This window comes from Trematomus bernacchii, unplaced genomic scaffold, assembly GCF_902827165.1.
Source record: "Trematomus bernacchii unplaced genomic scaffold, fTreBer1.1, whole genome shotgun sequence".
NCBI lineage: Eukaryota > Metazoa > Chordata > Actinopteri > Perciformes > Nototheniidae > Trematomus > Trematomus bernacchii.
The window spans coordinates 1547984-1619437 of NW_022987581.1; the positions used below are offsets into that span (position 1 = coordinate 1547984).

The window sequence follows — 71454 nt, forward strand, 5'->3', positions numbered from 1 at the left end:
GACATTGTGTACATATAATGTTCCCTTTCGCCTGGAACTCTTTATCTCGAGTAAATAGAGTTGCTCCACAGGTCAGTCTTTCACCGAGGAGTCAGCGTCTCAGCATTGTCTTAATATGGTCTTTCCATCGCCATTGTCTTAATATGGGAAAACCATCCGAACACACACTGACCTGTGGTTACCTCATGGACCTCATGGACCTCAAAGTGGCAAAACAACACCATCTATTGGCCAATTTACAGAAGCATCAAGTTGAAAAAAAAAAAAATACCTCACAGAACTACTCCCGCCTCCTTTCAGGAAAACCAACCAATCACAGGCTTGTAAATCTGGTATCCGACGTCACTTCCTCCCAGTGCCCTGTTTTTCACCGTGGTGAGTTTTTAAGGCTCGTTTTTTGCTCTAAAACCTTTAAAATGACCCCAAAAAATTGTATAATATATTATGTGGAAGCGCCATAGAGACGGTGAAGTATAATGGGAATTGGGTAACTCACAGAATTATTTCCAAAAAAAAAAAAACGATTTTGGAATTAGGAATTGATTATTTTAGCAAAAATATTTTAACCACAAATGTCACTTCCTCAAAATGTCTTCAGTAATTAGATGGAAGTATACAACATATATTAAATGTTGCAAAAGTTAAAAAAACTAAACAATTTTAGGGCTCTGAACATGCTCTGAACCCTAAAATATATACTCCCGCCCCATTCACAGAAACTAACCAATCACAGGCTTGGAAATCTGGTATTTATACGACGTCACTTCCTCCCTGCGTCCTCTTTTCACCGTTTGGTTAGATCTCCATACGGCGTTGTTTCGTGGTGAGTTTTTAACGCTACTATTTCACCAATAAACCTTTTTAATCGACGCCATAAAAAGAGCAAGTAACTAACGGCAGCTTATATAGCACCAAATAGTGCGGAAAAAAACCAACATTGATCGTGTTTATTGACTTAAAATATCCCAAAGTAGACATTGCTAATGTCACTGCTAACGTGCTAGCCGTTGACACGCGCTCATACCGGAGGGTTTCCCGTAGCGCCTGAACAAAAATAATTAGTGAAGAAATGTCACAGCTGACTGATTATACACATTTAAACTTGCTTTATACCATTCTAGGTGTTATAATAGCATCTTGCCTTTTGCAGCGTGTTTACACACTCAAAGGCCTCCTGTACGCCTGATGTCAAAAGTACGCTTTCGCTTCAGTGCCCTGTTAGCAGGAACCTAATATTTACACCATAGCTCCCAAATGCAGAGTTTGACTGTAACTAAGTGAATTTACTCAAGTACTCTACTAACTTACAATTGAGTTACTTAAGTATTGATTTAATGCAACTTTATACTTCTACACTACTACATTTTGGAAGCAAATATTGTACTTTTTTTACTACATTTGTTTCAAAAGATTAGTTACTAGTTACCTTTGCTGGTTCATTTTAGGAATACAAAAATGTATTCTTCAATGTACAACTATGGCTGGAGGTATCTGACAGTTAAAAAAAACGTGTCCGCATCCTTTAACAGCTGCTAAATTAAAATGAACACAAGAATGCATCACGAGTTAAACTCCAGTGATATAATATATTTGTAAAAGGGCCTGTTGTGATAATTAGTACTTTTTTGATTTGGTAATTTCCACTTTTACCCGAGTAACATTTTGAGTGCAGGACTTGTACTTGTAACAGAGAATTTTATTTTATCTCACCAAGCTTTTCTTCCTTTCCTCAGCTTTTCCATAAATCGTTGCGCAGGGAAAGTGGTCACGATGTCCGGAGGTCTAGATGTCCTTCAAATGAAGGAAGAGGATGTCCTTAAATTCCTCGCAGCATCCACCCATCTGGGAGGTACCAACTTGGACTTCCAGATGGACCAGTATGTCTACAAAAGAAAAAGTGACGGTGAGTGTTGGAACAGATTAAGCAGAATCAAAGCTCTCTGCACCATAATGATCCTCTAAGGTGTTATAAATGTCAACAAAGATCTTCATGCCCCTTTGTTCTCCTTTAAACTCCAGGTGTGTACATTGTCAACCTGAAGAAGACCTGGGAGAAGCTTCTGCTCGCTGCCAGGGCTATCGTTGCCATTGAAAACCCGGCCGATGTGTGCGTCATCTCTTCCAGGAACACTGGACAGGTACAGTAAACGGTCTAAATGATTGTCCTGGTGTACTGTAGTGATTGCAGGTAAACACTGTGGGACAGAAGTAAATGAACTGTGATAAGCACTCAATTAAAGCCGGGCACTGATGTCGGTGTTCTGGTGTCGGAAGTGTGCAAAAGTGATCTGGCCGGGTTTTCGCTAACACCATGAGGACGACGTCCAATGACTGGCGTTTGATAGTGACCTGTGCCACATTTAATATTTGTAAAGTATAATAATAATAATAATAATGATATTTAATCTGAGTTCCTGAGTGTAACTTGTGTTTTTTCTCGCTGTCGCAGAGGGCCGTGCTTAAGTTTGCCTCTGCCACCGGCGCCACCACCTTCCACGGGCGCTTCACCCCCGGTACCTTCACCAATCAGATCCAGGCTGCTTTCAGGGAGCCCCGCCTCCTGCTCGTCACAGACCCCCGTGCCGACCATCAGCCACTGACTGAGGCTTCCTACGTCAACATCCCCACCATCGCTCTGTGCAACACCGACTCCCCACTGAGATACGTGGACATCGCCATCCCCTGTAACAACAAGGTGAGGAAAAACTGAACACAAGTACCTGTCATACGTTGTCAATTCTGTGTATCTTGCATACCGTTAGAGCCCTGCCTGTCCTGTCAATGATGTGCTGGGTGTAAGACGTGTGCTAAATAAAAAAGCTCGGCCTTTAACCCCCTCTCTCTACACCACACTGGGTTTCGGGGTAAAGGTCTGCTACAAAATGTTACGTAGCTCTTCGTGTCTCTGGATATTAAACGTGCGAATGAAAGTTGTGTTTTTCCTATTGTGATCTATAACTGATATGGCTGTGTTTCAGGGTCACCACTCTGTTGGTCTGATGTGGTGGATGCTGTCCAGGGAGGTGCTCAGGATGAGGGGAACCATCTCCAGGGAGCACCCATGGGAGGTCATGCCCGATCTGTACTTCTACAGAGATCCAGAGGAGGTGAGACAAACGCAGGGCGACTGAAAGAAGTGAAGCTTTCAGAATGTATTTAGTGTTACAGCTAAAGTGGCATAGCGGGTAAAGTAGGCATGCAATAATAGAGTAAGCAAACTTATAGGATAAATAAGACATATCTAATCTAGTCCTAGAACAATATTCGCTAATATAAATAAATGTATTGTGGAATAATATAGGCTAGGTTTCGGTTGTTTCCTAAGACTGCACGTAAAATCATGAGTTTATATTCCATCTGTATAATGAAATGAGCCGATAAAAAAAAAAGCTTACACAATACGGCTCAATGTTTAGGATTACTTGAGGTCTAATTAATGCCCATTTCCTTGCTACAGATTGAGAAGGAGGAGCAAGCAGCGGCGGAGAAGGCTGTTGGAAAGGAGGAGTTCCAGGGCGAATGGAGCGCTCCTGCAGCCGAGTTCACGCAGCCCGAGGTGGCCGACTGGTCCGAGGGAGTCGCTGTTCCATCTGTGCCCATCCAGCAGTTCCCAGCAGGTAAGAACACTGGTTTACTGTAACCACACTTTATTAATTATGGACATAAAATGATGGTTTTGCACTATTTAATAATACATAACAGATAACAAATTATTTATTTATTTTATTTACTTGCACTATTTTATCTGTGTTGCTCTGTTGGAGGAGGAGCCTGTGATCTCAGATGTTCATTGACATAACTACACTGTAGCTATGAACTGCTTACAATCATAAAAATGGCAAACTTTAAGATCAACATATGACACTTGTGTGAATATGAGAACCAGACATCATACAAAAGTCATCAGATATTTTTTAGGTATTTTAATTAATAAATGATCATGAGTTTCTGTACTTTATCTGTCTCTAATCTGTCTTTGTTTCCCTTGTTCCAGCTGCCGCGGCGGTCAAGCCAGGTGAGAAACGTACGGTTGATTTCCTAATTCATTTACAAAATTCAAGATTATTTTTAAATGTTTCTTTGACTACATGATGCTAACTCATTGTTGTGTTTCCCCCTGCAGAGGACTGGAGCACTCAGCCCGCCACAGAGGACTGGTCCACTGCTCCCACCGCTCAGGCTACTGAGTGGGGAGGTGCCACCGCTGACTGGTCTTAAACTGACTGTAGCAACAATAAAATGGTGTTTTCACACTTTGACTCTGTTTTCTATTGATTTATTTGACATTTACTGAAGGTCACTGTTGGCTGTAATGTTCTTCTATCCCAACAACTGTTCAATAATGAGGATGGGTATAGAGTGCCACAGTGACGCGTCCTAAAACACTAATATTTGGTGTATTATCATAAAAAAAGTAAGTTAGCATTTTACCACTTCCGGTTCCTTTGACAAAAAATGGATTGACAATTTGGTTGAGACAAATTGAAGAGACAGATCACGTTTTGTTCAACCGGATAATATCATAAAAGTAGGGTAGACATGTGGATATTATCCGGCTGAACAAAACGTGATCTGTCTCTTCAATGCGTTTCAACCACAGACCTTATTTCCAGCTATTTTCCAAAATCCTATGGAGAGATTGCATTGGTGTTTTGTCGAAGGAACCCATGCGCAGCTTACTTCTGGGTTTTAGGACGTGTCACTGTGGCACTCTATACCACTGGAAGAAGGGAATTTATAGAGAATCAGAATACCTTTATTAGTCCCACGGAGGGGAAATGTGCATGCATAGTTACAGCAGGAAAAAGAGCCACAGACGGCTTCATGTTGCATGTTAAATGTGACGTGCATTAAAAAAAGTACTAAGTTATGATATAAAAAGTTACATAATTAAAAAAATACACATCCTGTTACAGTTCTTAGGATTTAGCAGCCAGATATATATTACACAGTTATTAACGGCATCTAGCACATATTGCACATAGGTGGTTGGTATTTAACACTAGCAAGTTACAGATGGATATATGAATCTCAATTTAGGAAACTTGTTTCAGAAGCAGTGGGTTCAACATTAAAATACAAATAATTAACAAAATGCTATATATATATATATAAACAATACAATCAAATCTGGATAATTAAAATGTAAAAAATACTGCAGTAGCAGGAATATAGGCTTATTCTACAGGAGCATAGACATGCTGTGTATACATATGATGGTATATAGCAATGCTATTCAATTAGTTTGGAATGGGGCCGGTTGAAAACGATCCAAAGCAAGGGGCTGGGAAAAATATGAGCAATCATATTAAGAGCTTCAGATACAGTTCATACTACAACAGCATAGTGGAGTGCATATATTGTGTTTCATTAATCAAACAACATAGCCCCAAGGCCTTTCGAGATCTAAATGGCAAGTTCAGAACTCGGTACATGTGAAGCTGATTTAACCATCAACATCATTTAATTTCATTTAGGTGAAATTATCTAATCATTCACGCAGAGATGCAATACACTACAGTAGCTAGTAGGTGGGTTCGAAACCCGAGCCCGCAGAAGTTTTCAGGCAGTGTCTTCCCCTCTATCTCTCAACGTAACACCCTCTCTGGAATAAAGGAACTCTGGCCCAAAAAAAGTAGATTACTTTTTAACATTATACTCAAAGGGCCAGTAAATATCACCCCGGGGCCGGATTGGCTGCCAGTTGAATAGCCCTGGTATATAATTTACAGATGTACAGAAAATTGCAAATTGATATCAGGAAGGAGAAACTCGACTCTAGCAGCGAGTTCTCTCCCACTGGAAGAAGGGAATTTATATTCTAAACGTAATTGTTGGTGTATTATCATGAAATTCAACATCGTTTAAGGTGGAGCTCTATTGCATGGACAAGCTTGCACTGCAAACTAATAAAAATAAATTGGGCGTTTCAGCAGCATCAAAACCAACAAACAAGGCATTGCACACAAGTAGAAAAGTAGAAATAAACAATAATGAAATATAAACATCTGAAAATAGAATTAAAACGGCATTAAAAAGTAGGAAATATAAATCCGAGACTGGTAAACTTAAAAGACAGTAAACTATTTTCATGGAGTTTAAATTATAAACTTGAAAAGGCAAGAATGGATAGAGATGATGCCCATGCCAAATGTCATAACAATATTACTAAATGACTAGAAATAATCAGCAAATAAGGAACTGCAGTATGTCCATATTTTATATTTTATATTTCATTCCCAGAAGGCATTTTTAAAATCTTGGATCTGTAACCTAAATTGTCATGATTTCTTTGTTTACACTGATTGGCTAATTAATAATAATAATAATAATAGATTTATTTTGTTAGCGCTTTTATAGTGAAAAGAAAAGAACAACAAATAAATATATATAGTTAAAGTCAAATAGAAATCAAGCAATACAAAAACAATCACACATTAAAAGCCAGATTGAAGAGGTGAGTTTTTGTAAGTTTTTGATGGGTTGTGGGAGTGAGTTCCAGAGGGAGGGGGCAGCGACGGAGAAGGCTCTGTCCCCCCAGGTCCGGTGATTGATGCGGGTGGGGATGGATAGGAGGTTGGCTTCTGATGAGTGGAGGCAGCGGGAAGGGGTGTGGTGGTGCAGCAGGTCTGTGAGGTAGGGGGAAGGGGTGTGGTGGTGCAGCAGGTCTGTGAGGTAGGGGGAAGGGGTGTGGTGGTGCAGCAGGTCTGTGAGGTAGGGGGAAGGGGTGTGGTGGTGCAGCAGGTCTGTGAGGTAGGGGGAAGGGGTGTGGTTGTGCAGCAGGTCTGTGAGGTAGGGGGAAGGGGTGTGGTGGTGCAGCAGGTCTGTGAGGTTGGGGGGGGGGGGGCCTGGTTGTTGAGGGCTTTGTGAATAATGAGGAGGACTTTGAAGTCGATTCTTTGACGGACGGGGAGCCAGTGGAGGTTCTGGAGGACGGGAGTGATGTGGTCTCGGGAGCGGGTGTGGGTGAGGAGGCGGGCAGCAGAGTTCTGGATGTGTTGGAGTTTATTGAGGAGGTTGGATGGTATGCCGTAGAGCAGGGGTGCCAACACTTTTTCAGCTTGGGAGCTACTTTTAAAATGACCAAGCCCAAATGATCTACCTACAGGGCCGCCCCTGCCCAATCTGTGTCGCCAGTTTATAACTGAAATATGTTGGGACTTTCATACCACTCATATCTTAGATGTTTTTAAAGATCATTGCATTTTTGGAAACCCAATTATTTTATAAACTAATAATTAAACTGTCAAACTGATAAAAGCAGAATGTTTCTTAAAAGGCAATTTACGAGTGACAATGGCAGAGAAAACATCAAAACATACAGTATAAGTCTTTCCTGTAGAAAACGTTTTATTTCATCATATTCAAATTAAAGAAATATAAAGAAAATTGTGATAAAAGGTAACATTTCAAGTCAAATATTTATCAAATATATAGTCAAGTCAGACCATTTATTTTTGTGAATGCAAAATGTTCCCAACTTTTTTTTTAAACCTTTAATGTTTATAAAAAAGTTGTATAGTTTGTCTATTTTATGAATCAACATGGGCTAATAAAGGGAGACGTTCGCGCGTATCTGTCAGGTGGGCGTGTTCTCGCTCTCCTGTTGGTCAATCACCGGTCTCGCTCTCCTATTGGTCAATCGCTTTATGCACCGCCCAGCCCCGTTGACCAAGATGGCTACTACTGAATACCACTGTCACCACAACCACCAGCTCCATGGAAGCGTTTAAAACACATATTTATGGATTTATTTGTTCCTTTATATTATAAACAAACAAAACATTGACATCAGGGGTACATAGGTACATATACAGAGTATACATTCAATTAGTTGTATCAATATTTGTCTCAAATCATCACCTTTAAAGTTTATAAAAGAGTTGCATCGTTTGTCTACTTTACGGATTAACACGGGCTAAAAGCAAAAGGAGACGTTGGCGCGTATCTGTCAGGTGGGCGTGTTCTGGCTCTCCTATTGGTCAAACGCTGTTCCCGCTCTCCTATTGGTCAATCGCTGTTACGCACCGCCCAGCCGCTGAATAATGATAATAATGATCAAGATGGCTACTACAGAATCCTCCTTGCGGTAGCCAACCTCCAGTTCCATGGAAGCGTTTAAAACTGCCTTTTCTCACAGTTTAAGTCCCTCTTAGGAGACGGGGGCTCTGCCAGGGATACTACTTTATGGATTAACACGGGCTAAAAGGATATAAAAGTAACTGTGTTGCTTCAACCACTCATTCTAAAGGGAAGCTAAGCTAGCATAGCAACTAGCTTTCTTCTTCTTCTTGACGACCGTCTCCAGGTTTCCCGGTTTGCGTGACTTTACGTGACCCGGTTCCGTTAAAGAGCGTCAAATGGCAGAACCGAGGAAAGTACCGTTCGTCACTATCTCGTCCTTCAACACCTCGCCGGTGGTTCCGACCCCCCAGCTGGAGTCCAGCAAAAAGCGCCGCCGGGAAGATGAGGCCGCCGAGGTGACTTGTGGGAAAGATGGAGGTGGAGGTGTTTCTGTTGTCGGGTCAGGAGATGGAGGTGGAAGTGGAGGAGCTCCGTTCGGGAATGTGACACCGACAGGAGGAGAGGGAGTTACCGGGGAGGTGAAGCCTTCTGTGCGGCTGCTCCTCCCGCTGGCTGAGCCCAGTGACCGGGCTTCATCAGAGTTCAACTACGGAGAGCTGGTCAACTCATCGCAGCCTCAGACTCAGCCTCAGCCCCAGCCTCAGCCTCAGCCTCAGGTCAGTGGAGGCTCCATTGTGGCTTCAAGGGGGGCTAAACCCGGCATCGCTTGCCCAGGGATACTGTCAGCAGAGGGGGAAGAAGTACTTAAGTAAAAGTAGAAAGTTGAAGATGCAAAGGCTTTATTGTCATATGCACAGCAGCTACAGTGTAGATATGGCAATGCAAAACTGAAGTCCCAAGCGCCTCTAACAATGAAACATAATTATATATAAGACATAAAACCAATCAAAATAGTGCAAGAAATAACAGAATAGAAATAAAATAGTTCAAGAGAATGTTGCAAGATGCACATAAAATGAGTAGACTAACATGTAATAAAACTTTTATAAAATATTTTGTTGTAACTGGCTGCTATCTCTTGTTTAGACTATTCAACTACTGTAATACAGTCTGTAATAACTGTGCAATATATACTTTCACTATTGTTATCTGGGTGCTATCACACTCATTTATTATATTTGACAAATAAAGGTACTCTGATTCTGAAGTACACATTTCACAGGAAGTATTAGCAATATAAAAGTAAGTAAACATATCCATTTAGTGAAGTAGCATTGCAAATATTGCACATATCTTTTTTTAATAACAGAACAGTGGTGTTACAGTCTGGCAGCTAGTGATAACAATAATACATTGATAATAATATAATAATAATACATTGCGAAAAAAGTTTATTGCACTCCCAGATGCATTTATATGTTGCACTCTTTATATATGTACTGTTAAGTGTGCAAGAGTGCTGTTGATAAGGCAGTGATCCTTTTTGTGGAGAAAGAAAAAGGAACAAATAAAATATTTATATTGCACATTAAACTGTTATTTTAGTAGATGGTAACAATAATAAATTGCCAAAAAGTGTATATTGCACACTGAGATGTGCAGGGACCCGGTGAATAAATTGTCCATATGTATTTATTGTGAGCGTTGGACATGTTCATTTGCGAATAGGCACTTTAAAAAGGGAAACCTAAAATGCCCGTTACCCCCATTTCATCCCTTTGCCAATTGTCTTGTTTCTCCTCAGGTAAAGCCTCAAGGTTCAAAGGTCCCTAAAGGCCTCGCCCCCCCGCTGGACCCCAGCGACCCGTTTGCTGACGACAACAGAGAGAGACGAGAAGTGGAGGCAATGGCCAAGAAGTTTGAGAACAAATACGTGAGTGATGGAGCCTCAGTGGTGCAGGAATGAGTCCTGAAACCTGTTGGGGAATAATTTGCTTAGGTATTTAACCTTTGACACAGTTCATCATTTTCCTCTTTTCACTGTCTCCTTTCCCATGGCATAGGTCTACGGCCTTGGGTATAGCTGCTATCTCTCTTAAGGAGGGGCAGCTTGGGCGCATTGTTGTTGCCAGTCTATGACGGAGCACAAGCCGCCATGAGGTAGTTTACTGTTCAGGGACGTAGGTTCCCTGGCGCACATTCTTTCCTATGGACGACAGCTCTAGTTAGATTCAGGGTCCATAATTGTTTAGTCTCACTGATAAAGAATGTTGATTATTACACTCTGAACTAGTTAAAACCTCGAGCTGCAGAAGAGTTCTTCAGAATTGATTGTGGCATCTCTACCGTGTGGTCAGCCCGTGACATGTCGTGTGAATTCTCCGGCCGAAGCTCCAAATAAACCGTCAGTGTTTGCCATCAAAGCTCCAGCTCTCCTCGTGTCTCTCTGAGTGTTGACTCCAATTGCTTCAGAAGTTTCCCCCACAGAACCCAGAAACAAGTTAGCCCAGTTTGAACTGTGTGGATGACAAACCAAGGAATGTCTAATATGTCCTTGTGAATGTTTTCTTTAAATATCATCCCGCTGTTTTCAGGGTGGTGTCCCAAAGAAGAAGAAGAAAGACCGGATGCAGGATCTCATCGACATCGGCTTTGGATACGATGACACCGACCCCTTCATCGACAACTCAGAGGCTGTGAGTTCACTCTGACACTGTTTTATGAGCGACAAAATAAGCAAACCAAACTAAGTTGTCAGTTTAGCTTTATATTTAATTGGAGGTTTAAAGATCATACCGTTGAATAGACTTTGGGAAATTGTTGTTATTCAAGCAGTGTTAAAACGCAGCCGCAGTAGAAGAATAAGACTAACAGAAATCCTGTTTTCCTCCCCTCCTCAGTATGATGAGCTGGTGCCGGCCTCTTTAACCACGAAACACGGAGGTTTCTACATCAACACCGGCACGCTGCAGTTCAGAGCGGCTTCAGACTCAGAGGGGGAAAACGGCGGCACAGAGGATAACCGCTTCAAGGTACGTGCATTGAGTCAAGTATACACATATGTCAGTTTCCTGATGGTGTTCTTACTGTACCTAAAGTGACTGTTAAACCATAAAACCACACTGTTTGCACCTGTTTGCAGAAGATGAAAGACGGCGAGGAGAGGGTGATAAAGAAGCGTCGGAAAAAGCAAGATGGTGGTATTCTGGAGGAAAAGAAACCCAGAAAGAATAAAGTACCAAAGGCTGGGTGAGGTTTCTTCAGTGTTTTCATATTAGGCTCTCAGACATTCACATAATATCCAAACTTCACGTCACCACTGCTAAGCTAAAGGTGGCTAATGTTGGGCTATAAAGGAACTACAGCATGGTCACATGACTTCACGTCACCACCGCTAAGCTAAAGGCGGCTAATGTTGGGCTATAAAGGAACTACAGCACGGTCACATGACTTCACGTCACCACCGCTAAGCTAAAGGTGGCTAATGTTGGGCTATAAAGGAACTACAGCACGGTCACATGACTTCAGGTCACCACCGCTAAGCTAAAGGCGGCTAATGTTGGGCTATAAAGGAACTACAGCACGGTCACATGACTTCACGTCACCACCGCTAAGCTAAAGGTGGCTAATGTTGGGCTATAAAGGAACTACAGCACGGTCACATGACTTCACGTCACCACCGCTAAGCTAAAGGCAGCTAATGTTGGGCGTGATGACGGTTAGTCGTCTCATTTGTAAACCAAAAAACAATTAAAAAACAAACCAAACATGACTTTAAGGCTGGGCTAAACAAAGGACTCATTTCTGGGTTTTATGACTCATTCCTGCACCACCCCTCCATTAAACAATGGTCCATTAAACGTCTCTCTTTGTATCTCCTGTCCCCGGCAGAGTTTCCCTGAACGTGCACCGCCCGGAGAAGAAGAAGAGGAAGAAGCTGATGAAGGACTCCATCCACCTGGCCAACATGCTGCGCCGCTTCACCCGGGAGAAAGAGGAGATGAGGAAGAAGAACTTCACCGCCCACGCGCTGGCTCGAGCCAACGCCAAAGCTCCCGTCGTTGTCGCCGTTGCCGTCGCCGCCGGCAACAGCAGCACCGGGCTGATCAACGCCCAGGCTAAAGTCTCCGGGGCGGCCGATTGCAACATTACAGACCTGACCTCTGACCCTGCCGTGATGTCACTGCTCGGATCGACCAATAACGACATCCTGCAGGACATGATGGGCGACCTGGACTTCGAGATGCTGGACTCCCCGCAGCACAGCCCTCTGCAGGGGGCGGAGAACGGGGCCTTCGGGCTCAAAACCGCAGGGGGCAGGGGGGCTCAGGGGGTCATGGCGCCCCCCCCTCTGCCCAGCGGACTCCCAGCACCGCTCACTAAACGCATCGAGGACCTCAGAGCGGTACGGGAGTTATTATTACACTGTGTTAGATCAAGACTGCAATTAAGAATTATGTTCATTTATTTTTTGTGATCACATTTTTATTGAGATTAACATGTACAACCAAAAAGCACAACATTTTTTTATTTTTTATAAAATAACTAAAAGTACATAAGATAAAGAAAAATAATAATGTTCATTTTTTACTTTTCTGCAGATTATTTAGACTAGTCATTTTGAAAAATAAATACATTTAACAGGATCAAGGCTGAAACTTAAAATGAATTAAATCTTGTCTGGAGATTATATATTCGTTTTGTCCACATAATAATAATAATAATAATAATATTAATATTAAATATAATATTAGTAATAATCGTGCAGCCTAACCCCGGGATTCCACCGGGTCCGTCTGCGCCGCGGTTTTGTTCCGACCTCTTACCGCGTCAAACCCTACCGGGCGCGTTTCAGGAGCGTCTTGCCTGCCGGCTCGCAGTTTTTGTTGATTTGGGCATATTTCCTGGACAGGCTACTTTGTAGAGACAAAGTTAATAATAATTGTAATAGTTCAGTTATAAACGACATTGATCAAAGATGTGTTTCATCAAATGCATTCATCATCATAATTATTCTATATATATATATATATATAATTTACACAGTGCCTGTAAACCGGAGGAGAACGCTGGCATTTCTCCTCCTACTTGAAAGACTACGGAGGGATAGGGTCTGCAAAATTAGTTTGTTTTGGGGATTGAATGGATGCTCTGACCGGTCCACTTCCCGCTATGCAACGCCTCGCGTCGCGTCGAAAATAGACCAGCCGTCTATTTTTTGCGGAGCCCAGCGCCGAGACGCTTCTGAGCCGTAACGCGGCGCGTCTGGTGGAATAGCACCCATTGACTAGAGTGGCCGCGATCGCTGTGAACGCCGCGGCCGTAACGCGGCGCAGACTGACCCGGTGGAATCTAGGGGTTAGTCTGTTATATTCTTTCACAAAATAGATAGAATTGGAGGATATAACCCTCTTTAATGGTCACACATGCAGAGCACACAGCACACAGTGACATTTGGTCTCTGCTTTGAACCCATCCTAGTACCAGGAGCAGAAATTAAACGTTTGATAAAGTGTAATGCTCCTCTCTCCTCTCAGGCGTCCCGTCTGTTCGATGCCGAGGGCAGGAAGAAGTTCTTCACGCTGGACATGAACAACATCCTGCTGGAGTGAGCCCCATCAGATTATTATTTATATAAACAGCTCATGTAAATGTCCGTAGATCTAACCTCTCTCTCTCTGTGTGTGTGTCGTCAGTATTGAGCTGCAGGTGCAGGAGCAGCCGGCTGAGGTGCGTTCAGTGGTCTACTGTCACCTGGAGGCCTTCGTGCCCTGCAACAAAGAGGCTCTGCTCAAACGCCTCAAGAAGCTCAGCCTCAACATACAGGTGAGCGGGAGACACATACTTTACTCTCAGCCTTTACATTACATTGCATCACATTGCATTTAGCTGACGCTTTTATCCAAAGCGACTTACAATAAGTGCATTCGACCAAGAAGATACAAACTTGAAGAAAACAGAATCATATAAGTACATCAGGTTTCATAGAGCCAAAACATTTCAAGTGCTACTCAACTGGCTTTAGATAAGCCAGTCCTTTGTTAGTATATAAGTGCTTTGTTAGTAATTCTATCGCTCGAAGTGGAGTCGAAAGAGATGAGTTTTCAGTCTGCGCCGGAAGATGTGTAAGCTTTCTGCTGTCCTGATGTCAATGGGGAGCTCATTCCACCATTTTGGAGCCAGGATAGCAAACCCACGTGTTTTTGCTGATGGGAACTTGGGTCCCCCTCGCAGTGCGGGTGCAGCGAGCCGTTTGGCTGATGCAGAGCGGAGTGCACGTGCTGGGGTGTATGGTTTAACCATGTCCTGGATGTAGGAAGGGCCAGATCCATTCACAGCATGGTACGCAAGTACCAGTGTCTTGAAGTGGATTCTAGCAGTTACTGGAAGCCAGTGAAGGGAGCGGAGGAGCGGGGTGGTGTGGGAACATTTAGGAAGGTTGAAGACCAGACGAGCCGCTGCATTCTGGATGAGCTGCAGAGGTCGGATGGCACATGCAGGTAGACCAGCCAGGAGGGAGTTGCAGTAGTCTAGGCGTGAGATGACGAGAGCCTGGACCAGAAGCTGCGTCGCTTTCTGGGTCAGGAGGGGACGTATCCTCCTGATGTTGTAAAGAGTGTATCTGCAGCAGCGGGTTGTAGCAGCGATGTTTGCAGTGAAGGACAGGTTGTTATCTAGGGTCACACCCAGATTCCTTGCAGTCTGAGTCGGGGGGCCAACAGAGGGGCCAACAGAGGGGCCGTCTTACTACTTTATTCAAAGTAGTAAGACCTGCTGACAACCCGCAGTTTTCTGGTAGTTTGTTCCAGATATTTGGAGCAAAGAAACTAAGAGCCGTAGCAGAACATCTGAAATATGTTTTGGCCCTTTAGTGCCAGGACACTTATGTTAGATTTGACAGAAGCAGCAGTAAGAGCCAATGAGCTGTCAGGTGTGTCTGAAAGGTGAAAGCTGAGTCGTTGTTTCTGGGACTCCTGGCTGTGTCCTCGTTACCTGATTCTATATTTAGCGTGTAAGTGTGCCATGCATGGATGTATGAAGAGAACTGGATACAGTGTTGGAGGCGGGGCCTGTTCCTTCCTATAAATGCATTTTTATGGAGCACTTCCTGGGGGCTTCGTCTCTGTGTGTGTGTGTGTGATTTCTGACTTTCTGACCTTTATCTCTCCTCTCCCAGGACGACCGTCTCCGGACGCCGCTGCTGAAGCTGAAGCTGGCCGTGTGCAGCGTGATGCCGGAGCAGATCGCTCGCTACAACATGGACTGTATCGCTAAAGTGGCAAAGTAAGATCCCATGTTGTTGAGTCATAAACACATTTTTATAACAGCTGTCATATCTGTTTGCTTTGGCACATATACATCATTTTTGTTTAAACAATAGTCATTCAGTACAGCTCTACAGATTTGTTGATGTCATTTCTTGTGTGTTGACAGGCAGCAGTCGGGCGAGGCGGAGAAGAACGGCTCTGAGGACGAAGACGAGGAGAAGCCGGGGAAGAGGGTGATGGGTCCTCGCAAGAAATTTGTCTGGGACGACAAGCTCAGGTCAGTGTCACCGAGGGAGAGTGTTGTGTTGTGATGGAAAGTGTTGTGTTGTGATGGAGAGTGTTGTGTTGTGATGGAGAGTGTTGTGTTGTGTTGTGATGGAGAGTGTTGTGTTGTGATGGAGAGTGTTGTGTTGTGTTCTAATAAAGTGTGTTGTGTTGTTCTCAGGTTGTTGCTGTGTACTCTGGTGCGGGTGAAGCTGGGCTGCTACGAGCTGGAGGGGAAGAACTCTCTCTCTCTGGAGGATTACCTCAAAGCCTTCATGGAGACGGAGGTGAAGCCGCTCTGGCCCAAAGGCTGGATGCAGGCCAGGTGTGTGTCTTACTGAAAACTATTCTCAATAACTACATGATTTATTACATGTCCTCATCTATGGCTTTTACTTGCTTTTACCTAATAGCATTGGATAGAAATACTTAAAGGGGACCTATCATGTAAAATGCACTTTTGTACGTCTTGTATACATGAATATGTGTCCCCGGTGTTCCAGGGAACTCACCAAGTGTCAGAAAACACAACCCTCTCTATTTTCCTCCATACCCAAATCTCTAAAAAAGGGGCTGCAACGGATCTGATAAAAACTGATCCAGATTTGAACACTGTCCTGACGTCAGGACAGTGGCGCTACGGCTATTGGGCCAACTCCACCAATCAGGAGGAGACAGCCACGGCCATTGCCGTTCGAAAGCGCTGGAGACGCTGTAGTACATATGCCTGGCCTGTAGATGGTGCTGTTCTCACTGAATCAGCCCTTGCAAAAACAGAGCTAAAAAATGTCAAATTGAGCGAAATGAGGCATGGCTAAAATGCATGATCTGTTTGGTATTTTGAAAAAAAAAAAGTATAAATATGCCTTATATAGGTATGGTCCTACACTATATTATTCAAATATAGCATGATAGGTCCACTTTAAATAAAATACTTCAGTGAATTTAATCTCCACCGCAGCTTGTGTTAATATTGTATTTGTGTTTATTTGTGTTTCCAGGATGCTGTTCAAAGAGAGCATCATGGCTCATGGTCACATCACAGGCTACACGTGAGTCATGTGACTTTTTATCAACATATAACTAACTCTGACTTGTAAAGCTTCTTCTCACTCACTTGTGATGTTTTCTCGCTGCAGGGCAAAGAAAAAGATGGTCTCTACTCCCAAAGCCAAATCAAAGGTCAGACTTGTTTCTATATCAATGGGAATCAATATCAAAACCAATGGGATTTTTTTTAATTCGATTTTGGAATACATCTCTGTGGCAAGCTCACGTTAATGATACTTTCAAGTTTGGTTCAGCCGGATAATATCCACATTTTAACACCACTTTTATAATAGTTGAAGAGTAAATGCTATCATCATAACGACGAACTACAGCACGGTCACATGACTTCATGTCACCACTGCTAAGCTAAAGGCGGCTAACGTTGGGCTATAAAGGAACTACAACATGGTCACATGACTTCATGTCACCACCGCTAAGCTAAAGGCGGCTAACGTTGGGCTATAAAGGAACTACAACATGGTCACATGACTTCATGTCACCACCGCTAAGCTAAAGGCGGCTAATGTTGGGCTATAAAGGAACTACAGCACGGTCACATGACTTCACGTCACCAGCGCTAAGCTAAAGGTGGCTAATGTTGGGCTATAAAGGAACTACAGCACGGTCACATGACTTCACGTCACCACCGCTAAGCTAAAGGTGGCTAATGTTGGGCTATAAAGGAACTACAGCACGGTCACATGACTTCACATCACCACCGCTAAGCTAAAGGTGGCTAATGTTGGGCTATAAAGGAACTACAGCACGGTCACATGACTTCACGTCACCACCGCTAAGCTAAAGGTGGCTAATGTTAGGCTATAAAGGAACTACAGCACGGTCACATGACTTCACGTCACCACCGCTAAGCTAAAGGCGGCTAATGTTAGGCTATAAAGGAACTACAGCACGGTCACATGACTTCACGTCACCACCGCTAAGCTAAAGGCGGCTAATGTTGGGCTATAAAGGAACTACAGCACGGTCACATGACTTCACGTCACCACCGCTAAGCTAAAGGAGACTAATGTTGAGCGTGATGACGTTTAGTCGTCTCATTTAGACACTTGTTAGCGCCCACTGTTTATAAAATCCACCAGTGGGGTATTTACTGACCTATTTCAATGTCGTAGAACAGGGGTTGGCAACCTTTTTGATATGAAGTGCCATTTAAAAAAAAAAAAAAAAATGTTATCAGCGTGCCGACGATCGTGTAAATAAAATCAAATTTAAATAATTGGTTTAAAGAGCATAATAATAAGGACGATCGTCCGTTCTGTGATTCTCCAGAACACACACGTTATGATATTAGGGTCATGCAGAGTGAGATGAGATCGCTGTCCCTTTAAGAGAGAGAGAGAGAGGGGTGTGGTATGTGTGTGTGTGTGTGTGTGTGTGTGTGTGTGTGGATGGATGGATGGATGGTAGAGCGAGAGTGAGGGAGCGTGTGCATGTTTCTGGAAGTGAAACGAGGCAGCAGAAAAACAGGTCTGTGATGTATTTTGTGAAACAGAAGAACAGCTAAATAAATGCAACGGCCTCCCAAGAAGAGCTCGCCTCTCTCCAGTCATTTAAGCTAAAGTGGGTTATTGAACCTGAAGCTTGTTGCTTCTGCCCTGGGAGACGACAGAGAGTCATCCCCCCTGTTTCCTCGACTACGGTCTGGGAGCCGACCGGAAAGTTCAACACACAGATGGCCAGTCCGCCCTTTTGTAGCATATTACTTTCGATGAGAGATGAGCAGATCGTCACTGGGCTTTCAACTAAAGACACAGCCACGCAAAAACTGCGGCATTTGTAAACAGCTCCTTATGGGTACTGCAATTTGTGAAGTGCTTTCCTTCTGTCGTAGACCAACATTTAAAACCTCTTCAGCTGCACTGCGGCGCAGTTATGCACTCATGTGAGCACAGAAGTTCAGACATTGAGACGCAGCGTCTGAAGATAAACAAGAGAGACATGTTCAGTGTTGATGTAAGATACCTGTGGTTTACTAGAATACAATAAACTGCCCCGGATGTTGTTGAGCAAGATTCATCAGAGAGCAAAGCGACCGGAAAACTAAGTATAAGTTGGATTTTTTACGTTTTGTTGGCCATTCCTTTAACCCTGTAGTGCGGCCTTATAGTTAAACCGGGCCCACGTAACAACATCCTCAGCTTGAATCCAGTCCACATGTGACGTGTCGGTTAAAAGCTAAAATGATGATTCAGGCAGTCCTGCTGACCTTAAACTTTCCATTTGGCCCGAAACAACTCTGAGGGCTAGCGTGAAGTAAAATAAGTTCATGTTCGTGTTGCCCACTGACCTTATTTCAGGCTCAAAACCAAAAACAAGTTAAAAAAACATTGACTTTTAGACGAGGGATCAGGAAGTGCTAAAAATGCTGACTCCTTTTCGGGTTTTAGGACTCATTCCTGCACCGCTCTGTGCCGCAAAATGAAATGACAAACAGTTGTCAATGTTTACAAGATAGACCTATATCACTGTGGACAGGGAGAAGGATGAATGGGATTTTTAGGTGTGTGTACGAGTGTCTTTAGTCGTATCATATAAATCATATTCTGCATTCTTTAACACTTTTTTGTTTACTAGATAATTCCATATGTGTTCTTTTATAGTTTTGATGTCTTCAGTATACATGTACAATATAGACAAAATTAAAATAAATAAAAAACTTCGAAGGTGTGTCCAAACTTTTGACTGGTAGTGTAGACTTTGTCATTGATGTATAAACATGTGTCTCGCCCTGCAGGAGGCGGTGTGGATGCAGCGCTCGACTCCATTGGTCCAGTCTCCTGCCACTCAGGTTGCTAAGCGATCGCCTCTGTCTCCGTCTGAGACCATCTGTCTGGACTCATCTGACGACCAGCTGACGGTCCCGTCTCTCGACTCCATCTCTCAGGCTCTGGCCATCCTGGGGAACGCCGCCAAGGGCCTCGCTCAGGGAGACAGCCCCCCCTCCCCCGACAGACCCAAACCCACCTTCATCCAGACCCTCACCCCCACCTTCAAACCCTCCCAGCTCCAGCTCCACGCCTCTCCGATCCTCCTCCAGCAGCATAAGAAGAACTCGCTCAGCCCAGCTCTCTACATCTCTACCTCCTCCTCCCCCTCCACCCCACTCTCCCGACCACCCATCTCCTCCCCCTCCACCCCCCTGACTCGCCCCCTCTCCGTCACCTCCACCCCCCTGACTCGCCCCCTCTCCGTCACCTCCACCCCCCCTGACCCGCCCCCTCTCCGTCACCTCCGCCCCCCTCCCCTCGGTCAGAGTGGACGGGATGGGGGTGGCGCACAGACTCTCGGTGCTGAACACTTCCAGGACTTTACCTTTATCTGTTGGGGTGTCTAAAGCCAACATGGTCGCCTCTGTGTCTCTCCCCAAACCTCGCCCCCCCCCCCACCTCGTCTCCCCTCATAGCCCCCGGGTCAAAACCCCCCCCCCTCCCAATCCCCCCTACTCAAAGGCAGCAATAACAAACCGGGGGAAACCATCATTATCACCTCGCCTCGTCCTCACACCCTCATTTCCTCCCCCCACATGATCCCTAAAACCTTCCAGCAGTCCCCCCGCCTCCCCCTCTCTAAACCCTCCCTCTCCCTCTCTAAACCCTCCCTCTCCCTCTCTAAACTCTCCCCCCTCCCCCTCTCTAAACCCTCGACCCCCCTTCCTCAACCACAGTCTAACTTCATCACCCCGATGCACGCCACCCTCACAAAATCCACGCACAGCAGCATCGTGAAGCTCACCGCCCGCCCCACCCTCGTCACCACGACCTCCGCCTCCCCCGTCATCTCCCAAACCCTCCCCCAAACGTCTCAGGCCGCCCCCCCCCTCCACCAGTACTCCGCCAAAACCCCTTTCCGCCCCCCCCCAGTTCTCAGGAGTCCAGGTGGTGAAGCCGGGCAGCTACACTCCCCCGGGGGGGCAGAAGACCCCCAACAACAGCAGCAGCAGCACCACCAACACCAGCCTTATTAACGCCTCATCCATCATCAGCAAGCATTCAGGATCCAGTGCCTCCCCCATCATCATCTCGGCCAATCAGGGGCAGCGTCAGAGGCTCGGGGGCGGGACTTCTCAGGGGGCCAAACCGGTCGTGTCCATCACGTCGTCCTCCGTCTCCTCTCAGCTACCACAGGTGTGTGTGAGAGTGTGTTTACAGCAGAAACATGGAGTGTGTGCTTCCTTTTGTTCTTGTGATTGACACGTCTCTCATCAGTGTCAGCAGAATCACATTTAAGTCACTTTTCTTATGTTTTTGTAAAGAATTTGGACTAACTGTGAAGGTTTGTTCAGACTAAACTCAAAGCACATTTCCACTTCACAGTACCTGTTCAATTACAGATACTTTGAGTGTTTGCAGCTCTGGGACTTCCTGTTCCTGTTGCAGAAAACCCAAATATGATGTAAACTCGAGGTTCATAATTAACATCTTCTGTGAGTGCACACAGCTTGGTGTCTTCATCTCGCTGATGTAAGGAGATGCACATCTTCCACTAACGTTTAACTCAATGTGGACGTCTTTGCATTGATGTATGTCATTGTGCGTATAAAAAGCTTCCATTTGTTTTAAACCTGGGTTGCTGAAAGAGAGAGAATCTTTTATCCTGAAACGTTCAGAGTCTCTTTCCACAGAGGGGACACATGTTGATGTAGAAGAGACATGAAGAAGAGGGGACACATGTTGATGTAGAAGAGACATGAAGAAGAGGGGACACATGTTGATGTAGAAGAGACATGAAGAAGAGGGGACACATGTTGATGTAGAAGAGACATGAAGAAGAGGGGACACATGTTGATGTAGAAGAGACATGAAGAAGAGGGGACACATGTTGATGAAGAAGAGACATGAAGAAGAGGGGACACATGTTGATGAAGAAGAGACATGAAGAAGAGGGGACACATGTTGATGTAGAAGAGACATGAAGAAGAGGGGACACATGTTGATGTAGAAGAGACATGAAGAAGAGGGGACACATGTTGATGTAGAAGAGACATGAAGAAGAGGGGACACATGTTGATGTAGAAGAGACATGAAGAAGAGGATTTTGCATAATAGGTGACCTTTAAAATATCTTAAATACAGTTGTTCTAACATTATCCCCCATCCCCAGGTCTCCACAGCAGGGGGTGGTCTGCTGGGCTCCGGCTCCCCCCTCGGGCTGGGCTTTGGGATGTTGGGGGGTCTGGTTCCCGTCTCGCTGCCCTTCCAGTTCCCCCAGCTGCTGAACCTTCCTCCTCTCAGCTCCTCCTCCTCCAACAGCAGCAACGCAGCAAACAGCGCCGCCTTCTCCACCCTCACTCAGAGTGAGTCGTTACAAACCTCACATACCAACATTTCAAGTTGTTTAATGTAAAAAAAAAAACGATTTTTCTCAAGTTTTTATAACTTTCTTTTTTAGATGATTTACTTGAGTTTTTCCATTAAATGCTACACGTACTTCTACTCCACCATTTGGAGGAAAATATAATAAAACTGGCTCAACAAGACTAGAAGAATAGAATATATCTGTATTGTCATCATACAAAGTACAACAACCGCAGCATTAAATTGACATCACGTGTAAAAAAACCTTTATTCTTATATTTTGAAGATTATTGTCGTAAAGCGTTACGGATATCACTATAATCACACGGCACTAAAAGCTCATTTTAACACATTAAAAGCTAGTGGGGCGTGTCACTAAGTACATTAACTTAAGTACTGTTTTGACGTACTTGTACTTTACTTGAGTATTTCCGTTTTATGTTAAATATACTTCTACTCCACCATTTGGAGGAACATATTGTAAAACTGGCTCAACAATGACAAACAATAGCATTAAATTGACATGTGTAAAAAAACGTTGATAATATTTGACTACAAGCCATTCAGCATACTTAATACTTAAAGTACATTTTAGCTTGTAATACTTCTGTACTTCTAAACCTTTTCAATTGTAATGATGAGGTTTAACAATTGAGATATTATGTAGTGTACGTATAAGAAAATGTGGGTTCTTCTTAAAAAAAGTAGGTTGCCGGTACTTCATATGCATCGTTAGAGTCTAAGGCTGGAGCCACTCGAGAACGGTAACGCAAACGAACCGAAATCGTTTTCAAAAAAGTCTTCCGTCCACACGAGACCGCTCGACCCGCTGGAGACGCTGTAGTACATATGCCGGGCCTGTAAGTGGCGCTGTACTTCCGCCACAAAATACACCAAAAGCAGCGAACAAGACTTCCGAGCATGGTTGCCATGGTTGCCCTTCTGATTATTCTCCACGGTGGATTTAGCAGCAGAGGTGGGGAGAGGCAGGGCTCTTTTTCTCCGTCAGCAGCTGATCTCTGATCTCTCTCTCCTCTCCGATTAGACTTCACTACATTACATTACATGTCACTTGTTAGACGCTTTTATCCAAAGCGACTTGCATACTCAATACTGTGGACAATCCCCACAGGAGCAATTTGGGGTGAAGTGTCTCAGGGACACAACGACATGCTGACTGCAGTGGGGTTTGAACCTGTGCTCCCCTGATCCCAACACATACGCACAACCCACTGCACCACACACCTCCACTTCACTCGCGTTTATGTCCATATCGATCAGATCTAGCTAGTTCTAGCTAATGATATGACTGCCTGAGTGTCAAAGGACACCTAAACAATAAGCGACATTTTGACTGGAGAATTTTAGATTTCGTTTAACAGAAACTCTGCCGTGCGGGGGGGGGGGTCTGCTGGAGATACCGGGACCTGGCTCGAAACACTCGGAAAACTGTTGTTGTTGTTGGCGAAACACATCAGCAATGACGCGGGTGACACGGGGGTGAGCAGGAGAGGTGGGGGGGAGGCGGGGCTATTGCGTCATCGTTATCAGAAAATGATCGTATAGGGCGTAGACACGGAGCCGCTTGGCCCCCAGAGCGTTTCGTCCGCAGACCTACCCACCTTGGGACCCGTTATCGCTATCTGCGTTTCCCTGTCGGCCTCGTGTGGCCGAACCGTCTATCTGATAGAGAACTGTAGCGCATACGACTGTTACCGCTCTCGTGTGGCTCCAGCCTAAGTGAAGTATTTGTTGACGCATCAGGCAGTGTGTTGTTGTTCTGTGTTTTATGTTAGCGTCTGTTTCACCATACTGTTTGTCAGATGTGATTTTTCTCCTGTCTGACATTCTCCATTTTGTTTGCTTCATTTCCCCCAAAATTCCTCCCTCTTTTCCACATATATTTCACCTCATTGTTCTTCTACCCCCTCCTCCTCCTCCTCCTCCTCCTCCTCTGTTGGGCTGTCGTTACCTTCCACCTCCCACCTCCCTCCCTCACCTCCTTCCCTTCCCTCCTTCCCTTCCCTCCTTGTTCCCTTGTGCTGTCTCCTCAGATCTGTATAAGAGTCTCCAGTCAGGGTCTCAGGTTGCTCTGCCTCCTCACTTGCAGCTCGCTTTCTCAGGTAAAATCTCCCCCTCCCTCCCCCCCTCAAAGCCTGCTCCATGAACCCCCCCCCCCCCCTCCGTCTCCTCCCCCTCTCAAGTGTCTGGTGTCCTCGTCCTGTTGCTTGTTTGTTGGTGTCAGCATGTCTTCATGCACTCATTTTTATCTGTCGTCCATTATGTCTTTTCCAATTTTCCAATTCCTATTATACTGTTCTTCATCAATATATCACAGGTCTCAGATATATCCAGAGCCTGTCTCTGATTGGCTGAAACACCAAACAGATCATTGCAGCATCCCATAATCCCCTCTGTTTCAGCCCTGTTTCCAAAGTGCTGATTCTCTGTCTGTTACTTTAGATGAAAATAAGGAGCCCCTCCCCACGCCCCTCTGAGAGATATTTGGTTAAAAAGAACACAATGGTGCTCTAGGAGGAGATTCAGGTGATAAGGTGGGGGGGGGGGTTACCTTGGTTGCTGATTGGCTAATGGTTACACAAGCCAAAACATCGTTATGACATCATAAAGTGGCCAAAATCTGATCAGCTCATTTTCAGACAGGTTTTTATAGAAATGGATCAGGACAAAAAGAGAGAGAATCTTGTTGATGTAGAAGAGACATGAAGAAGAGGGGACACATGTTGATGAAGAAGAGGGGACACATGTTGATGAAGAAGAGACATGAAGAAGAGGGGACACATGTTGATGTAGAAGAGACATGAAGAAGAGGGGACACATGTTGATGTAGAAGAGACATGAAGAAGAGGGGACACATGTTGATGTAGCAGAGACATGAAGAAGAGGGGACACATGTTGATGTAGAAGAGACATGAAGAAGAGGGGACACATGTTGATGTAGAAGAGACATGAAGAAGAGGGGACACATGTTGATGTAGAAGAGACATGAAGAAGAGGGGACACATGTTGATGTAGAAGAGACATGAAGAAGAGGGGACACATATTGATGTAGAAGAGACATGAAGAAGAGGATTTTGCATAATAGACCTTCTAACATGTGTTTTGTCTCCCATCCAGATGTCACTCAAAGCCAGGGGGGCGACGCTAAGAGGAAGACGCTATGATACCCCGGGGTCAGGAAAGGACCAGGAGTAGACTCAGGAGGAGCTTCAGGGGACGGAGGACTCTAATAAAAGGAGCACCGTGTTACACTTCCTGGATCTGAGAGGATCCACTTTTCATAAAAACCACAGTGAAATATAACTTTTTTTAAGGTGATTTGATAACGTTTAAATACTATAGGGTGGTGCAGGGATGACATATTTTTGTAGGTTGACCCGGAAGTTAGCTCCTCTCTGTTCCCTCTGCAAAAAGCCAATGGGATTTCTTCTTCATGTGATTTTGGATTATTGAAAAAAATGACCTCTGTATCAAATATGATACTTACATGTTTTGATCAGCAGGAGAATCTCCGCACATTAACACCACTTGCAGAAAGTAACATCAGGCAATAAATTAACTACAGCACGGTCACATGACTTCGTGCCGCTAAGCTAAAGGCGGCTAATGTTGGTCGTGGTGGCGTTTAGTCGTCTCATTTAGACACTTGTTAGCAACCGCTGTTTTTAAATTCACCAGGTATTTACTGACGCAGTTATGTGAGCACAGAAGTTCAGACATTGAGACGCAGCGTCTGAAGATAAACGAGAGAGACATGTTCAGTGTTGACGTAAGATACCTGTGGTTTACTAGAATACAATAAACTGCCCCGGATGTTGTTTAGCAAGATCCATCAGAGAGCAAAGCGACCGGAAAACTAAGTATAAGTTGGATTTTTTTACGTTTTGTTGGCCATTCCTTTAACCCTGACAACATGTAACAACATCCTCAGCTTGAATCCAGTCCACATGTGACGTGTCGGTTAAAAGCTAAAATTATGATTCAGGCAGTCCTGCTGACCTTAAACTTTCCATTTGGCTCGAAACAACTCTTAGGGCTAGCGTGAAGTAAAATAAGTTCATGTTCGTGTTGCCCACTGACCTTATTTCAGGCTCAAAACCAAAAACAAGTAAAAAAAAACATTGACTTTTAGATGAGGGATCAGGAAGTGCTAAAAATGCTGACTCCTTTTCGGGTTTTAGGACTCATTCCTGCACCGCTCTATGCCGCAAAATGAAATGACAAACAGTTGTCAATGTTTACAAGATAGACCTATATCACTGTGGACAGGGAGAAGGATGAATGGGATTTTTAGGTGTGTGTACGAGTGTGTGTGTGTGAAAGGTTTTGGTAGCTGGGATTGAGCGTGTGCCTTCGTGTGTCTCCCTCTCTGATGCATGGTCAGTTTGTCTGTTTTTATCATGTAATTATCACTGATACCTGTATTTTAGTTTTTTGTTTTTTCAATGAGAGCTGTACGCTTTTTTCTTTTTTTTTTATTGTACTTGAACTCTTTAATGAAATTCTGTATAGAACTCGAACCTGCTTTTAATTAAATAATTTCCCTTCACAACGGAGTCACTTGAAGTCTGAAATTCTTTAACAGGGTTTTGCATTGAAGTCAAATGACAGTGAAGGGTTTGGGGTTGAAACCAATGTTTTTCTGAGCACCTAAAGGAGTATTTCACCCCAAAAAAAGGATCATTTGTATATCAATTCTTCATCCTGTGATTCATTGCTTCTCTTAAATGCCTCCAGTGAATCAAAAACCTTGATGAATTGGGTAAATAAGGGCCGCGTTTTGCTCCAAATCAAACATGTCTACAAACTCTTAAAGTAAAAGCCAATTATAAAAGGTTGTCTGTACGATTTCAAAGAGATATATTCTGCTCTCTCAGGTGTATATCAGTAGTGTCTCTACTTTAAAGAGTCCTCTCCTGCTGATGTTCAGGTGTATATCAGTATGTAGTGTCTCTACTTTAAAGAGTCCTCTCCTGATGATGTTCAGGTGTATATCAGTATGTAGTGTCTCTACTTTAAAGAGTCCTCTCCTGCTGATGTTCAGGTGTATATCAGTATGTAGTGTCTCTACTTTAAAGAGTCCTCTCCTGCTGATGTTCAGGTGTATATCAGTATGTAGTGTCTCTACTTTAAAGAGTCCTCTCCTGCTGATGTTCAGGTGTATATCAGTATGTAGTGTCTCTACTTTAAAGAGTCCTCTCCTGCTGATGTCCAGGTGTATATCAGTATGTAGTGTCTCTACTTTAAAGAGTCCTCTCCTGCTGATGTTCAGGTGTATATCAGTGTGTAGTGTCTCTACTTTAAAGAGTCCTCTCCTGCTGATGTTCAGGTGTATATCAGTATGTAGTGTCTCTACTTTAAAGAGTCCTCTCCTGCTGATGTTCAGGTGTATATCAGTGTGTAGTGTCTCTACTTTAAAGAGTCCTCTCCTGCTGATGTTCAGGTGTATATCAGTGTGTAGTGTCTCTACTTTAAAGAGTCCTCTCCTGCTTATGTTCAGGTGTATATCAGTATGTAGTGTCTCTACTTTAAAGAGTCCTCTCCTGATGTTCAGGTGTATATCAGTATGTAGTGTCTCTACTTTAAAGAGTCCTCTCCTGCTGATGTTCAGGTGTATATCAGTATGTAGTGTCTCTACTTTAAAGAGTCCTCTCCTGCTGATGTTCAGGGACCTCATTTATAAAGGGATATACGCTCAAAAAATGGCGTACGCCAGTTTCTACGCAATGTTTGCGATTTATAAAATACTAACTTGACGGGAAAATGTGCTGTCCTCCACGCAAACTCTAACCCATGCGTACGCACTAAGCACAACAACGGGAGAGACGAGAAACTGCGACACCGTTGGCAGAAGGAAGAATGGAGAGAAATATGTGGAAATAATACCATAAATAAAATGTTACCTCTCATTTATCAAATATGAAGAATTCATTTTCAAACATTGATTAAAGCCAATCTTAAAATGATTAAACAAACGCCTGTTTGAGACTCCTCAGTGCACACAAAAACATAACTTGGAGAAATAAATAAATACGGATATGTTATTTAAAACCACGAATATGTTGTGTTAATGTTATGAAATGTTTTCTCATAAATGATGCGGTAAGCAGGAGGACAGAATTACGTCTAAACTGACGCCGTTTTGCATTTCTATAGGTTGTAGATACGAGCATGGTTTTATATACTATCACGTTTAATCGTGCTTTATGCCGTTTGCCAAGACTTGATAAGTCGCTCGTAAAACACAGGAGGTATGGAAACTAAGAACACCATATGTGGTAAATTGTACAGCTAATATAACACAATCCATTAGTTGTATTTCCTTTAACTGGTGGATTATGGATATATAGTTGCTGATCGACAGCTGGAACACAAAACCACCAAATACAACAAAAATAATTCAGATCCAGTCGTCATGACTCTACTCCGGAGGGATTCCCCGATCATTTCTTACAGTTTCTCATCAAGGGGGTGTCTCCTGTCCCCGGGACAAACACACTGCCTGAGGAAGGTTATGTGTATTTGTTTTGTCATTAACTTTTTTCGGACCACTTATTTATTTATTTTGGTGACGATCCGACCTCCATGCTGCTACTCTGGTTCAAACTGCATCCACCAAACAATATGATTTATCTCGACCTCCCCACAATAACCAAAATCTGACACGGTGTGAGATGTCTTTTTTAGCTGTTCTATCGTAATTTCCTGCGATCTTCTTCATGCAGTCAGTCAAAATGAATGAATGAATGGGCGTTTCTTTGACTATGTATAGGCAAATATGGGCGTTACGAGTCGATTGTGATTTATCAAGGGAAACAGGCGTAGGGAGTGCCGTACGCACTTCCCTCGCCGGTACGCAACGTTTTGTGAATCGGAAAATGGCGGAAAATGTATGTACCTATTTTTGTGCTTTGTACTACGTAAGCAACCTTCCTACGTCAATCCTACGCAAGGCGTTATAAATGAGGCCCCTGGTGTATATCAGAATGTAGTGTCTCTACTTTAAAGAGTCCTCTCCTGCTGATGTTCAGGTGTATATCAGTATGTAGTGTCTCTACTTTAAAGAGTCCTCTCCTGCTGATGTTCAGGTGTATATCAGTATGTAGTGTCTCTACTTTAAAGAGTCCTCTCCTGCTGATGTTCAGGGACCTCATTTATAAAGGGATATACGCTCAAAAAATGGCGTACGCCAGTTTCTACGCAATGTTTGCGATTTATAAAATACTAACTTGACGGGAAAATGTCCGGTCCTCCACGCAAACTCTAACCCATGCGTACGCACTAAGCACAACAACGGGAGAGACGAGAAACTGCGACACCGTTGGCAGAAGGAAGAATGGAGAGAAATATGTGGAAATAAATAAAATGTTACCTCTCATTTATCATATGAAGAATTCATTTTCAAACATTGATTAAAGCCAATCTTAAAATGATTAAACAAACGCCTGTTTGCGACTCCTCAGTGCACACAAAAACATAACTTGGAGAAATAAATAAATACGGATATGTTATTTAAAACCACCTCGAATATGTTGTGTTAATGTTATGAAATGTTTTCTCATAAATGATGCGGTAAGCAGGAGGACAGAATTACGTCTAAACTGACGCCGTTTTGCATTTCTATAGGTTGTAGATACGAGCATGGTTTTATATACTATCACGTTTAATCGTGTTTTATGCCGTTTGCCAAGACTTGATAAGTCGCTCGTAAAACACAGGAGGTATGGACACTAAGAACACCTATGTGGTAAATTGTACAGCTAATATAACACAACACATTAGTTGTATTTCCTTTAACTGGTGGATTATGGATATATAGTTGCTGATCGACAGCTGGAACACAAACCACCAAATACAACAAAATAATTCAGATCCAGTCGTCATGACTACACTCCGGAGGGATTCCCCGATCATTTCTTACAGTTTCTCATCAAGGGGGTGTCTCCTGTCCCCGGGACAAACACACTGCATGAGGAAGGTTATGTGTATTTTTTTTGTCATTAACTTTTTTCGGACCACTTATTTATTTATTTTGGTGACGATCCGACCTCCATGCTGCTACTCTGGTTCAAACTGCATCCACCAAACAATATGATTTATCTCCACCTCCCCAAAATAACCAAAATCTGACACGGTGTGAGATGTCTTTTTTAGCTGTTCGGTCGTAATTTCCTGCGATCTTCTTGATGCAGTCAGTCAAAATGAATGAATGAATGGGCGTTTCTTTGACTATTTATAGGCAAATATGGGCGTTACGTGAAGCCTGCAAAAGCTGCGCCGCATTTCGAGTCGATTGTGATTTATAAAGGGAAACAGGCGTAGGAAGTGCCGGTACGCACTTCCCTCGCCGGTACGCAATGTTTTGTGAATCGGAAAATGTCGGAACATTTCTGTACCTATTTTTTTGCTTTGTACTACGTAAGCAACCTTCTCACGTCAATCCTACGCAAGGCGTTATAAATGAGGCCCCAGGTGTATATCAGTATGTAGTGTCTCTACTTTAAAGAGTCCTCTCCTGCTGATGTTCAGGTGTATATCAGTATGTAGTGTCTCTACTTTAAAGAGTCCTCTCCTGCTGATGTTCAGGTGTATATCAGTATGTAGTGTCTCTACTTTAAAGAGTCCTCTCCTGCTGATGTTCAGGTGTATATCAGTATGTAGTGTCTCTACTTTAAAGAGTCCTCTCCTGCTGATGTTCAGGTGTATATCAGTATGTAGTGTCTCTACTTTAAAGAGTCCTCAAAAAGTAAAATAGGGCCTCTTTTAAAAAGGTAACAGGGTGAGTTATTGAAAACATTCCTTTAAGGTAGCGTCTGTAAGAGGATCAAACAAAACTGAAGCACAACACCACGCGTCATTGGGCAGTGTAGATTTAATTGACACCTTGATTCGGCTTTAAAATCAAATCCAAACTAATTGAAGATGCCCAAACCGAACCCAGACAAAGAATTGAAAACATGAAACAGTTATGATCAAAAAATAAAACGGTAAGATCCTGAAACACCTTCTGACGAAACAAACAAACCAAAATAAAGTACATGAAATACAAAAAGGAAGGAAGGAGGTCTGAAGCAGTTTGTGAGAGACGTCGTGAGAGGATTCTGGAACAGGAAGTCTGAAGAGAGGAACGTCTCCAGGTGGCTTTTCCCTCTCAACACTTTGGAGTTTGATCCCGCCTGACGGAGTTTTTACTTGACGAGAGGTCGGGTTTTATCGTCGTCGCCACACTGGTGAGCTTTGTACTTTTTTACCTCGGCCATGTACGATGACCAGGCATCGCTCTTGCCTGGCTCTCGCTGAGGAAGAAGGAAACACAAGGGGATTAACGTAGAGTCAAAGATGGAAGAAGCACTCGGATTCATGGGCGTCGCAGCCATTATATGAGGGAGGGACACCTTTTCAAATGATTAGTTTAGACCCCCCCCACTTTTACTATGCGGAAAGTCCGTGCATCGGTCTGTCCACTCGCCGCTCTCTGTAGAGCGCTGTGTCAGTGCTTCATTATCAAATCCATTCCACTTGCTTATTGTGAGAACGCCCAAATCAATGAAACTCCGTGCCGTGTTTTCACTGCTACTTTGTACCAAGGCAGATTCTCAGAGCCGTACACACGAGCCGTACACATGCTGCGTGTTTTGTGTCGCTGTGTCTTTAGTTGTAAAATGATGCTTGCCACAGTTTCCACACTGCGAGGCTCCGGCGCTAACAGTTCACGAGCGTGCTCCACTAGCACCCGGATATAAGGCGCTGTTATTAACGAGGTGGAGGGAGAGTCCTCTGTCAGACTGAGAGGCTGATAACTAACTACAGCTCAGTGAGGTGAAGGACTCTCTGAGGGGTGGAGGAGAGTTCACTTTAATTTAAATTTTTAAAGATATATATGGCATCAAATTGCAACTAACCTATCTACTGTCATGTGCTCTTTTGTTAAAAACACTAAACGCTTTCATATTAAGTTGTGAGTTTAGTGTTTTTGACCCTAAGAAACACTGATGCATTAATCAATAATCCACAGCTCCTCTCTGCTCCAGAGGATTCAAATATATATCCCAACACCATAAATTGTCCCACCCACATTGAGGATGCTTCCTGCGCTCATGCTCAGATCTATTAGTATTTACCACATCGTCAAAAAACTAATGCAAGTCATAGTACAAATGGCATCGAAATATACTTAAAGCACCAAAAAAAAGTACTTGTTATGTCCTATTAAAGAATCATATATATATATAATAATAATATATTTATTTTTTAGGCGCTTTTACAGGTGCTCAAAGTCGCTTTTCAGAGGTAGATAAATATAGTTAAAGTCACATTAAAATCGAGCAATACAAAAACAATCACACATTAAAAGCCAGTTTGAAGAGGTGAGCGATGAAATGACTGGATTAGGATTATTAATGCTACTTAAAATGGAAGCACTCAGATCTATTAGTTAAGTAAAAGTAGAATATACCTAAAATAACTGGATACCAACATCGTCAAAACCTAATGCAAGTCATAGTACAAATGGCATCATAATATACTTAAAGTACCAAAAAAAAAGTACTTATGTCCTATTAAAGAATCATATATATGAAATGACTGGATTATTGATGTGCTATCAAAGCTGGTAAAGGTGCAGCTAGTTTTAATTATGTTATATACTGCGTTGGATTTCCTAAAAACATGTAAATATGTATTTATTCATTGGGTTTAATTTGGTATTTGCTCATCTGAATCTGTAGAGTAACTTACGCTTTAAAAAGAAAGTTTGTGGAGTAACTAAAGTACAATATTGGCTTCTGAAATCCAGTTGAGAAGAAGGATATCATGAAATAAATAAAAGATACTTGTAGTTTTTACTTAGCATTTAAGACGATAACAGAAATGTGCTTTTTCACCTAAAAACAAGTCAACATTTCTGCTTTTTGTTTGGCAAAAGTCTGCAGTTATATAATTAAGAACTGTCTATCATTTACGAGCATGATGCTGACCCTCCAGTGCTATACATGTGAACATATATGTAAAAAGCAGGCGTCTATTTATCTTCATATTTAACCCGTGCAGATTACACACATCGTTTAAGAACATGATGCTGACCCTCCAGTGCTTTAAAATCAGAGGTGGGAAGTAATGGAGATCAAATACTTCATTACTGTACTGAAGTACATGTTTCTGGTAACAGTACTTTACTCCACTACTTACTTTTCACTTTCTACTTCTTACATGTTGAACACAAATACCTGTACTTTCTACTTCTTACATGTTGAACCCAAATACCTGTACTTTCTACTTCTTACATGTTGAACCCAAATACCTGTACTTTCTACTTCTTACATGTTGAACTCAAATACCTGTACTTTCTACTTCTTACATGTTGAACCCAAATACCTGTACTTTCTACTTCTTACATTTTGAACACAAATACCTGTACTTTCTACTTCTTACATGTTGAACTCAAATACCTGTACTTTCTACTTCTTACATGTTGAACCCAAATACCTGTACTTTCTACTTCTTACATGTTGAACACAAATACCTGTACTTTCTACTTCTTACATGTTGAACCCAAATACCTGTACTTTCTACTTCTTACATGTTGAACACAAATACCTGTACTTTCTACTTCTTACATGTTGAACTCAAATACCTGTACTTTCTACTTCTTACATGTTGAACCCAAATACCTGAACTTTCTACTTCTTACATGTTGAACACAAATACCTGTACTTTCTACTTCTTACATGTTGAACCCAAATACCTGTACTTTCTACTTCTTACATGTTGAACACAAATACCTGTACTTTCTACTTCTTACATTTCCCAAACAGGCTGGTTCCTTTAGTTTGAATGTGTGCTTGGTGGCGTGATCATTATTATTTAGAGTCATTGCGTGCCTATTGATTTGAACACGATCCGTGTATCCATCATTTCCTGGTCTTCTCTAAAGAAGAGGGACCAATGAAAACGTTGTCATGTTGCCGTTGTTCAGCATGGAAACATTCATTAGCTAACAATGACATTATTGTTCTATTAATATAAAGGGAGGTCAGGTACTCTTTAAAACAGCTGCTAGTTATGGGTACTTTTTACTGAAGTACATTTCAAAGCCCTCTTTACTTTTACTTGAGTAAAGAAGTTTAGTCAGTACTTCTACTTTCACCAGAGTATTTTTAAACACGAGTATCTGTACTTCTACTTGAGTAAAGGATGTGTGTACTTTTGCCATCTCTGTTTAAATGTGAAAATAGATGCAAGTGTGTAAGTCTATATATCATCATATTTCACCCATGCAAATTACACACATCACATCGACCCCCCCCCCCCCCCCCCCCCACACTCACTTCTGTCTCGTCTTTCAGCTTCTTCGCAACCATGCCGGTCTTTAGGAACACGCCGCCTCTGCGCTTCCCCACCTGGGTTAGGGGATAGAAGACTGAAACCGTTACAGGAGCCCCTGAAGCCGACTGGCAATGAAGGAGAAGACTAAACCAGAAGAAGGTCTACATTCAGCCGCAGCACCACGGCCACCATGAGGGGCATCCCTACCCTCCACTGCTCCCTCAAATATCACCGCTATCTTCCAGCTTCATGTGTTGTATGTCTTACGTTGCAGGAGCTTTGTGTAAAAAGGTGTTTCTGTAGCTCTTGTGCACATGAGAATACAGCTTTTGAATATTGCATACGTGGTGAAATGCAACAAAAATGACTGACATATTTGCCATTATGTCAGGGTGTAATGACACTTGTAAGTAATGTGTGTCACTTAGAGTCATGGTGGTTTATATATGGATGTTTTTGCTACTTTTTTCTCATCTTACAACTCCCTGTGAGGGATAAATAAAGTCTTCTTCAAACCCCGTACAAAGTTCATTGTTCCCACTGATGTCTGCCTGTCCTTGCAAGTTGTGAAATGCAGCAAAAATGACTGCAATAGTTGCCATTATTTCAGGATGTAATGACTTAGGTGTCATCTTACAACTGCCAAACCCCTTACAAAGCTTGTCACTGGAGGGGGCTTCTTTTCCACTGAAGTCTGTCCTCCTTCCTCCTGCTGATCTTCTCCTCCTGCCGTCGTTTGCTCGCTCTCCTTTTTCCTCTTCTTCTCCTCCTCTTGCTCCATCTTCTTCTTGAACATCTCCATGAAGCTGCCGTCGTTTGCGAAGGCGTTCCCCCCGGGCAGAGAGGCTCTGTTTGCGGGTAGATGAGACGGAGAGGCCGGGGATTCGCAGCTTGAATCACTGCTGCTGTTTCCACCTCCACCGATACTAATGTGGTGTTTACCGTGAATGCGTTTTGGGTCCATGTTTTCAGGAGAAATGATCACAAACAGGGGAAGTCCAGAGGGTCAAAGTAGTGTCTGTTTTATAGAAAAGTATAGTTTTCTTTGGGAGCTGGTTCTAAATGGAGAACACCAGCAATACAATTCAACAAAACTGCCGAGAAAATCCACCGTAAGTCCCGTAATGACTACAAAAATAGTCCAGATGGTCAAAAAAGGTCCGTTTTAAGAAGAAATATGGCTTTGTTTGGGAGCTGGCTGTTCGTTGGACCCCACCAACAATACGAAACAAAACAAATCCGGGATAAATCCACCTAAAACGCTTAAATCCAGTTAGAAAAACGCCAGTCCTGTAGCATTAAATCACAAAAACAAAAGCATGCAGGATGCTAACGTGGCTAACCCTTAATGCTAACGTCCGGTTTTAGAAAAAGCCTTTTACGGACCGACAAAACTGAACTTAAAACTCCAAAATCACGTGTGAGATGGAGCAGAGTGTAGTGTGACAGCTATCGGGTGCAGTAAAGTACAAATACCTGCAGCAAATACTGAGAGTTTCGCAGAAATTACCAACGCTTGTCGCTAACTTTAGCCATTAAGTACTCGCTGTCGGCCATGTTTGTTTTCTCCTGGTGGTGACGTCACGTTGAGGCTTTGGCGCCACCTGCTGTGCCGGAAGTGGAACGGATTATTTTTGTAGTTTTTTTATATTTTGACAGACTTTCATATGATTGTTTTGAAGATACATTCCGACAAACTAACCTATGATTTTTTTATGAATTTTCCAACATACTCTGTGGCTTTTTCTCATAAATTCTGACATACTGACCAAGATATTTTTGACATTTTTATACTAACAGACTATACTGTGACTTGGTTCTGAGAAATTCTGAGATACCATACTATTCATTTTTTAACCCATAAGAACCCGGACCCGTTTCTACTTTTGGGGAAATTAAGGGGAACATAATTTAGACTAAATAGACCACCTAGAACACATTTCTGACAGGTAACCCCCCCTAGTGTCAAATATCTGAAAAGTGACGTATATGTCCCATTGGGCTTTAATGGTAAAGTAACTCTTATTTATAACTTAATTAATGAGGATGATTTTTTGGTTTAAATTAGTTTGAACATTCTTTGAATTGAAGAATAAAGAACATATCAACTAAATATAATTGAATCAGCTAAATTAACTGAGCAGATCATAATCATATTTGTAATTGTGCATATATGTCACTTTGGGTTTACTGTGAAAGTTTAGGGTTAAAGTCCCGATGTGGCATCAGTGTTGTGGGGGAAACTTCTGTGTAGCAATGCAGGAGGAGTCACCGACTCAAAAGGAGACACGGGGAGAGCTGGAGCTTTGATGTCAAACACTGATGGTTTATTTAGGAGCTTCGGCCGGAGAATTCACAAAAACAAGTCAGAGTCAGAGGTTCTGACTTCACGGTAGAGTTGCCACATCAATTCTGAAAAACTCTACCCCAGACCCATATATTTAGCTAGTTCAGAGAGAATAATCCACATTGTGCATAACAAGATATAATCATAACACCTCTATCAGCTGACGCCAACAGGCAGGAACAGGGAGACAAAACACTGAGAGCACAGCAGCCAAGGCTACAGGTGTGCTCAGTCAGGACAGTTTGAACTGATAAACTGGGTCAAAGTTATGGGCCTTGGAAAATATTTCCCCAACAGCGATGTTTGTCTCATTTGTTTCATATCAATTTGATCAATAAATGTTTCCACAACAGGTTAAATGTAATAAAGGACATGTTATGTAAGCATTTTAATTCTTAAATGGCTTGAATTTGACCTTTAGCAACAAACAAAAAAGCTTTTGAAATGTAGCTCGTTATGTCACATGTGTTAGCCTGGCACATGGACATCTTGGACATGTTGTCATGGGAACACAAAGTCAAATGACCTGGCCCATGGACATCTTGGACATGTTGTCATGGGAACACAGAATCAAATGACCTGGCACATGGACATCTTGGACATGTTGTCATGGGAACACAGAATCAAATGACCTGGCCCATGGACATCTTGGACATGTTGTCATGGGAACACAAAGTCACATGACCTGGCCCATGACCCACCAGACTGTTCAGGGTGTGTCACTTAGGGACTTCATGAGATAAAAACAAGGCTAAAGCTGTATAAGGAACTTTCCAGAACATTTAAAGGTCATGTGACACCGGTGTCACGGTGGGTCCTTATGGGTTTTAAGATATTATTGACATACTTATACGATGACCTTTTTCTACTTTATATACACTATGATTTATTTATGTATTTTTCATCATACCATTTCTCTTTTATGACATTTTTGACGTTCTATTTTATATATATTGTTTTGACATACTACACTTTGACTTTCTTTCAGTATAGAGAATTTTCCTATTATTTTTACTATATTTCTAGACATACTATAATATGATTCATGCCTTTTTTCAACACACTAGACCAGGGGTGTCAAACTCAAATACACAGTGGGCCAAAAATGGGTACTAGTCGAGGGCCGGACTGGTTCAATGTTTATTGCAAAACTTATTGAAATGAACTTATTGCACATATTAAACCTGGAACTAACAAAGCTTAAATTATTGCCTATGAAAACATTAAACATTAAATAATCAGTTGCATTCATTTCTTATGGCTCTATCTGCAGAGTCATTTCTTATGATTACATTTCTCCACAGGCCAACAACAGCTTCAAAAAAACTATTTCCCTCAAAGAACAAACCAAACATGCCCTATTGTCTCAAGAAAGAAAGTGCAGAAGGAAACATCCATGTAAACTCAGTGTGCTGCTCTGTGATGCTAGCTCAAGCCAGATACTTGGCATCTCATCTTGGGTGCAAGTTCATCAATGTTTGGGCTCAGGTTCTGAGCTGAGGAGACCCTCAGGATGGAGTGAAGGTGTGCGTGCAATATACCGGCGGGCCAGATCTAATAGTAATTAAAAATTATCCTGCGGGCCGAAATTAAATCCACCACGGGCCTGATTTATAAATATATGATGTGTATATATACATATATATACACATATATATATGTATATATATATACACATATATATACATATACATACATATACATATATATATGTATATATATATATACATACATATATATATGTATATATATATATATATGTATATATATATATACATATATACATATATACATATATACATATACATATATACATATATATATCATGCAACTGTGTTGATAAATGGCATTTTAAATGATTTTTTGTGCTTACAAGTTGGATAGCTATATTCAACTATGCTGGTCAACACGTTTTTGTAGAAACAGGGTATATGCAGGAATCTTGAAGTCAAATTTAATACATTTTAAGACCTCATCGCCACTTTGAGTTTTAACCGGTTACATTGGCGACACACTTTACCTCACATTTACTATATATGTTTCATCTTCACGTCAAATGCATATTTTCTACTTTTTAATTTCTATTTTGATATGTTTCAAATTTTTGAAATGTTTATTTCTACTCTTTTAATTTCTAATGATGTGCAATGCCTTGTTTTTTATGCTGCTGCAACGCAAACATTTCCCAATTTGGGATCAATAAAGTACATCTTATCTAATAGGAACCAAAAATACAGTTACGTTGAAGTTGCACTCAATTGCATTTTGATAAAGTGCCATTTTGAATACAACTTTTTTTTACAGGATTCCCTTCAACACATTAACTTCAATGAAAACATTTCTCTACTAAAATATTGTTTTATGGTGATTAATTGTCTCTGTTGTAATTTTCTGTCTCTTTGCAGCTGTTTTCCATCTAATTGTAGGACTCTTTAAAGTAAAGACACTACATACCGATATACACCTGAACATCAGCAGGAGAGGACTCTTTAAAGTAGAGACACTACATACTGATATACACCTGAACATCAGCAGGAGAGGACTCTTTAAAGTAGAGACACTACATACTGATATACACCCTGAACATCAGCAGGAGAGGACTCTTTAAAGTAGAGACACTACATACTGATATACACCTGAACATCAGCAGGAGAGGACTCTTTAAAGTAGAGACACTACATACTGATATACACCTGAACATCAGCAGGAGAGGACTCTTTAAAGTAGAGACACTACATACTGATATACACCTGAACATCAGCAGGAGAGGACTCTTTAAAGTAGAGACACTACATACTGATATACACCTGAACATCAGCAGGAGAGGACTCTTTAAAGTAGAGACACTACATACTGATATACACCTGAACATCAGCAGGAGAGGACTCTTTAAAGTAGAGACACTACATACTGATATACACCTGAACATCAGCAGGAGAGGACTCTTTAAAGTAGAGACACTACATACTGATATACACCTGAACATGCAGGAGAGGACTCTTTAAAGTAGAGACACTACATACTGATATACACCTGAACATCAGCAGGAGAGGACTCTTTAAAGTAGAGACACTACATACTGATATACACCTGAACATCAGCAGGAGAGGACTCTTTAAAGTAGAGACACTACATACTGATATACACCTGAACATCAGCAGGAGAGGACTCTTTAAAGTAGAGACACTACATACTGATATACACCTGAACATGCAGGAGAGGACTCTTTAAAGTAGAGACACTACATACTGATATACACCTGAACATCAGCAGGAGAGGACTCTTTAAAGTAGAGACACTACATACTGATATACACCTGAACATCAGCAGGAGAGGACTCTTTAAAGTAGAGACACTACATACTGATATACACCTGAACATCAGCAGGAGAGGACTCTTTAAAGTAGAGACACTACATACTGATATACACCTGAACATCAGCAGGAGAGGACTCTTTAAAGTAAAGACACTACATACTGATATACACCTGAACATCAGCAGGAGAGGACTCTTTAAAGTAGAGACACTACATACTGATATACACCTGAACATCAGCAGGAGAGGACTCTTTAAAGTAAAGACACTACATACTGATATACACCTGAACATCAGCAGGAGAGGACTCTTTAAAGTAGAGACACTACATACTGATATACTGTACACCTGGACATCAGCAGAAATGTAAAAAAAAATCTACTTTTGCTGGTGCTGTTGCATTTAAAATGAAATAGTTGACTAAAACAAACTTGAAAGAAATCAAATACATACTGTTGTTTTTTCATTTGTTTATATTTATTATGATAATTGTTGAATGTAAACAAGGTAATAAAGTAAGTACTGAAGTAGCTTTAAGTCAGTGTATTGATCAGGGCAGAGCCAGGTGAGCTAAAGTCACTCAATACACAGGTAACTAGACAAAAACAGGAGGAACAAACGAGAAAGAATTCTAGTGTTATTTTGAATTTGAATGTCTTTGTATTGATTGTTATTATTAGTTGAATTCTCAGACTAAATCTCTGGTGACTTGAAATTAAAAGCAAGAAGCTAAACTTAGACAGGAGAAACAAACGTGAAATAAATCAAACGTGTCAGTATTGTTATCATTATCATTATTATTTTTTTATTGATTGACAAGACTTTAACTTAACAAGAAAACAATGGACTAAACATAAATATAAAAATGTACTATTAAGTAAATATGAAAAATATAAGATACATATAAAAATGGACTATTAACTAAACATGATAAATATAACATAAATATAAAAATGAACTATTAAGTAAATGTGAAAAATATAACTTAAATATGAAAATGAACACTATAAACCAAACATGACGATATAACATAAACCTGATAACTTGTAATGACTAAATGTTCCTCTTATTTAGGGGTGCTAGAAGCAAAGGAATAGTTTATTTATTTTTAATATTAAGGTTTTTTTTTTGCCCCTAGTGGCTAAAACTGCACATCACTGTGAGTCTCTTCTGGAACCTTTGTTGATGTCTAACCAGATCTAATAACTGTTAAGTGTTTAAATATATATCCTGACTGGCTGTGAGTATATGTTGTTGCTCACTCACTTTGAGCTTTAGACTGTACTTGAAATGTTTTAATGTCTTACTAATTTTTGATGTTGTGCGTTTGTTTTTTAAAGTTTTTAAAGCCGATGTCAGGGCTGCCTTTGAGTCTTATGTTTTCCTTTTTAGTCATCGTTGATGTTTGGGCGGATACAAGAAAAGGAATTGATGAATCTTCTCCACCGTGGTGTTGTCCTCCTCTGCGTTGTTGGGATCGGCTCATTGGTTTGCTCAGGTGGATCCACCCTCACTTCCTGTTCCACCTCCAACTCCACCTTTACCTCCACAAGCTCCTCCTTCACCACGGAGAGTGCCTGTGGTGGTTTTTTCAGCTGTTTCTTCAGCAAGGCCGCTATCTCTGCATCCTTTTCCTCAACACAACGTTCCTTCTGTTGTTCCAGTTCCTGGTTTCTATCATGCAAAGCGACTATCTCTGCATCCTTTTCCTCAACACAACGTTCCTTCTGTTGTTCCAGTTCGTGGTTTCTCTCATGCAAAGCGACTATCTCTGCATCCTTTTCCTCAACACAACGTTCCTTCTGTTGTTCCAGTTCCTGGTTTCTATCATGCAAAGCGACTATCTCTGCATCCTTTTCCTCAACACAACGTTCCTTCTGTTGTTCCAGTTCCTGGTTTCTATCATGCAAAGCAACTATCTCTGCATCCTTCTCCTCCACACAACGTTCCTTCTGTTGTTCCAGTTCCTGGTTTCTATCATGCAAAACGACTATCTCAAAATGTTTCACCTCAAGACAACGCAACTTCTCTTGTTTGAGTTCCTGGTTTGTCTTTTGCAAGGCAGCCATCTCTGCATCCTTCTCCTCAACACAGGGTTCTTTCAGTTGTTTGAGATCCTGGTTTGCCTTTCTCAAGGTGGCCATCACTGTTTTGTCCTTCTCGTGCATCTTGAGGAGCTTTCCATATTTCATGTTCAGTTCCTCATTGTTTCCGCGCAATACTTTCTGGTCAATTTCCAGGGCATTCATTTTAACATCATGCCTCACTTCTGGTTCCACCTCCACTTTCACCTCCACATCCTCCTTCTTGTCCACCTTCTCCTCAACACAACGCTCCTTCTCTTGCTTCAGTGTTTGGTTTTCCTTCAGCAAAGCAGCTATCTCTGCATCTTTCTCCTCAACACAACGTTCCTTCTCTTGCTTCAGTGTTTGGTTTTCCTTCAGCAAAGCAGCTATCTCTGCATCTTTCTCCTCAACGCAACGCAACTTTTGTTGTTTGAGTACCTGGTTTGTTGTTTGCAAGGCGGCCATCTTTGCCTCCTCCTTAACACAACGCTCCTTCAGTTTTGTGAGTTCCTGGTTTCTCTCACGCAAATCAGCTATCTTTACAGCTTTGTCAACACAATGATCCTTTTGTTGTTGGAGTTCCTGGTTTCTCTCATGCAGAGCAGCTATCTTTACAGCTTTGTCCTCAACACAACGCTCCTTTTGTTGTTGGAGTTCCTGATTTGTCTCATGCAAAGCAGCCATCTCTACACCTTGCTCCTCAACACAGGGTTCTTTCAGTTGTTTGAGTTCCTGGTTTGCCTTTCTCAAGGCAGCCATCTCGGCTTCGACCTTCTTGTGTGACCTCTGGAGGTTTCTGTATTTCATGTTCAGGTCCTCATTGTTGACGCGCAAGACGTTCTGCTCAATTTCCTGGGCTTTCACTTTCACACTGTACTTAAAATGCAAAGCTGCTGTATATGCTTTGTGCATCACTTCCTTCCTTTTAGCGCCTTCAATCTCAAGCTTATCCCTTAAAGTCTTCTCCTGCTCCAGCAACAACTTCATTTCCTGATTTTCTTTTTGCAGAATCTCGAGCTTGACTGCCAGCTCATCTCTATTGTTCATCTCCATCTCTACCGCTGTGACGAAATGACCTGTTGTTTAGCAAACTAAATGTAATTGTTCGACTGAATTAACGTCACAAAAATCCCACAAAAGTTGAGTTCACTTGTGAAGATTATCTCGCTAAAAAACACTGCAAGTATCCCTAATGTTTGCTTGCAACAAAACCTATTTCTGCAATGATCTGACACTAGCTGGACAAATTCCTTCTGCTCTGTCCTGCAAACTCCTAGAATTCAGAATTCTACATAAAGGCAAAAAATGATGTCATAATTCTGAAGGTTCCATTCCAAATAACGAGTGAAGGACATCAGCTGACAGGAAGTAAGAATGGAACCATGCTGTTGCCTAGCAACGCAATTGTGTTTAGATAATATAAAGAAATGTAAACAATCGAAATGCTTTATTAATTCCAATGGGAAGTAAGCAACATGTTCTATTATTAGTACAGCGGATAAGCTCTCATATTATAACAATTGTGCATTTTATGAGAAAAGCATGACATTTCTAACATAGTTAGAGCATACCATAAGGTTTATTTTCAGATGTGGAGGGAAGTCAGATTTGACCCGTGAGGACCGTGAGAGGTCAAATCCAAGATGGCCACCAGTCTCTCGGGTCAAATGTTCAAACACGCTTAATTTTGGAACCAAACATTGTAGAAAAACATTTAAGGTGTCATATCCAACTAAATTAGGGATGCCCAATCATTTGGTGATACTTTTGAGATCGCCAGAATTCAAGAAAATGAATTTAGTTGAAGATAAAGGTAGAAATGGACCAAAAATAAGCTGTCAATCAGTTGAAATTTGGTGTGTGTGTGTGTGTGTAAATTAGGGATGCCCAATCATTTGATGATACTTTTGAGATCGCCAGACTTCAAGAAAATGCATTTAGGTGAAGATAAAGGTAGAAATTGACCAAAAATTAGCTGTCAATCAGTTGAAATTTGGTGTGTGTGTGTGTGTGTAAATTAGGGATGCCCAATCATTTGATGATACTTTTGAGATCGCCAGACTTCAAGAAAATGCATTTAGGTGAAGATAAAGGTAGAAATTGACCAAAAATTAGCTGTCAATCAGTTGAAATTTGCAAAATGTGTGTGTGTGGTATATTTCAGTGGATTTATGGTCACCCAGCGCTAGCATTACTACAGAGACTGGAGGAATATGGCTTTACTTGGCACAGTCTGCATGCTGATGAAAACATTTGTTTTTGTCTTCAAATACATACTTACATGATTGTGACGAGCATCATATTTGTTCCCCGCCCAACTCTCTAAGTCTAAGTGCTTGAACTCCGTGACAGGAGGATGAAGTATGTATAAATGGATGGAACTATCAACAAAACAGCGTTTTATTCCCCAATGTCATATTTAATAGAAAAATAATAATAATAATGTAAACCAAAGAGGGAGATGGAAAACAGTTCCATGTAGAGCACAAACAGCTCTCTTAACCCTCGCTGTTAACAAAGGGCTGCACTCAACTATAAGGTTCACCGCTGTCCCTTTCCACTTATAGAGGGTTGGGGTTCGATTCCCTGCCTGTCCACCTATAAAGCCAAGGTAGCGCAGCTTTTTTTCTGTTCTTTAGTGGCTCACATGGACATTTAGAGGTCATGCAAAGAAAGGGTTATGTATGTTGTGTGTGTGGCAGAGAGTGCAGAGAGAACATTGGCAAAGGGGATTTGTTTGTCCTAGCATGGCTGTACAATTACAAATACAAAGGTTTACCCATTTAGACTCCATGGCATGGAGAAAAAAACTCATTTTAAATGACTCTAAGGATATAACAAGTTTTAGAAAATTGAAAGATTGATGGATTTTTGCCCACATGCGGTAAACATCTTAATTGAATTTTCTATGTGCAACATGAGGACAATAACCACAAGTGTACTCGCAGTACCTTTTTTCTCTGGCACTGAAGTTGCAAGGTTTCAGCATGTTGTCCCTCTCTAAACCTTTCTGTTCCCCATTCTTCTTTCTCCAATAAGTGGTGCATCATTATTTTTCTATTAAATATGACATTGGGGAATAAAACGCTGTTGTTTTGTTGATAGTTCCATCCATTTATACATACTTCATCCTCCTGTCACGGAGTTCAAGCACTTAGAGAGTTGGGCGGGGAGCAAATATTATGCTCGTCACAATCATGTAAGTATGTATTTGAAGACAAAAACAAATGTTTGCTTCAGCATGCAGACTGTGCCAAGTAAAGCCATATTCCTCCAGGCTCTGTATTAATGCTAGCGCTGGGTGACCACACACACACCAAATTTCAACTGATTGACAGCTTATTTTTGGTCAATTTCTACCTTTATCTTCACCTAAATGCATTTTCTTGAATTCTGGCGATCTCAAAAGTATCATCAAATGATTGGGCATCCCTAATTTAGTTGGATATGACACCTTAAATGTTTTTCTACAATGTTTGGTTCCAAAATTAAACGTGTTTGAACATTTGACCCGAGAGACTGGCGGCCATCTTGGATTTGACCTCTCACGGTCCTCACAGGTCAAATCTGACTTCCCTCCACATCTGAAAATAAACCTTATGGTATGCTCTAACTATGTTAGAAATGTCATGCTTTTCTCATAAAATGCACAATTGTTGTGCTTATCCGCTGTACTAATATACAGTATTGATTGTCCTTCCTCCTTATCTTCCAACCATTTGGACGCAGACTTGCATTTCCCCATAACGATGTTGTTTAACAACCGGCGTAAACGGACCTCCGTGCGCTATCAAGCAGTGAGCGTGCGATGTCCTGTTCAGATGACGTCAAATCCAACGGGATGCCATCAATAAACTACACAGAATCACACTACACATCTACGCAATGATTACATTCAGGCAGACTGTAGAATACAACCTCTTTGGACAATTTATATACTTCTTGAAAACAAGCTACAAAATGTAATACCTTGGAAAATGCCGGTTAATACCCTTCATTTTCGCTAAATTGATTCATCAACTTTTAATACTTTTTAAGACCCCGCGGACACCCTCAGAAAGTTGTGTGACAGATAAACAATGCTTTCAACATTTCACTCCACTGATCAGCCCAAAGGACGTGAGAAATCTGACTAATGAGCGTGGCCTTTAGATCCTGACACAATTAAAGTGCATCCACAACAAGAAGCAAGGTGATAAAACCTGGGTCAGCCTTCTTTCTCACGCCCTTCTGGACAAGTGTTCAGAACCGCTTTGAGTCATTACTCACCAAAAAGAAAACAACCAGACCAACATTTCTTATCGTACGATCCCATTTATTTGTAGTGCAAAAGTAGAACAGACAGGACTACGGATCTTCTTCTTCTCAGACCCCCGTGTGAAGTATGCTTTAATCTACGAGACCTTTATAGGATTCAAACAAAACACACACACAACCTAAAACCCTTCAAATGCGCAGCAAAGGATAGTGACGTAACACTATAAATATGAACTCAAACAGCAGTAGAAACACATCAAAACACAGCAGGATCTATGGGTCTACGTAGTCCATCGCACACACACTCACAGGGATGTAGAAGTCAAACAGTAGCTCTGATCTGGGACTAAAATGACTACATGAGGTGAAAACGGGAAAATTAAACAGTAGTAAATAAAGTGTTGGTATTAAAACCTTATCCGACTTCCTGTCAACACACATTTAAAAGATTTCCAGCGTATTGGTGAAGACATTTCCTTCCAGTTTATAGTGTCAAAGAGGTCTAGCAGCGGTAAACAGCCATTAGCCGAGTCATTATTATTATTATTAGTGTTTTTATCATAATGGACTCCAGTGTATTCCAGTAAGAAACTAGACTTGATTGGCAATTAAAGCCTTCCTAAAGTGCATTAAAAGGTCCAAACCCTCAAAAAACCCTGTTTCAATCTTTGGGAAGACGGGAAGCGAATAAAAAAAAAATAATATACATGTAGAAATCATTAGTATGTCAAATATATGATACTTTAAAATGTTCAGTCTCCACCATAGAGGGAGGTTTGTTTTCTTCGAGGCACTAAACAACGTCACTCTATATGAAAGTGCTTCGGTGTATCTGTATGCACATTTTTAACCAATTCTTATAATGAGTTTTAGAGAGAAAATAGTTCCAAAAGGGGTTAAAAAAAAAAGACTAAAGCCATTAACACAACTTTTTCGAGCATCTTCAAATTAAAACAAATCCAAACGCATGATCAAGACGACAAAATAAAAGCATTGAGGGAAAACCACTCGGATGTACCAGTCTGTGTGGCTTTAAGTCTTTTTGAGCACTCATTATAGTAAATGTAAAAGCCCCTAATAACTCCTCTCTAGTCTAACATTCTTCAACTGTAACCTTAACAAAAATAGTTCACATTTCATTCTGTTCTAGAGCGTAAAAGACCAACCATAAAGAAACAGGATGGAGTCCACGAGGCTACAGAGGAAATAAAAGTCACCTTAGAAGGTGATTCAGCCTCTTTTCAGGACTTTAAAACTCCATTTTATTCTGCTTTTAGGAGTTTATTCTGTGTCCTCCAGGGCTCCACAGAGAAATGAATCATCGTCGTACCATTGACAGCCAGCAGGGGGCAGCAGCAGCAGGGTTGAAATTCCTCTCTGAGGGGCAGAGGAAATTAAGGCAAAGTTGCAGGGAGTTCAGGTGCTTCTCCTGGTTCCTCTCAGAGTCTCTTTTATCTGGGGTGGTGTCGGATGAGGCCTCTCTTGGCGTTGGTGGACTGTCTCTGTTGGGCGAGGAAAGACATCGCCTGCTTAGACGGACCGAGACGCTCCCCGGAGACTTTCTGATGCAACGCCATGCCCTGAGGAAGAAGAAGGGGAGAAAAAAATCATGTACATTTGAAATGTATAAGGAATGGGGGTAACAAATATAAAAGAATAAGAACTCACATTTGGTTAACGCAAGGTACTTAGGTTATTATTTATCATGCTCATGTTGAGGTTCACATTAGTATTTAGTCAGACGTTTGAGATATTCAGGACCTTCTTTTGTGGATAAACCTATGTCTTATTGGGTGGAGAGAAGTCTTTAAAGAGTCCTCTCCTGCTGATGTTCAGGTGTATATCAGTATGTAGTGTCTCTACTTTAAAGAGTCCTCTCCTGCAGATGTTCAGGTGTATATCAATATGTAGTGTCTCTACTTTAAAGAGTCCTCTCCTGCTGATGTTCAGGTGTATATCAGTATGTAGTGTCTCTACTTTAAAGAGTCCTCTCCTGCTGATGTTCAGGTGTATATCAGTATGTAGTGTCTCTACTTTAAAGAGTCCTCTCCTGCATGTTCAGGTGTATATCAATATGTAGTGTCTCTACTTTAAAGAGTCCTCTCCTGCTGATGTTCAGGTGTATATCAGTATGTAGTGTCTCTACTTTAAAGAGTCCTCTCCTGCTGATGTTCAGGTGTATATCAGTGTGTAGTGTCTCTCCTTTAAAGAGTCCTCTCCAGCTGATGTTCAGGTGTATATCAGTATGTAGTGTCTCTACTTTAAAGAGTCCTCTCCTGCTGATGTTCAGGTGTATATCAGTATGTAGTGTATCTACTTTAAAGAGTCCTCTCCTGCTGATGTTCAGGTGTATATCAGTATGTAGTGTCTCTACTTTAAAGAGTCCTCTCCTGCTGATACTCTCTTAAACTCACCATGTTGTACCAGGCGGTGATGATGAGTTTCTCCTCCTGGTCGTGTCGGACTCGGCTCTTCTCGTAGTCGTGCTGCAACACATCAGCGTTCATTAGTCATTAGATTTTTATAAAAGCAGCTTCACAGGGTTCATCGTTTATCTCTTGATGTCAGAGACTTCGTACCTCGAGGTGTTGGAGCTTCTTCTCTTTCTCCGTCAGCTGGTTCTTCAGAGCCTGAATCTCCGGAGCCCCGGGGCCCGGCTGCTGCTTCGGGTCCAGGGTTTTGATCACCTGAGAAACAGTTACTTTATCACTTTATAGAGATGGCAAAAGTACACACATCCTTTACTCGAGTAGAAGTACAGATACTTGTGTTTAAAAATACTCTGGTGAAAGTAGAAGTACTGACTAAATTTCTTTACTCAAGTAAAAGTAAAGAGGGCTTTGAAATGTACTTCAGTAAAAAGTACCCATAACTAGCAGCTGTTTTAAAGAGTACCTGACCTCCCTTTATATTAATAGAACAATAATGTCATTGTTAGCTAATGAATGTTTCCATGCAATGACAAATGACAAATAATAATGATCACGCCACCAAACACACATTCAAACTAAAGGAACCAGCCTGTTTGGAAATGTAAGAAGTAGAAAGTACAGGTATTTGTGTTCAACATGTAAGAAGTAGAAAGTACAGGTATTTGAGTTCAACATGTAAGAAGTAGAAAGAACAGGTATTTGTGTTCAAAATGTAAGAAGTAGAAAGTACAGGTATTTGAGTTCAACATGTAAGAAGTAGAAAGAACAGGTATTTGTGTTCAAAATGTAAGAAGTAGAAAGTACAGGTATTTGAGTTCAACATGTAAGAAGTAGAAAGAACAGGTATTTGTGTTCAAAATGTAAGAAGTAGAAAGTACAGGTATTTGTGTTCAAAATGTAAGAAGTAGAAAGTACAGGTATTTGTGTTCAACATGTAAGAATTAGAAAGTACAGGTATTTGTGTTCAAAATGTAAGAATTAGAAAGTACAGGTATTTGTGTTCAAAATGTAAGAATTAGAAAGTACAGGTATTTGTGTTCAAAATGTAAGAAGTAGAAAGTACAGGTATTTGTGTTCAACATGTAAGAAGTAGAAAGTACAGGTATTTGTGTTCAAAATGTAAGAAGTAGAAAGTACAGGTATTTGTGTTCAACATGTAAGAAGTAGAAAGTACAGGTATTTGTGTTCAACATGTAAGAAGTAGAAAGTACAGGTATTTGTGTTCAACATGTAAGAAGTAGAAAGTACAGGTATTTGTGTTCAAAATGTAAGAATTAGAAAGTACAGGTATTTGTGTTCAAAATGTAAGAAGTAGAAAGTACAGGTATTTGGGTTCAAAATGTAAGAAGTCAAAGTAAAAAGTCGTCAGAAAAATAAGTAGTGGAGTAAAGTACTGATACCAGAGAAATGTACTTGATTACAGTAACAAAGTATTTGTACTCCACTACTAACAAAGTAAGATGGACCAGTCTTAGTTTTGTTAAAGCGTTTTAGTCTTCAGCCACGCTTTAGTCTGTCTTTTTTCTACCGTCGATGTCGAGAGTTACTGAAGTGTTTGTTCAAACTGTAAATTATATTATGTGTAAATGTTGAGTTTCACTGACCGTCCTCGCCTTCTCCACGTATCGTTTGTACCGCTCCTCCATCTGCTTCATGTCCGCGTCCTTCTTCTTCAGACTCTCCTGGAGCTCATCGATCTTCTTCAACACTGAGAGGGAGGACAAATAAACATCTGAATATCATCTCAAAGAGGCAGCCATTACAGAATACAAGAGCGTGAGGTGACATTATTAAGAATCTACTCGCATCCCCCTCAGTGTACACATCTGTATATTCCTTCTACTGTTGTGTCGTCTTTGTCATTTTCTTTATTTTGGGGATTTCTTTACATTTTCTTTCACGTCATTTATTTATTATTTTATTGCATGTGTGGAGAATGTGTTCCGTGTTTGGGATAAATGAAAAAAGGGGGTACATATTGGTATCATGCTTCTTCTCGATTGTGTTAAACTACTCACTCTTGCCGTCCACTTTGGGCTCCAGATCGTCGATGACCTCTCTCTTCTTTTGCAGATCAGAGTGAGCTTCATGGAGCTTCTCTCTGAAACAGATACACATCAGGAGAGAGTTCACTTTAGTTTGGGACAACATGGATACATATTAGCCGCTTTCACACCAAGTACTTTGCCGTACTTAGTTCCCAGTACTTATTCCCCCCGAACTCTTTAGACCCTGGAACTATCTAGTAAATCGCGTTCTCACCGGAATAAATTCCCAGAGGGCCGAGCGATTACACAAATTAAGCCGCTGACGTCACTTCTTCTTCTGCTTTGGGTTTACTGGCAGGCCGCAAACAACTTCACGGCGTATACTGCCACCCGAAGTCCCCGGCCGGAAGTCCCCGGAGTTGGGGACTGGCTTCAGTAGAAGCTGCTGGGACTCCCAGCAGCTTCTACTGAAGCCTTCTGAGTAAATCGCCAGAACGCCGACACCTCCTCATCTCCACCGCTCCCATGTTTTCTTTTGTGTTGCCATAAGTTATTCTCTCTCTCCGTTGGTGCACTGGGCTAATGCTAATAATGCTAATAATGCTAAGGCCAGCAAATACAATGGCGGCTTCACAAAACTTTTCAGAGTTTTACGGGGCGTGGTTTGCCCAGCCAATCAGAAATTGGAACCTTTTCCTCCCCAGGAAAGTACCACCTCTCTAGCAGGCACTAAAAAGGGGGGAAAAGGTTCCCGAAAAAAAGTTCTAGTTCCAGATCTTTTTGGTGAGAACGCAAAATCCCAGGAACTATCGGAACTATTCCTGGGAAAAGTACTCCAGTGTGAAAGCGCCTATTGACCTTTAATTTGGTCGAGTGCTTATTTTTAAGCATCTTTGAGCACTGGGAAAAGCACTATATACAGATTACATAATATTATTGATAAATAATGTAAGGTCTTTAGACTAGGACTTATGTTTCTTATAAATAACTAGTGATTCTATAATTTAGGGTGCATTTCACATCAACAAAACAGTACAAAGAAAGTGTTCTTTCTCAATAGAACAATCAGTGGTTCAAGTTAGTATATTCCTCAGTGTAACATATCCACTGGTTGCAAAGCTTAAACATTTTTTTATTTTATTTGATATAAATGTAATAACTGTTACTACAGTTATTACAGTACTGGGTAACTCAGTTGACAGGTAACCTAGTTGACAATTTCCCTATTTTGACCCATCATTTCAATGGTAGGCCTTGCTTGGATGACCACATGTCATTTTCTTGAACAGGTTAACATCACATTTGAACATATAATTGAATTAAAATCATTAAACAATTGTAAACCATAACAATGTACGTAACATTGTTGACGGTCAATGAATATACTCATTGACAATGTGCGATTATACATAAAATATTGTAAAAAATTAGAGGACAATCACCACAGTGTGTTCAAAATGTCTGCCAAAGAGGAACATGGCATCATGTGATGCTGGTGACATGGTATTGGGACAAACCATTTTTGAGTTAAATGGGGGAGTTCTGTTAGTAACATAGTTGACAGAACTTTTGCGGACATTCATATATTAAGATATTTAAATTATTTAAAGGAGGAAATCAATTAAAAAGATGTTATTATTTTTTAGTATTTAGACTTTTGAAATAAATGAATACTTTTTTTTTTATTTACTTTAATGGTTTTTATTCATTATTTTGAATCCAAGACACCCTCAACTGAAAAACGGACATAGCAAAAACTGACAATTTAAGAACATCATGACACATTTCAAGGTAAATAAAGCATAGGATGCACATAATGTTTGTGTGATATTATAACATGCTTTCCAATAATAGGCAAAATATGATATTTTTGAAGAAAATAGTTGGAATAATTATAATGGACATCAATGGACATGGAATGTACCCTAAATTGTAGAATCACTCATTTATTGCCCTTCAAATCGTGTTTTATTGTCAGAGTTTATCAACTTTTTTTTTTTATCTTCACGGTTACTGTATATTTTCTACTTTTTAAATCCAAAGTCTAAACGTGAGGTTTAGATTATTTCCCTGTCTCAATCAAAATGGAACTGCATGAAATAAAACGGCACATTTGTCTTGTAGTAAATAGAAAGGGATCACTGTGAACGTGACGTATGATAGTACACGTTGAAGATCCAATGGGGATACTGAATGGCGGTTCCGATTGATCTCAATCAATAAGGCATGACGCAGATCCAACGTTGCGTTGCTCTGATTGGCTGTAGGTCTATTCAAATTGCATTCGGAGGCATTTTGATCTGACCGCGGCCGCGCTGATATTATAACGCCAGAGAATTTCCACACCTTTAGTGTATAAAACTCCCCCACTACTTAGACTATTCCTTGCACCCCTCTTATAGCATAAGCCCGAATGGTCTCAACCATATTGCATCAGTAACGTGCACTTGTTGTTACAGCAGGATCAGTTTGTGTGTTGTGGACACGACCCGTATATTTTCGCAATCCGTGTTCTCAACATTTTGCATTTTGCTTATTTAATTTAATTTGCTTACTTTAAAATCATTTTTCATGGTGGGGCTAAGCCATTTCTTGGTATGGCTGTAGCCTACCCCAGCCATACCCTGGCGCCGCCACTGATTACCCAAGAAGGCGGGGTAGTACTGTTAGTATTTCCGGTTCATGAAGCTCTTTCTGTTACCTTTTTTTTGTATGAAAAAGTGCTATAAAGTTTATATGTGTCGACCACAGGAAGCCAAGCAAGCTAATGCTAATGTGAGTGCTAATGGGGATGCTAATGCGAGTGCTAATTAAAGAACATCTGGATGAAACAGCGGGGTACTTACAGATGCTCCTCCAGCTTTTTCTTCAGTAAGGACGACTTCAAAAGGAGAAGAGAAAACATATTAAACTCAAACTAAAAACACAATGCTTTCTAATTAAAACACAAACACAGTAAAAGCTGGTAGAGAGTTGAATCATGGGCCGGGTGTTGGAGGGCCGTACTTACGATGGCCTGATTTTGGCGGGAGATCGGAGGAGGCGACGCAGAGAGACAGAGAGGGAAGTTAGAATCAATCACCACGGCACACATGGGTTAAATACATCCCACACAACATGAACCACACACTGCAACTAAAACATGCCATGCATCCAGAGCTGGAACTACAGTATTTTAATCATCAGTTCATCCATTTTTTTAGATCCCTTGTTGAATATTTTGGTCTAAAAAAAAGGCAGAAAATAGTGAAAAATGTCACAGTTTCTCCAAGTCCAAGGTGATGTCTTTAAGTGGCTTGTTTCCCAAAGAAAACCCCCCAAAATATTCAGTTAAATATGAAAAGAAACTAAGAAAATCAGCTGATTATTGGCTAAAGAAAAGCAGTTATTTATGAAGAATTACTTCAGCAATTAATCAATTATAAAAGAAAACATTATTTTCTTGTTGAAGAAATATTTGATTAGTTGATTTATCACAAGATTCATTCAAAAAAATAGATGTTACCAATTATTTAGAGATTTTAAGATGCAAAGTCTCACATATCTTTGCATTTTAAGACTTTTAAAAGCTTTAGACTGACATTTTATTACAAATGAAGACCTTATTTTAGATTATTTTAATACATTTCTGTCTTTTTCAAACTTGTTAAGTTTCTGCAGGATCTCTTGGTTGCAGCTGTGCATGCATCTGGTCAATCAGTTACACATTGTCAAGTGTTATGTCAATATTCTGGACATCAGAAAAGAGAGGAGAAAGGAGATGAGAATCTGTCTCCACTCACGTCCTCAGTTTTGCCGTCCTGATCGTGCAGAGCTTTCTGAAGCTCCTCGATCTGAGAACGCAGCTCTGAGATCTGCTGCTGGTCCAACCTGAGAGACAAACACCAGGGAGAGGAGACGTTAGGGACAGAAAGAACATGTTTAAAGGGGACCTATCATGCAAAATGCACTTTTGTACGTCTTGTATACATGAATATGTGTCCCCGGTGTTCCAGAGAACTCACCAAGTGTCAGAAAACACAACCCTCTCTATTTTCCTCCATACCCAAATCTTTAAAAAAGGGGCTGCAACGGATCTGATAAAAACTGATCCAGATTTGAACACTGTCCTGACGTCAGGACGGTGGCGCTACGGCTATTGGGCCAACTCCACCAATCAGGAGGAGACAGCCACGGCCATTGCCGTTCGAAAGCGCTGGAGACGCTGTAGTACATATGCCAGGCCAGTAGATGGTGCTGTTCTCACAGAATCTGCCCTTGCAAAAACAGAGCTAACATTTTTCAAATTGAGCGAAATGAGGCATGGCTAAAATGCATGATCTGTTTGGTATTTTGAAAAAAGTATAAATATGCCTTATATAGGTATGGTCCTACACTATATTATTCAAATATAGCATGATAGGTCCACTTTAAAGTAAACAAAAAGGACGAGGGTTAGTGTGGACATAGCAAAGAAAAGGGAGGAAGATGGAAGTTGATGCTGTGGGTGGAAAGATGTATGCAAAGTATCGGGTTTCATTTTAGTTTCTTTACCGAGTGAATGAGGGTTCAAATACCTTATGTACAATATTTCAACTTAATTCTCATTTCTACAATAGAGATGAGATGAGTACAATTAAAGAACAATATCTAATTGAAATTACTTTGACAGCTATTGTGATATGACTCACGATATTGGAGGGGTTTATCAATTAGTCATCATTATTGAAGGATGTATTAAACAAAGTCTGTCATCCATATTGTGATTTTATTGTTTTTCTTAGTCTTCTTGTTTTTAAGTAACGTTTCCGTGTGTACTCCCTTATTTGACCAGTTTTGCAATATATACATGTTTTTTAATTTTATAGTTATACAGGCAATTCTTCTTGTAAACTTCTGACTATAAACGATTTGTCGTGCAGTTGGTCATGTGATTTTCAAAGAGGGAGTTTGTTAATTCAGGAACATGAGAATATACAAAATATATATACATATGCAAAGTATCATGTGGGTCTCTGTACATTTTCCCCCCTCCACAACTCTACTGGGTGGTGATGATCAGGCTTCCCACACCCTGGTGTTGCAAAGGACACACACACACACACACACACACACACACACACGCATCCCACCCACATGTCCACATGCCCACACAAACACACAGTCGTGGACAATCTGGCTTTCTGCAGTCCCGCCCACACACACAGTCCAGAGGGTGAGTTGACATTTAGGCAGATCTCACTCCCACCAGCAGCCAACAAGCAGCTTAATGAACACACACTGTGGTGTTGATGAACACACACACACACACACACTGCGGCGCCTCGCAGGGGAAAGATCACTCAACACAACGAGAACTAGCACTGCATGTCCACAACACACCATGCTTGTGTACAATGAGGGTTGTGGAGGAACAGCTAGGACATTTGATTTAAAAAACTAAAACTGATAACGTTATGACCCAGCAATAGCATTTAGGTCTTGTTTTCTAAGAGTTCCTATTCAACATTAGCCACCTTTAGCTTAGCGGTGGTGACGTGAAGTCATGTGACCGTGCTGTAGTTCCTTTATAAGCCAACATTAGCCACCTTTAGCTTAGCGGTGGTGACGTGAAGTCATGTGACCGTGCTGTAGTTCCTTTATAGCCCAACATTAGCCTCCTTTAGCTTAGCGGTGGTGACGTGAAGTCATGTGACCGTGCTGTAGTTCCTTTATAGCCCAACATTAGCCACCTTTAGCTTAGCGGTGGTGACGTGAAGTCATGTGACCGTGCTGTAGTTCCTTTATAGCCCAACATTAGCCACCTTTAGCTTAGCGGTGGTGACGTGAAGTCATGTGACCGTGCTGTAGTTCCTTTATAGCCCAACATTAGCCACCTTTAGCTTAGCGGTGGTGACGTGAAGTCATGTGACCGTGCTGTAGTTCCTTTATAACCCAACATTAGCCACCTTTAGCTTAGCGGTGGTGACGTGAAGTCATGTGACCGTGCTGTAGTTCCTTTATAGCCCAACATTAGCCACCTTTAGCTTAGCGGTGGTGACGTGAAGTCATGTGACCGTGCTGTAGTTCCTTTATAGCCCAACATTAGCCACCGTTAGCTTAGCGGTGGTGACGTGAAGTCATGTGACCATGCTGTAGTTCCTTTATAGCCCAACATTAGCCACCTTTAGCTTAGCGGTGGTGACGTGAAGTCATGTGACCGTGCTGTAGTTCCTTTATAACCCAACATTAGCCACCTTTAGCTTAGCGGTGGTGACGTGAAGTCATGTGACCATGCTGTAGTTCCTTTATAGCCCAACATTAGCCACCTTTAGCTTAGCGGTGGTGACGTGAAGTCATGTGACCGTGCTGTAGTTCCTTTATAGCCTATCGTTAGCTTTTAACTCCTGGATGTTTTGCTCTTGTCAGTGTTGTTGAGTCAAGTTGGTAACAGACATTTTAGCAACATTGCCAGAAAACGGTCAGACATGTTGACCGGCACCAGAAACGTAGTCACGTAGTCACACACTCACATTCTCTCTCTCTCTCTCTCCCTCTACCTGTTCTGAGTCTCCAGGGCGTTCTTGCTGCGCTGAGCCTCCTCCAGCTCGGCCTGAACCTCCACCACTCTCTGCCGGTACGTCTCCTCCTGAACACACAGCATCTTGTTCTCGCTCTGCAGACGCACCACCGTCTCCCTGGAAGAACAGAAGAAGAACAAGGAGAAGAGAGGGGGTCAATGAAAGGGGGGAGAAAGAAAGTGGAGGATAGATGAAATGGGAATGTTGAGCATTTTTCCGACAACGCCCCGGCCAAATATACATGACATCTGTTGCTAAAGCACTGTTGAAGATAAATATAGGGCTGCTGATATCATGCATGAAGTTCCTCTGATACCAAATCTCTGTTACAGGTTTTAAAAAGCAACATCTACATTTCATTTAAATACTGTTATTCTATTTTAATTTATCCTGTTGTCACACATTTAGCTTCCGACATTTATATCGATTTTTATTTTATTGACTCTTTTTAATGCACAATTATGTAGTGTATGTGGTCGCTACAGCACACATGAACCCCCCCCCTCACCACACACACTAAGGCTTAGACACACACACACACAGCATGACAGACATACTTGAGCTCAGTGGGCAGGATCTCAGCTGCGAGGTTTCCCACGGTGACGTCGTTGTCACGCAGTCCTCCTGCAGAGAGAGAGATTAAATGTCAGCGGGTAATTCAATTAAGATAATTAAACAGCAGATTTAGACTTCACATACTGCTCCAAAGCTTTTACCTATATACTGTTCATGTATATAGAACAATTTGTACCTTTTAATTACATTTTAATTTAATTATAGATAGAGCAACTGTCACAAAACCCAATTTCAGATTCATTAAAGGTCACCTATCATGCTATTTGTAGGCAATAGCATGGGTCTCAGATATATAAAAATATATAAAAAAACATGTCTATGAAGTGTTTTGCTCAAAATACCAAACAGATCACCCATTCTAGCCATGCCTCATATCCCTCTATTTCACTTCCTGTTTCAAAAGTGCTGATTTGGGGTATAAAGCTTTAAAAAAATAAAAAAGTCGGGGTCTGAGCTCATGCGGGACCCGGCAGCTACTGTCTAAACTAAATACTGCCGTGATGAAACGCCATATCATGGATTATCAAGGATTATTTCTGAAACAGTATGAAGCTCAAAGGCTTTCTCTCTTGCCGGTTATACCACAAGGTGAGTTCCTTTTTATTTCCTGCTTCTTCACACACATGCTCTCCAGTACAGGTTAGCTCTGAGTGTTAGCGATGCTAATGTAAACACCGACCATATTACGTCCAAAACAGTCGGGCATTGTTTCTGATGGCAACGTTTCTGATAGGGCCGTGGGTCCACATTTCAGATATTACGTCATATCGGACGCAAATCTGGATCAGCTCCGTTGTAGCCCCGTTTTTAGAGATTTGGGTACGGAGGAAAAGAGAGAGGGTTTTATTTTCTGACGCTGCGTGAGTTCCCCGACACACCGGGGACACATCTTTATGTATAAAAGACATAAAAAAGTGCATTTTGCATGATAGGTCCCCTTTAAGTATTATGATTCAGAAAATAAAAAAAATAAAACCTCGACTAAAACCCAATTAACCGCCTCGCATCCAAGTGAAATGATAACTCACCTGATCCACTGAGACCTCTCTGCTGGACCTGAGCACACCTCAGCTCATCGTTCGTCTCCCGCAGTGTGTCTCTCTCCGAGATCAGACGCTGAGGAGGAACAAAAACACACATTTCAACTTCAATTCTCAATAAATATGATGAGGAAATTGCTATACATAAGGAACTACAGACCAAATCAATTATTTGGTGTATATGTACTCATAACAAGTTGAATATTAAAGCTATGCATGAATAAAATGCCATATGGAAGACATAGCAATTGATTAATGTCAATTTTAGATTTAAACTCAATAGCAGTAATTGGGGGAAATCTAATTTACATAAAACCCCATGGTTTTTCTTTATTGAGACTCACACTAGCTACAAAGTTAATGTACACTTCATTTGAGCGCGGTACGTATTTATGAACTACTCCCACGAGTTACTGAGGACATTAATCACTCCTGTCAGATTGCAGAAGGTGCGACAGGACGTGGGAGTTCACTGAAGAATAGAGATCTGCCCGGCAACAATTCCTCACATGAAAAGGTTTTTACTGACATTATTTCAGAAACATCTTCATAAAACAGTGCTAACTTACAAATGCTAACTTGTATCTGGATTTTAGGACTCATTCCTGCACCAAAATGTCTCGTTTGAATTTACTGAGGAGTGAAGGCTTTCTCACAAGCTCAGTTTGTCGTAGAACAAAATCGTTAACATTTGTCCAGCTTGCGTTAACCACAGACATCATTTCAGGCATCTCACCAAAACCCATTGGCTTCGAGACGGCAAAGCTGCTAAGATGCTGATTCATTTCCAGGTTTGAGGACTCATTCCTGCACCCCTCTACAGATCTTTGACTCACTTCTTTCTCCTTCAGCAGTGCGTCATACTTGTCGTGGAGGTTTTTGTACTCAAACTGCCACTTCTCCGCTTTCATGGCCTCTGCAGAGTGCTTGGTGTGAAGCTCGTGGGCCTGAAAGTCACAGAGCATAGTGTCGTTCATATAATCATTTCAAATTATATCTTATACTCCGATTGCCTTTTACTTGTTTAAATAGTATCCTATATGTGTTTAACAGAGACATATGTTTAGGATTGACCTTTCAGGAAGGGCAAAAGGTGGATTTGCAAATGGCTAAAAGGTAGGGTATGTAAGAATGGAGAAACCAGCTCGAGTGCGCTAGAATTGGAAAATACACAACCGGAAAAAATCTGCCACTTCCTTACAGAGCCCCTCCTCCAACACACACGAACGCGCACATGACCAATGAGGGCACGAGATAAGTTTGTGCACGAGATGGAAGGCTGACAGGCAGGTAGGCCATCCAGTTATTTTAGCCGGGCCGGCTCAGATGATTGGTCGTGCTTTTTACAGTACTACGGCTTCCACAGATGAGATTTTTGTATGTATTTATTGTCAAAGCATTTAATGTATTCATTGCTAACAACAAGTGTTTCTGAAGTGAATTACCTACCCTACCTTTAAAGAACTGGTGTGGTTTAATGGTGGGGATGTTTAGATAATGCCTAAGAGAATTGATGGGTGGGACCAGTTGGATATTCTCTCTACTATATAGTGTGACTGTAAGCCGTGTTCTGGATGCAAAGCCATTTTATCCTTGAGGATGAAGTTGCTCTCCTCTCCGCTCTCCCCCCCCTCTTCCCCCGTCCCTCACCTGTCTCTTGTAGGAGTCCAGCTGGTTTCGGACAGCATTGGCTCTCCTCAGCTCCTCCTCCAGCTCACAGGTGCGCTGCATGTAGACGGTGTTCCTCTCCTCCAGGAGGCGCACCTGTCTGCGCAGATCGCCCAGGTCCTCCAGCTTCCTCTTGTACGTTTCCACCAGAGACTCCAGCTGGTTCACCCGGTCCGACGAGTGCCTGAGGGGAGAGGTGGGGGGGGGGGAGAGAGGGAGAGAAAGGGGGAGAGAGAGAGAGAAAGGGTTAGAGAGAGAGAGAAGGTAGGGAGAGAGAGAGAGAGAGAGAGGGGGGAGAGAGAGAGAGAGAGAGGGGGGAGAGAGAGAGAGAGAGAGAGAGAGAGAGAGGGGGGGGAGAGAGAGAGAGGGGGAGAGGAGAGAGAGAGAGAGAGGACAGAATGAGAAATCATTTATTCGGCGCACAGCGGGGGATTTTTGAATCTTATTTTCCACGTATAATACTATGACTTTTTTCATTTTTTAAAGACTTAATTATGCCTTTTTTAAATTATTTTGTATTAACCTTAGAAGCCAGACATAACATCCGTCAGGTTTATTGTAGATCGCATTAGAAAAAGCAATTTCTTATAGTATAAATAAAGTAGCGGCCTATGTTGACTGCCATTTGGATGAATAAAGTATAAATCCTGAATATAATGAAAACAAATATATCCATGCTATTGGTATACATCAGGGGTGTCCACACTTTATTCACCGAGGGCCACATACAGATAAATATACGAAGCGCTTGTCCACTCACGAGAGGTATACTGCCTCATAAGTTCAGTATTAAGTTATCAAAATCAATCAAATGTAGGTACATGATGCTTGTGAGTGTTGGCAGCTCATCCCTCAGATTGATTATAATAAAGGAGAAATAGGAAAGGTGTATTTCAAGCTTGTTATGTAAATAAGTTATTGGGCTTTTTTCTTATCAACTTAGATTTATGTTAGACCACTTTAATAGACTGAATTTATTTGAAAAGTGGTCTAACATAAGACAAGCACAAGTTTCATTTGTGGGCCGTATTACACTTTTTGAATTCGCTGAGGGCCGATTCAAAATGGTCCGTGGGCCATAGTTTGGACACCCCTGGTATACATTTTCCATAAAAGAAAACCAATGTTCTTAAAACTTAATAAATACATCGTGTTGGCTCAGCCATTTCAGTGCCGGCACTAAATACGGCAAAGTACTTGGTGTGAACGCGCCTATTATATGTTTTTTTATACAGATTCACTATACCATGAATTCTGACTGATATTTCTCGACACCATTAATGACTTTTACATAGAAAAGAAGGAAAAAAACGGGAACATGTATTTTGTTACAGCAAAGGGACACTGCAGATAATAGGCAAAAATAATATTAGTAAACTAAGATAATAAATAACGAAACAAACCCACGTTAATAGAATAAAAATAACTACACATGATCAAAAATAAGTAACAGCCTTATGAAAGTAAAGTTGAATTAGCAGTAATAACACTAATTAAGTGTTTATTGCACATTTTAAACCACCAAGTAAACATCAACACATTGCTCTGAAAAACAACTTGTGCTCGAACACAATGGCCTCGTGTGGATTTGTTTTTAACTGGTGGAATAAAATTAATAATAAATCACCAACTCTGACGCAGGCCGGAGTCAATGCATGAAATTCATATTCTCAACACAGATGTCAGAGAGGAGCGAGCGGTCTGTGTGTGGGCAGAGTGGGAGTTGTTTCTGAGAGTGTAAACTGATAATAGATTAACTACTGCTTCAGAGGGAGAGCATTGTTCAAACCCTCTGAACAAAACTAACCAAGTTTTACTTTGTTTTCCAATACTTTTAAGTCCTCCCTAAAGAAAGTACAAGACGCCTACTCTGTGGGATTTAATGAGAATGACTTAACAGTTCCTGGAAACAGTGACGCTTTCTGGTGTGTTTTTAAATAGTTTTTGGACCACAGATGAGCTAGCTACAGGTAAAACTTGGTAAAGGGATCAATCATTGTTGGTTTCAGTCCTAGCTTTTCACTTTAAAAACCATAAAGTGGTGTTAATATGTGGAGGTTATCCTGCTAATCAAAACATGCAAGCGTCATAGTCGTGTGTTAGCCACAGAGATTACTTTCCATCATATTCAGAAAACCAACGATAATTCCTATTGGCTTTTTGTTGGGGGAACCTTTGTAATGTTAACGTCTGGATCGACCTACAAGCACACGTCATCAGAGGATGGACGTCTGCTCTCACCTGAGGATGTCCATCTCGTCTTTCAGCGACTGGGCTTCCTGAGCCAGGCTGGTCAGATCCTCATTTCTCTGCTGCAGGTCGACCACCTCTCGCTCCAGGATCTCTGATCGCACCCGAACATCATCTCTGCTGTTCTCCAGTCTGACAAACAAAAAATGCCAGAGCAGTTTGAGAAACACTACTACACTTTTTTTTTTTTTTTTAAACATAAAGTTTGTGTTTCTACCTGTTGGGAAAATACTGAATGTCCTCTTCCAATATGAGAGTAACATGATAACAAAGGTATCCCAACTGTAGCTGTGTACATGACAGGATGTATGATTACCTAGAAGAGCATCAGGACTGTTTTAGGCATATGATAGCTATGTGATTAACATGATGATTCAGCCTCTATGGAGATAGACATATGACAAGCATGATCATTTCTGACGTGGAGCTAATCTGAAGTAAACATTGAATACTGCTTTCTATTCCTCCATCTTGTGACTGTGTAACTCCCTCTCTTGGATATCAGCATGTGAAGGACACTGTTCAGGAACTAGTTGATGCTCTGTATGTGATGACTACTTCCATTCTGGAGAGGATCAGAGATACATGGATCCTGAGATTGAAGATCAAGCCGGGGACCAGTGAGATATTTTTCTAACAGTACGGCCCAATCCCAAACCGCCCCCTACACACTACCCCTACACACTACCCCTACACACTACCCCTACACACTACCCCTACACACTACCCCTACACACTACCCCTACACACTACCCCTACCCCTCCGTTCGCGCGGAGGGTCCGCCACATTAAGTGCTGTTCCAAACCAACGAGTGTGGAGCGGGAGTGGGCTATCAAGCCCTCAAACAGCGAGTCTGCATCAGTGCTGACTGGAGACCGGTCTCTACCTGACCGGAGTCACGCTGTGTGTGTCCGTCAGGAAACACGCTGTTTACAAACAGTTCCAGCAAACATCTACTGATAAATTGCGATGTTAACAACCTCATGATAACCTCATATTTGTTTAACTTAGGATCATACCTGTGTTTAGTCTAGAAAAAGGTCAATGTGTGCATTTTATTATAAAGTTGTGTATATTTACAGACTGTTGCAAAAACTAAGAAGCTTATAAACATCAGGTTTTAAAACTAAAAGAGCTTTACAGAAAAAGTAACACAATGAAAGATGTTTGGAGTTTTATTTTAGTTCTTACATTTAATTATTTTGTCAAAGAGATGCTGATTTGAAACCGTTGTTACATACAGTTACGGCATTTCCTGTTTCTGCCGCAGAGAGGGGAGTTTGTCCCAAAGCTTGCCGCTGTATTTACTCCCTCCATCTGACAGGAGGGAGCCTCGTTGAGCTGCGAGTGTGGCTACAGACGGAGGGGTAGGGTCGAGGGAGTGGTTTGGGATTGGGCCTACCTGTAGTTTTCCTCCTGCAGCTGCTCCATCTGACTCTGAAGCAGCAGAAGCTTCTTTCCGGTGATGGCGGTGGTCGAGACGTCCACAGAGTCGCAGAGAAGCAGCTTCTCCTTCAGGGAGCGAGACTCCGCCTGCAGGGACGACTTCTCCTCCAGAGCCACCGACAACTTTAGTATAAAAAAAAGTATGAAAGAAAGAGAGGATTGTGTCAGAAAAATACAGAGTTTAAGAAAAACTGTTTCCTTGAAATAAAAACATGGCAGATCCAGCGTATTAAGAAAACAACATCCACTGATACACAACTCACCACTCGTCATGCTTAGAGGAGCTCGAACACATGCTTTGTTCTTATTTCACATGCTCAGTCATCAGAGTCAAGTTAGTCAGCTGGTGTCGGAACGGGACTTTCTCAATAGTGAAATTGTTAGCGTTCGCCTCCGGGTCAGAAAGCAGACGCTCAGTATATAAATAGATCGTTAAGCTTTAGTAATACTGGTTACAGGGCTTGGTGAGTATTATTATTATTAGATGTCTTACATTTTATCCATATCGCCGCTTTCCTGATTGGTTACACCATCGTGTTTCAGGGGGTAAACCTGTTCCTTCTTCAGTGTCTTTGATCCTTTCTTAAGAAAACGGTAGAAACCGAAACTTAAAAAAAAGGCAGTTTCTTTTTTTAGTAGTTCAAGGTAGTAGAGTTTCTGTGCGTCATGAAACAAAATGAAATTCAAAGCAGGACAAAACATGTTAAGGTTAAAGAGTCCTCTCTGCTCATTTTCAGGTGTATATCAGTATGTAGTGTCTCTACTTTAAAGAGTCCTCTCCTGCTGATGTTCAGGTGTATATCAGTATGTAGTGTCTCTACTTTAAAGAGTCCTCTCCTGCTGTTGTTCAGGTGTATATCAGTATGTAGTGTCTCTACTTTAAAGAGTCCTCTCCTGCTGATGTTCAGGTGTATATCAGTATGTAGTGTCTCTACTTTAAAGAGTCCTCTCCTGCTGATGTTCAGGTGTATATCAGTATGTCGTGTCTCTACTTTAAAGAGTCCTCTCCTGCTGATGTTCAGGTGTATATCAGTATGTAGTGTCTCTACTTTAAAGAGTCCTCTCCTGCTGATGTTCAGGTGTATATCAGTATGTAGTGTCTCTACTTTAAAGAGTCCTCTCCTGCTGATGTTCAGGTGTATATCAGTATGTACTACATACTGATATACACCTGAACAACATCAGGAAAGGAAACCAGAGCCCAGTCTGCTCTGGTTAGCTGGCCGGCTCTGTTGTGATTGGTCAACTGCTTAGAGATGTCCCGCCCCTTAGCCGGTCACGTACAATGTGTTGGAGCGCTAGCCAAATGGAGTGTTACGTAGTGCGCAGGGATTTGAGCCTTTGCAGACCATTCACATGCACACAAACCTATAGAACACACTACAATAAATGGACATAATAGGGCCTCTTTAACATGTTAGGCAAGCTGGCATTCCAATATTAAAAAAGGGGGACGTTTATTCTCACCTGTTGGACATCGTTCCAGTTTGAAACCCTTCACTGAACTTTAAAAGACAGATTGCATGCTTTAGCAGGAACAGTAAATAGCTTTCAAATCAACAGGCATGACTAATCCCTAATGCGTGGGCTATAAAGTAAACAAACAGGTGGGCTGGGAGCAGGACAAATTATTGTTGGCTCCTGCTCCATCCCGAGGCAATGTGTCACTTTCATCTTGGTGTTATGCAACTATTGACTGGAGTGCATCTTTAAAAAACACACAAAATTAGTCCTTGTTCAGTCAGTGGTGCAAAAACAAGGCATGGGAACACAAACAAAGACTCAGGCGGGGGAATCAATAAGAGCCAGAACACACACGTTCAACAACATGCTGCAAAAGCACAGCAACACTGGGAGTAAAAAGGATCTGAAGTGCGGTGTATCAAGGGAAATTGTTGTATTTTACTCCAAAAAGCACAAAGAAACTGCACTTAGAAAACTACATTATTAAACAAAACACCAAAATTCCTTCTTAAAGTTAGAATCCAGATGTTAAAGGAACCAAACCCTGTTTCTAGTGAACAGTTTTTCAGCAAAAGCAAATTAATGTATTTATTTTTCGATGATTAACATTATAGTAGTTTTGTTCTGCATGCGTGTGTGGATTGAAAATGCGTATCATGACTCAAGGGTTTCACAGGCTATGATTCAGCGTGTCGTCCAGATACTGTTTGAAACCAATTAACAGGAACATTTAAAATGTATAATCACTCAAAACGGAAAAAGAGAAATACTGAGTGCAGCGCTTTTTCTCCAAGTGGCTTCGTTGGCACTTGGTTTTTAATCGGGAAACACTTTTTTCCCCTTCTTTGCCTTACAGTGTTGAGAACTACAGTGTGAAATCTGATTTGGTTATTCAAAGTATAATAATAAAAGGACAATTATGAACCGATTTCTTTATTAAACCAATGTGAGTTTGTTTAGCAATCTGTAAAACGTAAAGAAAACCTCACTTTCTCAGGGATTTCTCAGTCTATCAAACCGCAATATCTGAAATAAAACTACACCATTATTCTTATTTGTAGGCAGACTTAAAATCCACTTATAACTGCATTTGTCTCCAAATCAAAATCTTAAGGATTCCCACTTCAAAAGATCTCAGGAAATGTGTTAGAGCCAGTATTTCGTTTTTATAAGAAAGGCCATCTAATTGTGACGTCTGTAGTCAACACACTATAAAAGACTACAACTCCCACGGTGCCTCCTCTAAAGTGACAGTGATGGGCAGCAACCTGCTAGAAAGACGCCGTCGAGACAGTTTTTAACCGTCCAATTACCCTTTAAGTTATTAAGTTATATAAGCATTATCAAGACAGAAAGAACACCCAAGTTGTTTGTTATTTTATTTGAGTTTTGCCTCTTTGTTTTGACTATTGTAAAGGCCTCTTTTCTTTGTTGCATGTGTAAAAGTTTGTTATTTTATTTTGAGCAAACACATCGCATAATATCAACTAAAGCAGGGGGGTCAAACTCAAATACACAGTGGGCCAAAATTAAAAAATGGGTACTAGTCGAGGGCCGGACTGGTTCAATGTTTATTGCAGAACTTATTGCACATATTAAACCTGGAACTAACAAAGCTTAAATTATTGCCTATAAAAACAACATTAAATAATCAGTTGCATTCATTTCTTATGGCTCTATCTCCAGAGTCATTTCTTATGATTACATTTTTCCACAGCTTCAAAAAAACTATTTCCCTCAAAGAACAAACCAAACATGCCCTGTTGTCTCAAGAAAGAAAGTGCAGAAGGAAACATCCATGTAAACTCAGTGTGCTGCTCTGTGATGCTAGTTCAAGCCAGATACTTGGCATCTCATCTCGGGTGCAAGGTCATCAATGTTTGGGGTCAGGCTCTGAGCTGAGGAGACCCTCAGGATGGAGTGAAGGTGTGCGTGCAATATACCGGCGGGCCAGATCTAATAGTAATTAGAAATTATCCTGCGGGCCGAAATTAAATCCACCAAGGGCCTGATTTGGGCCCCGGGCCTTGAGTTTGAAACCATCGGAGGCCAAGCAACTACTAAGTAATATAAAGGAAAGAAAACGAGTAATAAATGTCTGTTGAAGGCGTCTAGTGGCTTGATAGAAAAACAAGGAAGGACGCCACGACAAAACGTATGTCACGTAATATTTTGACTCAGTTTGGAGGACCAACCTGATGTTGCAGGTCTCGACAGCGCTGGCTCATGTCCTGCTTCTCGTCTGCCTCCTCACTGAGAAAATAATACTTCCTGGACTGCAAACACAAAGGAGAGTTATAGTAAACATTAATAACCGGGTGAGCCACAACACAAAAAGGATGTAATAGATACGGAGTGAATAAAAAGAGAGGCAGAATGAAAGTGTTTTACCTGGTAGTCAAAGTCCCCATAGGTCTCTGGACTTCCTGGTTCTGCTGAAGGGTCCTTTGCTAAAAGCTAAAACAAAACAGTCATTCAAAAAAAGACAAATATAGGGTTGAATATATCTTGGTTGTGGTTGAATAGTTATTGTGAAAGGACTAGGGAAGTGTCAGCCATGATAAGAGCCGTTTGAATCCTCTCTAGATGATAGGAAAGGAGCTTCAATGCTTCCTTTGTTATCTCCTTTAGGACACACTGGACCATCCTTTAGGAAAGGAAAGGACATAATGCTATCCCACAATTCCTTTCGGCTGCAACATTTAAACTGACGCACCATTCTGCCTTTTACTGAAACAACAGATCATGACCGACAAACACAGATCATGTGACTGTGCTTATCAAATATATGACATCTTATGCTATAACGTGCAAAAGGCCTAATATACACGGTGTTAAAGCAATAAGCAAACTTATGATTATTATATATTGTTTTATCTTTTATTTGTTCCACTCATGGCAATCAAAACCACAATCCAATGGAGGTGTTTCAGGCAGGGGGGGAACACAGGGATTTTAGCCTTTGCAGACCCTTTACATGCACTAAAACTTAAATAGCCGCTTTCACACCAAGTACTTTGCCGCACTTAGTTCCCAGCACTTAGTACCCCCATGGAACTAAGAGCCGATCACGTTCACCCCGGAATAAATTCCCTGAGGGAAGATTACATTATTACATTACATGTTAGATGCTTTTATCCAAAGCGACTTACATACTCAATACTGTGAACAATCCCCACAGGAGCAATTTGGGGTGAAGTGTCTCAGGGACACAACGACATGCTGACTGCAGTGGGGTTTGAACCTGTGACCCCCTGATCCGAACACCAACGCACAACCCACTGCACCACATGCCCCCCAGATTACGCAAATGAAGCCGCTGACGTCACTTCTTCTTCTTCTGCTTTGGGTTTACTGGCAGGCCGCAAACCACTTCACGGCGTATACTGCCACCCGAAGTCCCTGGAGTTGGGGACTGGCTTCAGTAGAAGCTGCTGGGACTCCCAGCAGCTTCTACTGAAGCCTTCCGAGTAAATCGCCAGAACGCCGACACCTCCTCATCTCCACCGCTCCCATGTTTTCTTTTGTGTTGCCATAAGTTAGTCTCTCTGCGTTGGTGCGCGGGGCTAATGCTAATGCTAATAATGCTAATGCCAGCAAATACAATGGCGGCTTCAAAAAACTTTTCAGAGTTTTACGGGGACGTGGTTTGCAATTCGCCCAGCCAATCAGAAATTGGTACTTTTTTCTCCCCAGGAAAGCACCACCTCTCTAGCAGGGACTACAAAGGGGGTGAAAGTTCTCATGAACTAAGTTCCCTTTTTGGTGTGAACGCAAAATTCCAGGCACTATCTGAACTAAATGGGAAAAGTACTCTGGTGTGAAAGCGCCTTATGACACATTACAGGAAAGAGCATAAAAGGGGCCTCATGATGTTTATCACTGACTTTAGGGAAAGGTGGTTATGAAAAGCAATAGAAACCTGATCTGTTTGATTGCAGCTCTGGTACAAAAAGCTGTGTTATTGAGAATCTGGAACGTTCTCCTTCTTGTTATTGCCAACGAAAAGATATTCTTGAAATATCTCAGTGTCGGTTTCCAAGGTCTCTGTTTAGCTTCGTGCTGAGCCAGATTGGATTGTGCATTAAGCGTGACTAAGAGCTGGGATTAAAGCAGAGCGGAGAGAATGGAGAGGATGAGAGAGACGCTCACTCACCTCCTGAATGGCCGTCATCACGACGTGTTGGACGGATTCCTCCAGACGCATGATCTGCTGGATTTGTTCTGTGTTTACGAGAAGACAACGGAGAGACGTGAGGGTGCAGCCAAATGCAGATTAACACTCCTAAAAACAACAAACAGGCACTGCAGCTATCGGTATGATTGATCTGTACTGTCATTTGTAACACAGCGTTTAGTGTGGGGACGGAGCATGTGATCAGGTTAAAATCTTGTGATGATCAGACGTTGAATGATATAAAGCGAGAACCATGTGACTTTGAGTTAATCCTGAGTGTCATTTCCACAGATGGCTGCACCTGCTTTCTTTCTCCATCACAGCACAGCTTTTACCTTCTTTCTTCTCGCAGCTGACAGCGCAGCCCAGCACGAGCTGCACCAGCTTCCCCAGCTCCGTGACGTCGCCCATCTCCCCGATCAGGGTCACGTCCGGCATGTGCACCTCGGACACCTGGTGATCGAGCACCTGAGAGGAGGAGGGGACGTTAGGGGTTGAGAGGCTTAAAAAAAAAATGGACTAAAAAGTGCTGTTCTATGGAAAAGATAACATGTATTCTGAAAAGGAAAACCTTTGATAGGGTTTAGGGCCCGTTTACTCAACTGTTAGGGAATGTTAAACATGCTAAGAAATAACAATGTGAATCCATAAGAGCGATAGAAGACATTAGGGCTGAGTGGATTCAAAGAATGGACTAAAAGTGCTAATTAGTAAAAGTAATCAGGGATGCATCGATTGCAAATTTCTCAGTGGTTGCCGATGTTTTCTGTGAGAATTATTCCTGTGTTGTGGCCGGGATAGGACACATCTTTAACGTGGAACAAAACGGCCCGTCAGGTCTTTATCACACAAACTTAAATGAGCTCAAATTCCTACAAAAGCCGCTTCAGCTACAATTACAAACTCAATGAATACTTTTAAGTTGCAACGACAGTCTGTATTTACTCGTTGTCCATCAAAATCCATTGTTTTTATAATAAGACGAGCATGCTTTTATAAGATTTTTCACCTGCAGCGACAGCCACTGAAGCCACTGAAGCCACTGAAGCCACTGAAGCCACTGAAGCCACTGAAGCCACTGAAGCCACTGCGGTCATTGTGCAGTCAAATATGAACATTTATAAAAAAAGGTGAGGTTTAGTTTCTTTGCCTCGGACACATGACTTCTCAGGGCCAATGTAATTTTGCTCTGTTGCCACTTTGTCTGAACACTGCTTCTAATTCAATCTGCAAAGTTTATAATTTGGGAAACTTTCAGAAGAAGGTACGACTCTCCAAATGCAGGATTTCCTTTACTGACCATGAAACAACTTGCAAAACGGGCAAATCCTGAAGAGAACTAGGCGGTAAATTGTACTTAAAGGGGACCTATCATGCAAAATGCACTTTTGTACGTCTTTTATACATGAATATGTGTCCCCGGTGTTCCAGGGAACTCACCAAGTGTCAGAAAACACAACCCTCTCTATTTTCCTCCATACCCAAATCTCTAAAAAAGGGGCTGCAACGGATCTGATAAAAACTGATCCAGATTTGAACACTGTCCTGACGTCAGGACGGTGGCGCTACGGCTATTGGGCCAACTCCACCAATCAGGAGGAGACAGCCACGGCCATTGCCGTTCGAAAGCGCTGGAGACGCTGTAGTACATATGCCAGGCCTGTAGGTGGTGCTGTTCTCA

General features: G+C 41.6%; 4 protein-coding genes across 6 annotated transcripts in view; 2 read left to right on the plus strand and 2 right to left on the minus strand.

The window, feature by feature from the left end:
* Window positions 1–742: 742 nt before the first annotated feature.
* On the plus strand, window positions 743–4259 carry rpsa (ribosomal protein SA). 2 transcript variants are annotated; one of them, XM_034127148.1, is made up of 8 exons: window positions 743–823; window positions 1734–1903; window positions 2020–2138; window positions 2450–2695; window positions 2979–3107; window positions 3458–3617; window positions 3995–4024; window positions 4124–4259. In XM_034127148.1, exons 2-8 carry the CDS (start codon window positions 1771–1773, stop codon window positions 4216–4218), a joined length of 912 nt encoding a protein of 303 aa, XP_033983039.1. In that variant the 5' UTR covers window positions 743–823; window positions 1734–1770; the 3' UTR covers window positions 4219–4259. The 2 variants fall into 2 exon arrangements, with proteins under 2 accessions (XP_033983039.1, XP_033983040.1); XM_034127149.1 differs by having other exon boundaries at window positions 3995–4015.
* A 3530-nt stretch (window positions 4260–7789) lies between these two features.
* ubn2b (ubinuclein 2b) lies at window positions 7790–26439 on the plus strand. The gene is given in 21 exon segments (XM_034127025.1): window positions 7790–8741; window positions 9770–9898; window positions 10560–10661; window positions 10866–10997; window positions 11108–11214; window positions 11857–12370; window positions 13503–13573; window positions 13662–13791; window positions 15143–15249; window positions 15400–15510; window positions 15679–15822; window positions 16499–16549; window positions 16637–16679; window positions 19303–19675; window positions 19779–19942; window positions 19944–19987; window positions 19989–20424; window positions 20426–20692; window positions 21669–21861; window positions 23917–23985; window positions 25001–26439. Coding segments are annotated over 21 exon segments (3615 nt in total). The 5' UTR covers window positions 7790–8360; the 3' UTR covers window positions 25048–26439.
* Window positions 26440–30737: 4298 nt separating this feature from the next.
* On the minus strand, window positions 30738–35784 carry trir (telomerase RNA component interacting RNase). Its single transcript, XM_034127026.1, has 3 exons — window positions 34863–35784; window positions 34210–34281; window positions 30738–31179 (listed from the first exon to the last, which is right to left on the minus strand). Exons 1-3 carry the CDS (start codon window positions 35169–35171, stop codon window positions 31072–31074), a joined length of 489 nt encoding a protein of 162 aa, XP_033982917.1. The 5' UTR covers window positions 35172–35784; the 3' UTR covers window positions 30738–31071.
* A 10444-nt stretch (window positions 35785–46228) lies between these two features.
* Window positions 46229–71454, minus strand: part of LOC117479915 (protein Hook homolog 2-like) — a 30067-nt gene continuing 4841 nt past the window's right edge. The window contains exons 5-23 of one of the 2 annotated variants that reach the window (XM_034127027.1): window positions 70109–70241; window positions 69753–69820; window positions 67988–68053; window positions 67792–67872; window positions 64089–64255; window positions 62677–62817; window positions 60418–60619; window positions 59604–59714; window positions 58756–58843; window positions 57709–57775; window positions 57131–57268; window positions 54395–54482; window positions 53623–53628; window positions 53459–53493; window positions 50643–50725; window positions 50229–50332; window positions 48772–48879; window positions 48607–48678; window positions 46229–47772 (exon numbers count right to left, since the gene is read on the minus strand). In XM_034127027.1, coding sequence (XP_033982918.1) covers window positions 47644–47772; window positions 48607–48678; window positions 48772–48879; window positions 50229–50332; window positions 50643–50725; window positions 53459–53493; window positions 53623–53628; window positions 54395–54482; window positions 57131–57268; window positions 57709–57775; window positions 58756–58843; window positions 59604–59714; window positions 60418–60619; window positions 62677–62817; window positions 64089–64255; window positions 67792–67872; window positions 67988–68053; window positions 69753–69820; window positions 70109–70241 — 1887 coding nt within the window. In that variant the 3' untranslated portion in view covers window positions 46229–47643. The remainder of the gene's footprint in view (window positions 47773–48606; window positions 48679–48771; window positions 48880–50228; window positions 50333–50642; window positions 50726–53458; window positions 53494–53622; window positions 53629–54394; window positions 54483–57130; window positions 57269–57708; window positions 57776–58755; window positions 58844–59603; window positions 59715–60417; window positions 60620–62676; window positions 62818–64088; window positions 64256–67791; window positions 67873–67987; window positions 68054–69752; window positions 69821–70108; window positions 70242–71454) is intronic. The other variant, XM_034127028.1, reaches the window with a different exon arrangement.

Bases quoted from the DNA above. Each gene is read 5' to 3' on its own strand.
- trir (XM_034127026.1), bottom strand. From the start codon at position 35,171: ATGGACCCAAAACGCATTCACGGTAAACACCACATTAGTATCGGTGGA. The intron at 34,282-34,862 runs GTAAGGGGTTTG...CCCCTAACCCAG, and splicing joins CCCCTCCAGTGACAAGCTTT to GTGGGGAAGCGCAGAGGCGG. The intron at 31,180-34,209 runs GTGAGTGTGGGG...CTTCTTCCTCAG, and splicing joins AGCTGAAAGACGAGACAGAA to CGAGAGCCAGGCAAGAGCGA.
- rpsa (XM_034127148.1), top strand. From the start codon at position 1,771: ATGTCCGGAGGTCTAGATGTCCTTCAAATGAAGGAAGAGGATGTCCTT. The intron at 1,904-2,019 runs GTGAGTGTTGGA...TTTAAACTCCAG, and splicing joins CTACAAAAGAAAAAGTGACG to GTGTGTACATTGTCAACCTG. The intron at 2,696-2,978 runs GTGAGGAAAAAC...GCTGTGTTTCAG, and splicing joins CCATCCCCTGTAACAACAAG to GGTCACCACTCTGTTGGTCT.